Consider the following 72,089-nt stretch of genomic DNA (forward strand, 5'->3'; position numbering starts at 1 on the left):
GGATTGATCCCCCAGCAGGCTGGATTGGGAGGCAGAGCCCAACGGTTCCAACAAAAGTTCCTTTCTTCATCTCTTTTCTGGCCTATTGTATCTGTGATCTCCTGAAAAGAGGAGGTGACAGACAAATGTGCTATAGTGATAAGTGCTTCCAATTCAATACCCAAGGCGCTGAGTTTCAATTCTGGCTCCGCCATTTACCAACAGCAGGATCTTGCACAAGTTACAGCCCTTTATCTCTCATCCTCTGTGCCTTCAGTTTAAGACAAGTGAGGAATAACCCCTATTCCACAGTGCTGTTAACAGGCAAGGATGAACGTTGGGCCCTAAGCCCAATGCAGGGCATCCAGGAGGAAATCAGTAAATGGAAGTCCCTTCACTTTTCTTTCTGTGTCTACCAACCGCTCTCCAGCTGAGGCCTATAGACTGAGTTGCTCCCTGCCTGGTGCCCTCCAGGTCCCAAACCCCACAAAAGGCAAAAGATGTAGACCCCAAAGGAAGACCTTGCCAGCTTCCCCCCAGAGCACCTGGCCCTGGCAACTTGGAGAGGATCCTGGAAAGGAGGCTTAGCAGGGCCTCAATGGTCTTGGGGGCCACACCACTACTGGCTTTCTCTGGGGTCAGGATTGGAATCAGCTAAGGAGAGATGGAAAAGGGGTACTGGACAGGGGTGGGACAAGACTAAAATAAGATAGAGGGGGGGAAAAGTACCATTAGATCATCCACACAGCGGATCATTTGCCTTGGAAAACAGATACAAACATTCCTATGAGCCTCTGTCCCACTATTTAGGCAAAGGGCTCCTTACCATATTGTGAGCCCACCAAACAGGGCTCAAGAAGGAATACTACTAACAACTCTACATTCATAAATATGACTTGAAAGCAATGAACCTATTCCCTAAAAAACACAGATTACCCTCCAAAAAGATAGTCTGAATAGTCATATTCAGTCATATAGTCATTAAAGAAACTGAACTTGTAAAAAATAAAAAGAAATCTCCAGGCTTACATTGTTTTCACTGGAGAATTGTATCAAATATTTAAAGAAGAACTAACATAAATTTTATGCTATCTACTCCAAAAAATAAGAGGAAATATTTCCCAGCTCATTTTGTGAGGCCATTATTACCCTGATAACCCAAACCAGAGTGTATCAAAACAAAACAAAACTACAGACCAATATCTCATTAATTTAGATGTAATAAGCCTCAACAAAATATTATCAAACCAAATCCAGCAATGTATAAAAAGGATTATACACCTCAGCCAAGTGGAATTTATTCTACATATGTAAGATTGGTTCAATATATGAAACCCATTAGTATAATCTACCGTATCGATACTAAAGAAGAGAAATATTAAGATCATTCAACTGATGTAAGAAAAAGCATTTCAGGGGCACCTAGGTGGCTCAGTCGGTTAAGCATCTGGTTTTGGCTCAGGTCATGATCCCAGAGTCTTGGGATTGAGCTCCCCATTCCTTCAACTCCCTGGTCAGCAGGGAGTCTGCTTTTCCTTTTCCCTGTACCCCTCCCCCAATTCATGCTAGTATACACACTCTCTCTCTCTCTCAAAAAAACAAATAAAATCTTTTATTTTTAATAAGAAAGAAAAAGAAAAGGCATTTCATAAAATCCAACAACTACTCATGATAACAACACTCAGCAAATTATGAATAGAAAGGATATTCCTCAAATTGATAAAGACCTAAAGTAACACCAAACTTAATTTTAAAATCAAATGCCTTCTCCCTAAGACAGTAACAAACAAGGATGTCTGCTTTCATCACCTTAAGCATCATGGTGCGGGAAATCCTAGTTAGTGCAATAAGTCAGAAAAAACATAAAGGGGATACAGATTGGAAATAAAGAAGGAAAATTATCTCTATTGATGACATAATTCTCGATGTGAACAATGTCAAAAAAGCATTTAAAAAAGAAAACCTTCTGGGGTACCTGGGTGGCTCAGTTGGTTAGGCAACCGCCTTCAGCTTAGGTCATTATCCTGGAGTCCTGGGATTGAGTACCACATCGGACTTCCAGCTCCATGGGGAGTCTGCTTCTCCCTCTGACCTCCCCTCTCATGCTCTCTCTCACTCAAAAAAATAAATATAATTTAAAAGAAAGAAAAGAAAACCCTCTGATAACCACTAAGCTCAGTAAGATCACTGGCTCCAGGGGCACCTGGGCAGCTCAGTAGGTTAAGCCTCTGCCTTCAGCTCAGGTCATGATTTCGGGGGTCCTGGGATCAAGCCCCGCATTGGACTCTCTGCTCAGCAAGGGGCCTGCTTCCCCCCCCCACCGCCGCTGCCTGCTGCTCTGCCTACCTGATCTCTCTCTGTGTCAAATAAATAAATAAAATCTTTTTTTAAAAAAGTCACTGGGTCCAAAAGCAACATAAATATTAATCAATTTTCTATATACTAAACAATAAACGTGTGAAAACTGGAATTAAAAATGCAATATCATTTATGATCTTTCCTGAAAAAATTAAATACGTAAGTGTAAATTTAACAAAACATGTATAGGATCTATATCCTGAAAATTATGAAATTCAGTTATGTAAGATACTGCCATTAGAAGAAACTAGGTGAAGGACACAGGGACCTCCCTGTACATTTTTTCTGACTTCCTGTGAATCTAAAATTATTTCAAAATAAAAAGTTTCAAAAATATATGAACTGAAAAAAATTGGGAATAATAGTGTATTCTCGCACAGACAATAATGGGAGAGAACGTAAGCACGTGCTGTGTATGAATATGGTTGTATGGGAACATGCTGTGAAGGGGTACAGACTGTATTTATGTTATAGTTTGTGTGAATGAGTACAAGGTATATGTTTGTAAGCAGGTTGATCACTGTCAGCAGAATGCCATTCAGTATAATCCTAAAGTCCCAGCACCACCCTGGGAAGAAATTCTCTAGGGATCATTCTCCAGGGATTCTAAACTGTTCAGAACTTGGTATGATTATTTTTTTCCCCATAACAACCCCTTCTGAGGCCCCTCAACTCATCCCTACACGCATCTCCTGATATTTTCTAAGTACAATGCACCACATTTCAGTGATAATTATCTTCAACCATACAGAACCCCGGAAAGTTCCTGAAACAGTTTAATCCCCTCTGCCTTCTTGGGGGTTTCCTTGAAAAAGGCTGTGGTGGGGCGCCTGGGTGGCTCAGTGGGTTGGAGCCTCTGCCTTTGGCTCAGGTCATGATCTCAGGGTCAGGGGATCGAGCCCCACATCGGGCTCTCTGCTCAGCGGAGAGCCTGCTTCCTCCTCTCTCTCTGCCTGCCTCTCTGCCTACTTGTGATCTCTCTCTCTGTCAAATAAATAAATAAAATCTTTAAAAAAAAAAAGAAAAGGGCTGTAGTTACTGGGTCCCTTTCATAATTGAGAAAAACAAGTCTTGAAGGGGAAAATTACATGGAAACGCGGGACCCCCATAAAGGGAGTCAACTGTGGAGAACATGTGCTTTGGAATATTTTTTTTAAAAATTGGATTTGAATCCATACTCTACCTTTATTATGAAATTGGAAAACTTTTTATGAGACACTGAATATGTTTCTTGAAACTTTTAAAATGTAAAAGCTGTAAAATGGCATCACACTACCTACCCTACTAACACCCTAAAGTGTATGAAAAAATTACATAAGATAAAGGTAAGGTATTTGGCATATATATGCTAATTATTTGCTTAATTTGTTAAAAGACATAGAACTGGGATTTTCATTGGTATCTGGTCAGGCTGCCATTCTGGTCTTTCTTCTTCCTCACTACCTCAAGAACATGTTCTTCCAAGTGGGCCTTTTCCTGTTCCAAACAGCAGAGTCTGAGAAGAGCTGTTGCCCTATTAGTAGGATGTAAGTCTCAGGTCTGTCCCTATATCTCTTTGTTAACCATCTGACCCTATCTCCCTCCCTAGAACTTTAAGCCGGACTTTTAGATGGTCCCATCCACACCCCCCCACCCCAGGGACAGATTTTTAAAGGGGAAAAAAAAGCACTGCCCTGACAAGAGGCAGTCTCTTGGTTTAGCAGGGTTTGCAGTAACAAGTTGAATGACTTCAGGAAAATTCCATTTTGTCTTAGTTTTCTACATCTATAAAATGGTGATAGTATTGGAAAGATAAGGTTCTTGGTTGCACATTATAGAAGTCAAAATAATCCAGGTGACACAGTCTTAGATTCTTGGAAAGTGGGAAGAGCCATAAATGATACATGTTCTAATGCTCTGATTGGTTTTTTTTTTGTTTTTTTTTTTAAAGATTTTATTTATTTATATGACAGACAGAGATCACAAGTAGGCAGAGAGGCAGGCAGAGAGAGAGAGGGAAGCAGGCTCCCTGCTGAGCAGAGAGCCCAATGTGGGACTCGATCCCAGGACCCTGAGATCATGACCTGAGCCGAAGGCAGCGGCTCAACCCACTGAGCCACCCAGGCACCCCTCTAATTGGTTTTTATATGAAAGTACAATATATGGTTTACATATTCCAAAGAGCATTGCCTCCCAGGCCTTTCTCAGATAGCTGCCACCTTTACAGGATTGGTGGTCAGCTTTTGCTGTTGAAGTAATATTTGGAGCTCTTAGATGGACAGAAAAAAAGCTCAGCACTCTGGCAGATGATGTCAGAAACCCTGTGGGCAGAAGATTCATGGCATCTATAGACAGCATATTCATAGCATCTATAGAGAGGATCCATCTAAAGTCCATTTTCATAACTGCAAGTTGACTATGTAATATAAACTCCTTGTAATTTGTTGATATTTTGCCATTTTTAATAGGATTTTTGTGACTTTTTCATGTTTTCTTTAAAATTTTATTTATTTATTTATTTGAGAGAAAGAGAGAGATCACAAGTAGGCAGAGAGGCGGGCAGAGGGGGGGGGGAAGCAGGCTCCCCACCAAGCAGAGAGCCTAATGCAGGGCTCAATCCCAGGACCCCGAGATCACGACCCAAGCCAAAGGCAGAGGCTTAACCCACTGAACCACCCAGGCATCCGTTTTTCACATTTTTTAAAAGTTATTTTCTGGGGCGCCTGGGTGGCTCAGTGGGTTAAGCCGCTGCCTTCGGCTCAGGTCATGATCCCGGGGTCCTGGGATCGAGTCCCACATGGGGCTCTCTGCTCAGCGGGGGCCCTGCTTCCCTCTCTCTCTCTGCCTGCCTCTCTGTCTACTTGTGATCTCTGTCTGTCAAATAAACAAAATCTTTAAAAAAAAAAAAAGTTATTTTCTGCTTCGGGGGTCCACTATTCTATATTTACCTACTAAATCAGGCTTAACAGTGTTTTTCTGATCTTGTACATCCCAAGCAGATTTTTGTTGACTTCATTTTTTATCTGTAAGAGGTATGTCAAAATACCCAAGTTTGATAGTAATTTGTATTAGGATAGTTTCTCCTATCCTAAAAGTCTTTGATGTATAGATTTTTTTTTTAATTTTTCTTTCTTTAACACACAGAGATCACAAGTAGGCAGAGAGAAAGGGGGAAGCAGGCTCCCTGCTGAACAGAAAGCCCAATGTGGGGCTCGATCCCAGGACCCAGAGACCATGAACTGAGCTGAAGGCAGAGGCTTAACCCTCCGAGCCACTGAGGTGCCCTGATATATAGATTTTTGAATATAGGATATTGAAATCTAATGGTGACGTTTCCATTGGATTGTTAGGGGGTAATAACTAATTGCAGTGGATTCAATAGAATGAGAATAGGAAACATCTCTTAAAGACAATTTTCCAGGGGTTTTGCAATAAAGAGGATCAGAGAAATGGGGTAATAGCTTGAGAGAAATGGGATGAAGGATAAAGGAGTATTTTATAGAAGATATTACAGCATATTCATTTGCATGTTGCTGATTCAGTATGGAATGAAAAACTGGTAATACAGAAGAGAGAGGAGGAATGCCATACAATTCAGGGTGCAAATGAGAGTTTTCTTAAATAGGAACTGAGGCTGTTCATTCAGAATGGAAAGTACAGTGTACAGATTCCAGTGGAGAAAGGTGGGCAGATGGATTTGTAGGACAGTATAGTTTTCTTTTCTCATAGAAAGCAAAGTCATCAGCTGTGAGTGAAATGGGAGGAGTTGTCAGAGGCTTAAAGAGTGAGGAGAAGCTATGAAATTGTTAAGAGAATGAATGGACTAAGCAAATGTAGTAGGATAGCTGGGCAGCATTAAGGGCCCACTTGACCTTAGTGGTCATAAACTGAAAGCGACACTAGTCACCTTGGCCCTGTGTTTTTTTTTTTTTTAAAGATTTTTATTTATTTATTTGATAGACAGAGAGAGATCACAAGTAGGCAGAGAGGCAGGCAGAGAAAGAGGGGGAAGCAGGCTCCCCGCTGAGCAGAGAGCCCGATGTGAGGCTCGATCCCAGGACCCTGAGATCATGACCTGAGCTGAAGGCAGAGGCTTTAACCACTGAGCCACCCAGGCGCCCCAGCCCTGTGTTTTTTTAAGGCCACATCTACTACACAAGTGCAAGCACAGAACAGGCAGAAAATTGGATTCAACCAGGTTTGGTGTTTTATCCAGAGATATAACCAAGGGAGACATGGGCAAGAGAGTTGACAAGACATGCAAAGGACTAACAATAGTGATGAGCCATGGCCTCTAAATTGGTTGAGGAGGTAACTGAGAACATCAGAAAGTGAGTGTCACAGCAAGGGTGACAGAATCAATGGATCAGGGAATATTTAGGAGAACAGTAAGGTCCTAGGGAGATACTTTATGTTCTCCAGACAAAAGTTAGGAAATCAACTCAGGAGGAGCCTCTCCAAATACGGTAGGTCACCCAAATGTGTCCCTGTCCTAATCCGAAGAAACTGGATGTTACCTTATACAGCAAAAGGGACTTTGTGAATGTGATTTAAGATCATTATGTAGGGAAGTTATCCTAGATTATCCAGGTGGGCCTGATATAAGGCCTCACATGAGTTCATAGAAGAACACAAGAAAAGTCAGCGCAAGAGAAGGTAATGTGATGACAGAAGCAGAGATTGGAGATAAGCACTTTGAAGATGGAAATAGAAGCCACAGCCAAGGAATAGAGGCTATCAAATGTACTTTGAAAAAGACAATCAAATCCTCCTCTAAGCCTCCAGAAGGAACCAGCTGTCCTGATACCTTGACTTTAGCCCAGCAAAATTGATTTCAGACTTCTGAAGTCCACAACTGTAGGAAAATAAATGTTTGTTGTTTGTCACTAGGTTTGCGGTAATTTATTACAGCAGCAATTGGACGCTAATACACCAAGGAAGGGGGAAGATACAGAGAAGAGGTCCAGGCAACAGTTAACTCCCAGAATAAATCTGAAGGGAATGTCCTGGGAGAGTTGGAAGTGGCCCTGTGCCCCTCAGCAAGGGGTGAAGGTAATGAAGGTGCAGCCTGGGAGGATTTTGGTCTTCTCCCCCTTGAAGCCTGTTTAACAATTAGAAGGGTCTTAAGGGAGCAGGGTTTGTTTCACTGATAAATTTATGATACACAGTATTAAGTACTATCGAATTTTTAAAAGCAAACCATAGGCCCATACATATGGCATGATCCCATGCTTTTTAAAAAGTATGTCTGTGCATAGTTGTGTGTGTACATTTAGGAAAGAGTTCTGAATGCCACAAGACTGATCACCTCACGTCAGTATCTTTGCTCCAATAACCCCCATTTAAAACTGCAAAGCATACCCCACCACACACCCACTCCAACACACACTGCACCCCTTAACCCTCCAATTCAGCTCCATTTTTTCCGTAACACACTATCACTTTATAACACACTATACCATTTATGTATAAATAAATATTGCTTGTTTGCCCCACTAAAGCTTAATATCCGCAGTGATTTTCAAGTTCCTGGAACATTGTAGGCCCTCATGTTTGCCAAATGCATGAACTTTGGAATCAAGATGGTAATGCCGAATAGCATATATTCGTTTCAGAATATTTTTAAAGGTAAAGACAAAATTACAGGTGATATTTACATTTTTTTTCATGCCAGAAGCCCTTCAGCAAAATAAAAAAACCCTTTAATAGGTGTTCCTAAAATAATTCTTCAGTTTGTAACAACAAAAGAAAGAAAAAGAAAAAAAAAAGGTAGGTAACTTGAACAAATTAGTCCCTAACCTCAAAGAACAGCAAAGTACACGCATACGCCAGGGACGGGAACCCGCCCTCCGAAGCTCGGACCTTCGCCGGAAGCGAGTGCCGGAAGTGGGCGTGGTCATGCCCCAGCTTTCTGGGACTTGTAGTTCCGAGCCCTTAAGCGCGGGCGCGGGTCAGTGGTGGGAGTCCCTGCTCTTCCACGTATCGGATTCCACGTGGGAGGTGAGGCACTCAGGACAGGACAGCCAGCGCCGCGGACAGCAAGGCGTCCGGTGGTTGGGATATGGGAGTGCCTCGGGGGAGGCGTAGGGCCGCTGACACCCGGAAGCCTAGTTAGGTTGCTGTGGGAGGGCGCGCGACCTGGAGGAGGTGCGGCCCGGGGTTGCACGTGTGTCCGGGCGTCGCGACCGCCGCTCTGTCCGTCAGACCTGGCTGTGATCACCTGAGTTTGAGGCCCCCAGCGCTGAAGTGGGTGCGGCTCCGAGGGGCCAGTCTTTCGCCCGGTTGAGCTTTGGCTTTGGCCGGCCTGGAGGCTCCGTAGTTGGCCGCACCGGCCATTTCTGTGCGGGTGACTGGCCTTATTCCACGGTTTTCGGTGGACGTTAGGCGACCGAGAGGGGCTTCTTTGAGGGACCCAGGTTTCTGTCCCCACAGCACTGTCCTACCACCCCAGAAATGAGACAGGTTGGGGAAAGCGCCTCAGGGAGTCGAAATTCATTCTGAAGCAAAGCATCCAAGCCAAGAGCCCCTACTGGTCTTTCTCGAACTTCAGGGCAGAAATCAGAAACCCTGACCAAATGGACACATCTTAGTGTGACTGGGGGCGGTGGAATTTATTCACCCTCGTGGCTTTCGTTGGGGAGGCTTGACTTGTTTAATTCAAAGCGTTGTGGAGAGAGGTGAGGGAGGCGTCTCAGGGGAGGGCATGTGAGGGGCTGACTGAAAAGGGATTAGTAGCAGGAGCGCTTTTTTCCTACAGTCTTTCTGGACTGGCAAGTCTGTATCCTGCAAGGTGGACCTGATTTTCATGGCTTTCTCTCTTTCTCTAACTCTACCTTTCCAGGACTCTGTCCTTCCAGAAAGGAGGAAATGACCAAGTTCCAGGTGAGTTGGGGTTTCTTCTCTGAAAATGCCTTGTCTCCGAGAATGAACATAATCTTTCTTGCTTGGAGCAAAGGAAGAACATCAGAATTGAGTGCCTATCTGGGGCCAGGTCCTGTGTTTGTTCTGTACATTCTTTTTATTGTCAGACTTCAGTGTGAGATATAGACTTTATAAATAATGGGTGTTAGGACATGAATATACTGAGGACATGTAGTTATCAAATGATGTTGCCAGAGCCTGCACAGGTGGCTGCTTACTTTAAATTACACATCATTTTTCACTGAACCACCCTCCCTGCATGAACTTGGCCCACTCCCCAGAGCACTCATCTATTCTATTGAAAAACTCCACACAGCATCTTTGCCTGGTCCTCTTTCAAAGTCACCCTTTTCCTGCCAAGACTTTTCACTTATAATTGAAAGTTAATCAGTTATCACATGCTCTGGCCAGTGTTCAGTGGTCTCAGGAAAACAAATAGAATTATAAATTGTGCTTTTCTTCATAAGCAGATTCCATGTATGAAAAAAATAAAATACACATATTAATAATAACCATTTACTAAACATTAAAAAATTTGTTAAATGCCAGCCCAGTAGTTACCAAATCAGTCCCAGAAATGCTTCTAACCAGGATGTTCATCAGAGTTATTTGTGTGTGTTTTTAAGAATTAAAAGCCATAGGCACTCCCTCCAACCCCAAACCTACTAAAAGAATTTCACTTTTTTTTTTTACTCCCATTGGCCTTTGGACATCCAAAGATTTGTTGGATTTATTGTGAGATATTTCTCTGCATACTTGATGTGAGCATCATTAAGGTACGTAAGATGGGTTATTCATCTTTTATGCTCTGATTGCTTTGTTCCCTTTACCAAAATATCTACATGTTTAATTGGTACAATAAATTGTTAAATTACCGAGTAGCACTTTTTTTTTTTTTAAAGATTTTATTTATTTATTTGTCAGAGACAGAGGGAGAGAAAGCGAGCGAGCACAGGCAGACAAAGAGGCAGGCAGAGGGAGAAGCAGGCTCCCTGCCGAGCAAGGAGCCCGATGTGGGACTCCATCCCAGGACCCTGGGATCATGACCTGAGCCGAAGGCAGCTGCTCAACCAACTGAGCCACCCAGGCGTCTCCCGAGTAGCACTTTTTAAGAAACTGATTACTCATTTGTCTCTGTAAAACCATTCCTAGAAAGTTACCTCAAGATTGACAGACACAGAATGTTTGAAATGGAAGGGATCAGCCAGCCCCCTCTCTGCCTTGGTGCTGGCATTTTACCAAGAAGAGCTCTAATTCTGAGAAAGCTGAAGGGAAACACAGTGTCCTTTGTTGCAGAGCAGCAGAGTCAGAAGGAAACCCCATGTCTTCCATCTCAGTGCTTTTCCCTCTCCATAACTAAACAAATCAATTACACCAGAAGTTACTTGAGTGAAATATCAGGCTGGATTTTAAGGAAGAAATAATTGTTTCTTTTCTTTTCTTTTTTTTTTTTTTTTCCTCCCCACCCCTGAAATAATTGTTTCTTAATACCACTACCAGCAAGACCATCTTTTTGCTTGGCAAATACAGTTCTTGCATACATAGGAAGAGAACATGAGCTCTTATAAAAATCAGTTTAGAAGGCAGCAAGCTGCCTCAAGGTCCTGAGAATGCCATCTCTATGCCTAGAAAGGGAGTTGAGAACTTCAAGGGAAATTAATGTGAATAAGACCCTGTGCTCTCTATATTTTCCCTCCTTTTCCTCTACCTGGTCCTTAATGAAGATTATTTATCATGAAGTTGGGAGTTGCTAATACAGTGAAATTTTGGGATTCTGGTATATGTTAATAACATACCATATAACATATACCATAATTTTTTTTTTTTAATTTATTTGACAGAGATCACAAGTAGGCAGAGAAGCAGGCAGAGAGAGAGGTGGAAGCAGGCTCCCTCCTGAGCAGAGAGCCTCATACAGGGCTCAGTCCCAGGACCCTGGGATCGTGACCTGAGCCAAAGGCAGAGGCTTTAACCCACTGAGCCACCCGGGCGCTCCAATAACTTGAATTTAAAGAAAGGACTTCATTCCGCCAATACTTACTGAGTGTTCTCTTATGTACCAGACATTGTCCTTGACTCTGCTGAAAGGGACAAGTCCCAATTTAACCCCTCCTTTTCTGACCTTGAGTAGGTCACTTCACTGTCATGAACCTTGGTTTTCTCATCTGTAAAAGTATGAGTTTCCTTGATGAATTTTTGAAGTTCAGTTTTACTTGTATCTTTTCATTATTCATTTAAGTTGAATATGAATTTATAAATATCATTTAGATTCCTAGTCAGTTGAGCTAGTTGCTGGGGATTTCAAGATTAGCAGAACATGGCCATTATCCTTTAGAATCTTGTAGCCAATTTGGAAGACAGATTTTATATCCTTCGTAGAGAGATGTGAAAAATACTATGAGATCTTGGAAGAGATCATGATTGAAAAAGGTAGTTGTTGATTGTCCTGAAACTAGGAGTTGCAAAATGGATGGGAGAAATACAACTCAAGGCAGAAGCAGCATGTAAAGGGCTATTCCAGATTATAGCATGACATTTGGTTGACTACAGGTAATCCAGTGTGATGACAGCTCTTGTCCATCTCCTGACTTCAGCATTACTATTTCCTACCTTTAAGTAAGTTGTTGGATCCAGGGAGATGAGCTCTGGAAAAGAAGGGGAAAGCCACATGATACATGTAGTTTTAAAGAGTTTGACATTTGTTAGGTGGGAACAGGAAAGGAAACAGCTAGTCCCATGACTTTCCCCTTTGGTTGGCCTTCAGGATACTGAGTCTATCTTGGGTGTAAATTATTAGCTCCACTGATAGTGGGGCCAGGGTGGGGGGCAGGGAGGCCCTCTTAATTATTCAGATTACTTCATTCCCAGCTTGTCTTTAGCAGACCACTATTTTCTTTCCCTTTTCCCTTGTCATGCTGATTCCTTTCATTTGGCCCACTGTCCTACCATTTCCTTTTTTTTTTTTTAAGATTTTATTTATTTGACAGACCGAGATCACAAGTAGGCAGAGAGGCAGGCAGGCAGGGAGAGAGAAGGAAGCAGGCTCCCTCTGGGTGGCCTGGAGCCACCCAGGCACCCCTCTTTTTTTTTTTTTCCTTAAAGATTTTATTTATTTATTTAACAGAGAGAGAGCAAAAGTAGGCAGAGAGGCAGGTGGTGGTGGGGCGGAAAAGAGGCTCCCCGCTGAGCAGATAGCCCCATGCAGGTCTCCATCCTAGGACCCTGAGATCATGACCTGAACCGAAGGCAGAGGCTTAACCCACTGAGCCACCCAGGCACCCCCTGTCCTACCATTTCTTATCCAAGAACCTTCAATCTTCTGCAGAGTTAATAGTCCATCAATATATCCTTTCAAAAAGAAAATATAAATATAAATATATTTATATTTATTTGTATTCATATATTATATAGACATATACATATATATATTTTTACCCTTTCCATTCCTGGCATGGAATTCTCCCCACCACTTTGTCTGTGAGATCTTAAAAAATTAATGATTCTTTCAGCCTGTGGATTGAAAGATGACAAAACTTGTATTTTAAAAGACTTGGTAAGGAGTTATTGTGATCTAGGTAAGATGAGGGCCTTACCTAGGACAGTGGCAGTGAAAATAAAGAAGAGGTAACACTTTGGAGAGAAATTTGGGAGATGAGTTGACAAGATCTGAAGTGGTTTGAATATTATTGAGGTTGGTAGGAGTCTTAGACTATCCAGATGACTGAGTGGAAAAATGGATAACAAATGAAAGGAAAAAAGGTAACTGATGGACTTAGATTCAGAAGGAAGAAATGGATTGGAGCATGCATCGGGACAGGTTAACCTTGGACAGAAAGCAGCCTTGTTCTCTGAGGTTGAGAAGAAAGTCGGAGAGGGGCTAATTCTACAGCTCCATGTTCCCTAGGTGCTGTGGTCTTAATGGGTGTCTGTATGGCTCCCTGAGGCAGCAACCTCCACTTCTACACCTTCTCTGTCCCATCTTTGCACAGGCACTTGCAGGCTTTTTTCTTTTATTTTCTTTTTAATATTCATTTATTTATTTTAGAGAAGGGAAGAGAGAGAGCACATATGGGAGTAGGGGCGGAGGAAGAGGGCAGTCGTCCAGCAGACTCCCCATTGAGTGTGGACCCCCCAACACGGGGCTCAATCCCAGGACACTGAGAGCATGACCTGAACCGAAATCAAGAATTGGATGCTTAGCCAACAACATCCGGGTGCCACTGGTCTTGCAGGCTTCTTGAGCCCAGTCTCATCTCTTTCTCCTTAGACACAGTGGAGACCCAGGACCTTGAGAGGAGAGCTTGGGAGGAAACTGCCAGCTTCCCTTATCATTACCTTTTCCGCTGGTGATAAGTAGGGTAGTCCGGTCACTCCTGCAAGCAGCCTGGTTTTCTTCAGTTTCCTGAGAAGTGTGTGGGTGGTGCCCCTCAGGCCTGAGGTGTCAGAGTTTGAAGGTTATCCGGTACTTCCCTGGCCCAAGTTGAGCTGCTTCTTTGGCTTCACTCAGTTCTCAGTCACATTCTGTCATTCTGCTTTTCAGGGTGTGGCCCGAAGGCTGGTGCCAGCCCACAGACTGCTTGTTACCAGTCTGCAAACAGATAAGGAGAGAAACTGAAAGTGTTTAAAAATGTTCTGTCTGTTGAATCTAATATTTTTTAAACGGCATTGATATTTTATACATCTGGATTTTTATTTCTAGTAACTCTTTTTTATTGTATTTTGCAAAAATATCTGATAAAAGTGTGACACGTTAGAAACTTTTCAAAATAAACTGGTCCTTCACCAGAGGTAGTTTGAGAAGTGTTGCTCCATCAAGAGAACGCTGGAAGGAACCAGTGTTACTGTGAAGTTAACTAAACGTCTGGATTCCGATCAGATGCCAGGCATTGCTTGAGGCCTTGAAGATATAAGGATCAAACCTCTCTCTGTTCTTAAGGAATATATATCTTAGTGGGGAGAGATAGTTAAAAACCAAATGAGTAAATAAGAAAATGGGATAAGATATTAGTACAAAGAAATTAAAACAAGAGGTGATGGTTTCTGGGTTCCACTGTGGATTAGACAGTCAAGGAAATGCTTCTCTAAGGAGCTGGCAGTTTGGTTGAGACCTGAATGGTAAGGAACCAGGTGTGTGAAGATGTGGGAAAAGAACATTCTGGGCAGAGGGGACAGCCAGTGCAAAGGCCCTAAGTTGAGATGGGTTTGATGTTGTCAAGGATCTGCAAGGTCACTGGGGCTGAGTGTGACAGATAGGAAGGAGTGATTCAGATTGAGATTGGAGAAATGACAGGACCCCAGTCTGTAAAACCCTGTAGGCCAAGATGAAGGGTTTGGATTTTACTTGACGTCCATTGCAAAGCCTTTGGAGGGTTTCATCCCTGAGGTGGTATATGTTTTAAAAGATTACCCTGGCTACTATGTAGAAAACTCATTCTGTTGAGGAGCAAGTGTGGAAGCAGAGAGACAAATTGGGAGGTTGGTACAGTTGGAACTTCATGATGGCTGGGGCTTATAACCATACCTGTGCAAGGTGGAAAGAAGTGGGTAGATTCTGATACATCTTAGAGGTAGGACTTGGTGATAATAAAATGTGAGGGAGAGAGGAGAGACTCAAAATGACTTCTGAGACTGGCTTCAGCAATTGGGTGCATTGTGTGATCATTTACTAAAGTGGGGACCCCTAGGGAAAAGCAGATATTGATGGAGATTGTTGGGAGCAAGAGTTCCATGGGGGCCTATTAAATTTTAAGTGCCTCCTAGACATTCAAGTGCAGATGTTGGGTAAAGATATGGAGCCTGGAGGTGAGGAGAAACATGGCTGGAAGTAAATATTTGGGAATACCTAAGAAGAGTATCTTACGGTTTGTGTATGTGTGCTATTTTCTTTTTTCCAGAAATGTTCAAGTACTTAGTTTAGAACAAGAAAGAACATATGTTTGATAGGACCAGAGAAAGACTTAAGATCAAAAGTATACTTTGGCTGGGAAGAAAAAAAGCAGAAGAGTTCAGGGTGGTGATCTTGATAAACCAGGTGTGATTGAAGAGGAAGAACAAAAAGGTCAGGAAGATGTTTTTAGGGAGTAGGTTATTAAGAGATTAGTATTCAAAAGCAGAGTGGTCTACACAGTGAAATGGCCCTGGTCATGGTTTTTGAGTGTAAAGAAATGAGACAGGGATGACTAGCACTATGAAGAAATTAAGAAATGTAAGGTTAGAGCATTCAGCAAATTGTTCTCTTTTGAGTGTTGAGGTTGTCAGAATGGTAGGACTGGGGTGGAAAGGACAACTCAGCAATGACCATGAGATGACAGTGACAAGAAAAGATTCAGTAACTGGACAGCTTGAGCTTGAGTGAGTTGTGGGCAGGAGGGGAAGGATTTGGATAGAAGTAGCAAAGTAGTTGAGAAAGGAAAGCTGATCTAACAAAACTTGACTTAGATGACTCAGCTCCCTGAACTATACTCTTCTTCTGTCCCCTTCTCACCCTGTCCAGTGTTACCAGCCCCACCTTTATTCCAGGGCATTTGTGCAAACAGTTGTCAGTTGAGGAGGAATGTGCTTAATGTTTTAGGAACTAGTAACATCTAGTTCCTAAAACATTAAGCACATTCCTCCTCAACTGACATCTAAGGATGTCTCTGGGGGCTTCACTGAGGCAGAGTGGGGCTGCCAGGACCCCACTCAGAGGAAGCTGCATCGAGCTGTGATGCTGGAGAACCACAGCCAGTTACCTACAGTCTCTGTAGGTAAGAACAAGAGCCTGGACACCTGCCCACTGGACTCTTTGTTTCTTCAATTTTAAATAGTGTTGGGACCCCAGGGATTGTGGTTTAGGAATCAAAGTTTCCTTTTGGCACAAAGTATGTTTCTGATTATCGTAAGCAGCCAAAGAATTTGTCTTGTTAAAAATCAGAGAATGTAGCTTTACTGAGTTGTCTTAGAAACCATGTCCTTTATAAAACCATCTCTTGGGAATGATTTTGCTTTCTACATAGTTATCTGATCCCTCTGTTTCCCAGATGTAATCTCTCAGAGCAGGGTGAAGATCATTATATAAGGGAGAATGAACTCCAAAGAAATCAGCTAGGCACTGTGGCAGATTACAAGCCCAGACTAATACATAGAAGAGGAGTCCTTTTGAAATATTCTGAGTTCTCTTTGAAGTTCTCTGGTCTGTGAAGAAAGCCAGGACCTCCAAAAGATACTTTCCACATACTGACATACCTTTGTCTATTCACTTATTTCCCCTCTTCCTTTTCAGACAGTTGTTGTCCTTTCCTATTTACACTTTCTTATTGGTACTCTTATCTTTTCCCACACTTTCCCCACATTGGCCTTGTACCATCTTGGCTTGGACTTTATTTTCATTAAATATCCCCACCCTACGGTATCTAATTTCCATTGTTTCTTTTCTTCCCATTCAGAGGTTCATCCATCTCCCCTTCTGAATATCAAACAAAACATGTGATGGGACAAAATCTCATACCATAGAGAATGATATGGGTATAACTGACACAGTTTTTCTCAAAAACATTTAGACTGTAAGATACATATATACATACTAGATTAAACCATGTGAAATTGCCATTTTTGTAGTAAAAATGGACATTGTACAAAAACCACTGAAAAGAAGTAGCCTGTAATGGTAGCTTTCAGGGCTTTTTCCTACCTTTGTCCACATGGACAGATGGTGGCTTTCAGGGCTTTTTCCTGCTTTTGTCTTCATAACCGTGGTTCTCAAACCATTATTTTCAGCTACACCTGGGAAGTAAGGCAAGCACCACAGAATGAATTGGTCTCTGTAAGTAGTCAGAGTCCCATGTTTCTATTTCCTTTATGTAAACCTAACGTCTGTGCTCTATCTTTGTACCAGAATTGCTTACCTGGAAGTCACTATTAAACTTTTGTCCCTTTCAGAGCTTTTCCTTTTTTAATTTTTTTTTTGTTTTTTTGAGATTTACCAGTTCTTCTGATGGCTTTGATAGTGTTCACCATAACCTTCAAATTTTTTGATATGTATGAAGTCATTGTTTTCTTGTTTCCTCTGGCCTTTCTCCTGTTACTTTTCTCTGCATGTTCACTGGCTTCTCTGTCTTCCCTCCAGCTTTGGAAATCTTTTTTTTTTTTTTTTAAGATTTTATTTATTTATTTGACAGAGAGAGATCACAAGTAGGCAGAGAGGCAGGCAGAAAGAGAGAGAGGAGGAAGTAGGCTCCCCGTCGAGCAGAGAGCCCGATGTGGGACTCGATCCCAGGACCCCGAGATCATGACCTGAGCCGAAGGCAGCGGCCCAACCCACTGAGCCACCCAGGCGCCCCAGCTTTGGAAATCTTAAAGGTCCTTTGCCTCTAGATCACCATTTATCAGTGTTTCTTAACCTTTTTTGTTGTTGTTGTTGTTATCACCCCCTTGGTGTCAATATTGCCCCTATTGAGAATGTATACTGTATCTGTCTGTACACTTGTCTGCCTTCCTCAAAGAGCTAGCACACGCAAAAATGGCCTCAATGATTCTTAATGTCTTCTATTTCCTATCCTCATATGAAACTCTCTTCCCATGTACTTTGTTGGCTATGGGCTATCTACACTTGAATATGCAGTGTCACTTCACATTCAGTGTATTGAGAATTTTCTAAGTTATTTTCCTCTTTTAACTTCTCATATTCCCACTTTTTTAGTATTAACATTCTACCAGCCGCCTAGATTAGAAATAAGCCATAAAGTTTATCCCTCACCATCCCCAGCATCTGTAATTCTCTCATCAATTCTTTTTTTACTTGAAGTTCTTTTAAATTTATTAACATTCAGGTCTCACAGATTGCCCTCTACAAAGGTCCACTTAATGCTAAAAGTGGTAACAATGAGACAGATTGTTGACATCATTCTTCAGGCTCAAGTTGGATGTTGCAAGTAGGCTTATCTCCCTTAACATATAATTTATCATGTCACTCTTCACATAAAAACCTGGAATTACCCTGGTTTAGAACCTCAAAACTCCCTACCTGGATTTCTCTAGAAACTTTGATGATTATCATGCTCTGCTTCCTGATTAATTTGGTCCTTTAAGATGTTATTCAAAGTCTAGTGTGAAACCTTTGACTACTGCTTCCATTTGACTCCCTTCTCAGAGCTTTCGATTTATATCTCACAGTCTCATCTGACCTGATTGGATATTTTTTGTATGCTTTTATATTAACCATTGGATCTACAAGTCTGATTTATTTTCCTTGTTTCTAGCCAAGTTTCTGGAGGGAAAGCAGTGTTTTTAATACTTCCTGTGCTGGGTAATAATAGTCAAGATTTAAAATTTGACCACTGTGGGTTTAGCAAAGAAGAAATATTAAGTAAACACAATATATTATTATAAATTGCTAAGTCCTGTGAAGGATAGAATAGTGTGCCCTGAGAGAATGAAGGCATGGGACAAGACAAGAGTGATTGTTTAAAGTTTCAGGGAAAGCCTCTGACATGACATTTCAACTGAGATCTAATGGCTTCATAGGCATGACACAGGTGACTGGTTAGGGTAAGGATATTCCAAGCAGAGAGAATAGTACAAGGGAAAACCCAAGACCTGGAAGGAGTGTGGCAAGAATTCAGGGAGCACCTGAGAAGAGCAGAGTGGGGAAGATATGGTGGACAGGGCCTGGCTCATTTGTGGCATTGAAGGCACAGGTAAAAAGTGTGGATTCATGCTAAGTTCAGTGGGAAGCCAGTGGACAACATAGTGGTATGATCCAGTTTATCCAGTATCAGTGGGACTGCTGTGTAGAAAGTGGTTTTGCAATGGAGGAAAAACGAAGTAGGATATGTGTTTCTAGTTTCAATCTTGGTGCTACGTTTTCATTTTTAATTGATAAAAAATTGAGTGGTTGTCCCAACATTTTTAATGCAAGTAAGATATAAAAATCTCAAAGAATCAATACAATTATTATGAAATGATATCACTAATGATAGTGTATCCTTTTTTTATGTACTCCATACATAGGTGTGTATATTACAAATATATGTGTTAAAATTTTATAAGATTATACTACATATATTTTTCTTTTTTAAAAAAAATATTTTTTAATGATTTTATTTATTTATTTGAGAGAGAGAGAGCGAGCATGAGAGGAGAGAGATCAGCGGGAGAAGCAGACTCCCTGCCGAGCAGGGAGTCTGATGTGGGACTCAATCCCAGGAATCGAGGATCATGACCCAAGCCCAAGGCAGTCGCTTAACCAACTGAGCCACCCAGGCGCCCCCTACATGTATTTTTCAACTGACAATCTTATGCAGTATGTCTGAGAGATCTCTGTTATGACATAAATACTCCCTGTAAAAGGATCCCTTTTCTCATTACATCAGCATTTTCTTCTAATATTAAATATTCATTCTTCATAATATTTTAAATATTTTTAAAAACTAATATCACAAGGTTTCATAACTATTTATAGAACCTACCATTAATACAATATCTCCCCCACTGATTTTCATAGACCTTCCAGTTCTGCAGTCATTCCCAGGTATTGTACAGCAAGAACGTTGAGGCAGTGTCCTTTGACCATTTAATAACTTTGGCCCAGCACGTGACTTAACTGTTCCAAACTGCACTATTTTTCTTTTTCCTTTTTCTTTTGTCATTACTTTTAAAATTTGTGAACAAATAATACATTCACCTAGGTAAAGCAAATTCTATCAAAAGTCTTATTATAAAAGCCATTCTCCCTGTTCTGCTGCTCCTTATGCCATAGGGTGGCTTCTCATAGTCACTTGGTTTTAATTCTTGAAAATAGGGCGCCTGGGTGGCTCAGTGGGTTAAGCCGCTGCCTTCAGCTCAGGTCATGATCTCAGGGTCCTGGGATCGAGTCCCGCATCGGGCTCTCCAGCAGAGAGCCTGTTTCCCTCTCTCTCTCTCTGCCTCTCGGTCTACTGTGATCTCTCTCTGTCAAATAAAAAAAATAAAAATAAAAAAATAAAAAAAAAAAGATTCTATAATTCTTGAAAATATGCAGTTACTAATTTTTTTTTAAGATTTTATTTGAGAGCTAGAGGGGAGGAGAGAACACAAGTGGGAGCAGGGGGCCCAGAGGGAGAGGCAGGCTCCCCGATGAGCACAGAGCCCAGACCCCAGGACCCTGAGATCATGACCTAAGCTGAAGTCAAATGCTTAACCAACTGAGCCACCCAGGTGTCCCATTACTTTTTTTTTTTTGTTGTTAAAGGAACAAATACATTCATATGGTTTTAAAAAAAAAAAAAAGTATAAAGCACACAGTGTTACTTGTCAGCTACACCTAAATAAAGCTGGAAAAAATGTACAATGAAAATTTTGAACATTCCCAAATGTACTAAATGTTTTTAAACTATTAAAGTTATACTGCAAAAATAAAAAGGTGCACAGTGTAAGCCTTCCTTCATGTCCCTAACTCCTCTCTTCCAGGTTATGGTCATTTGCTATCACAAGCCATCTGCAGTGAGTAAATCTTGCGCAGGTATCATTTCACAAGTTTGCCTGGAAATCTGAAGAATAAAACCCCCAAGCTGGAATGCTGAGTGCATACATTTATGATTTTGATAGATAATTGTCAAAATTGTCCTTCTTTGGGGTGATACAAATTTACACTAACAAGCATTGTGTCTTCAGGTTTTGGGTAACAGGTGGAAAATGGTATCTCAGTATAGTTAGAGTTTATTATAATATACTGCTGTTTTTTAGTTTATCAATATTTTGTATTCTGTATTGACTTTCTTACATCACACATGAGGATTTAGCTCCTTTACATTATTTCCCCAACATGCCCATCCTCCCAAGATTTTTTTTTTTTCAATATTTTATTTATTTGTCAGAGAGAGAGAGAGCACAGGCAGGCAGCACCCTCCCAAGATTTTATGTCAGGGTCACATCAGTGATTAATGCTTACATTGCTTTGACCTCATAACTCTTGTTCCTTGCAGGGTCAAGTACTGCACTATTGATTATAGTTCCTTTTTTATTTTTTTCTTTCCTAAAGCTAATGTTTGCTTTTTAACTTTGGGGTGATTTCATCCCAGACTATTGTATAACATTTGGATTAATTTGGTTAATTATTGTTTTGTATAGCAACAACTAATTGAACTTCATTGTTTTATTGACTTCTTTGCTCACTGCTATTTCTGTATCATGTATCATTTTTTTCACAATTACTTTTTCTCTGTAATTGGAAGATACTGCTCAGTTATCCTTAGGTATCCAGCATTGCTAGTTGTTAGTTCAGTGTCAACATAATTCTCATTTATTTGCACACAAGCCTTTTCTGTCTGGATGCTTTTAGCATTTTCTGGGATTTGTTTCTTTCCTTGAAATCCAGAGGTTTCCCACATAACTAAAAGCATTCAGTTAGCCATGAATTGTGGATTCTACGAGATTTTTATCTATTAGTGCTTTGGTCATTTTTTTCCCTCATTTTGTCTTCACTGTATTCATGGAACTCCTACAATATGGGCTTTTACTTTTATCTTTCCATCTTTCTGTCCTTTTACTCCACATTCTAGGAGGATCTCTCAGTCTTAAAACTTATTAACCATGTGTTAATTTTGCTACTCGACCCATCTAGATTGCAGACCTTAAGAGCAGTCTCCCTGACAGTAGTTATGACACAAGTTACTTAACTTCTTCAACCTTGGGTTTCCTCATGGGTAGAATGGAGGTCCTATGAGTTCTCTTGCGTGATAATGCAGCTAGAGCCTGAGTGCTTCACATGGGCCCGGTAGATCTTAGTTATTACAGTTGTTGCTTTTTCAATCCTTGGGTTAATTTAAAAGAATTCTGATTATTTTTTATAGCAATGTGTTTATATTTTATTAGATTATATTGTTTTTCTAAATGTGATATCCTCTCAGATTTCTTTGGGATTTTAATTATGTACCGTTTAAATTCTGTTTCCTCTGTTCATTATTTCTTGAAGCCAATCTTCATTTATGTTTGTTTTTTACTTTTTTTTGGTCTGCTTATATTGTTTTTATTATGTTGATCTCATATTTCTTTTCAAGAGTCTTATGTTCCGGGGCACCTGGGTGGCTCAGTTGGTTCAGTGTCTGCTTTTGGCTGAGGTCATGGTCCCAGGGTCCTGAGATCAAGGCTCTGCTTTGGGCTTCCCGCTCCGTGGGGAGCCTGCTTCTCCCTCCGCCCCTCCTCCCTACTTGTGTTTTTCCTCTCTTTCTCTCTCTCTCAAATAAATAAATAAAATCTTTTTTTGTTGTTGTTAAAGATTTTATTTATTTATATGACAGAGATCACAAGTAAGCAGAGAGGCAGAGAGAGAGAGAGAGAGGAGGAAGCAGGCTCCTTGCTGAGCAGAAGACCCGATGTGGGGCTCCATCCCAGGACCCCAGGATCATGACCTGAGCCGAAGGCAGAGGCTTTAACTCACTGAGCCACCCAGGTGCCCCTAAATAAAATCTTTTGAAAAAAAAAAGTCTTACATTCACGGTATGGTACTGGACTATACCTCCTCAGCTGATGCTTGACCCTCTCTGGTGCGTTCGTGCTGTCTTTACAGAGGAGGCATCTGCTGATTGGGCTTGAGGTGACTATAAGAATCCACACGGAGGGTGATTCTACAAACATCTATTTGATGTTGCCTTTTCAGTCCAGTGAGTTACCTGGGACATCCTACGCTTCTCAAGCTCTAGCTCTGAGGTATCTCCCTTGTCAGAAATCCCATTTCAGGGTTTACCTTGAGCTTTTATTCTGGGCAAATGTGGAGTTACTTGCTTCTTTTTGTACTTTAATCAACCCTGTTATTGTGTAGGTTCAGTATTACCTCAACTTCTGCTACTCTCTCCAGCCCAAATAATACCATTAGAAGTCTTTCTTTGGCTGGCTGTTTATTCTTTCTTGAGGCTTTGTGTGGGCCACTACCCTGAGCCATCCAGTATTTCATTTTTGGCAGGGAAGGTATTTAGGGAAGTGGTACTACTAATGGCAACAACTAGTCAAGCCCTTAGAAATGCCTAACGTGAGGGGCACCTGGGTGGCTCATTTGGAGGAGCATGTGACTCCTGACCTTGGGATCATGAGTTTAAGTCCCATATTGGGTGTGGGTATTCAAGAGATACTTGAATAGAATGAATGAATGAGTGAGTGAACAGAAAAGAAAGAAAGGAAAGGGAGGGAGGGAAGGAAAGAGAAAGAAAAGCCTAATGTGAATTAATAAACCTGTTTCCAAGATCAACCTCTTTTTATAGTTGTTGGTTCTGAGTTTGGAATTTGCATTTCTAGGCTTTGTTGAGAAGATCTCTTAGTCTTTTGGAAGCCTTCTGTATGTGATTTGAGCTGAGCATTTGGATTTTTTTCTAGTTACTCCATCATTTGTCATCCACCTCCTCTTCATCATCTCGGAGTTCCTCAACATTTTTATTCTGCTGATTGCAAACTTTCTTTTTTTCCAAGACTATTGTGGACTTATTTTTTGTCATCTCAGTGTCATATTAAGATATTCACTCTAATTATTTTGACATTATTTTATTTGACATACATACTAGTAAGTCTAAAATCTGCATTCCTAGCCCAGCTCTCTCTCTCTCTGAGTTCTAGACCCATGTTACTGAACAGTTCAAGAATGTTCTACCAGCACCACAAATTAAACAAGTCAGAGTTTGTGTTTATTGGTTCCCTCTTCCCAGCTCCAGCCTGTCTTACCATTTATACCCTCATACTGTCAATCAAGCAAAGAGCTTGAGGATCTTGCCTGGCGCCTCCTTCCAAGTTTAGTCATTGCATGATTTAGAATGAATCTCTCCCTTTCTCTCCGTAACCATCCTTATCATTTTGCTTCTGATTTCCTGCAGCAGTTGTTTCACTACCTAAAGTCTTGCTTCTTTCTGATGGTGTTTATAATCACAAAGTCAGGCATTTCACTCCCCACTGAAGTCCTTAAATTTTAAATCCCTGAGAGTTGTAGCCCTAAATCCTTAGTAGTACACACAAAGCCCTTTGTTCTGGCTCCAGTCTTCTTTTCCAGGGCACGTTCTTTACCACTGTCACCTGTTTTATAGCCTCCATAAGAAGTTACATACAGTTTTCCTGGGCATGTCAGATTTTCTCTACATTTTCACTTTTTTTTTTTCTCTCCCTTATATTTGCTCCCAGAAATCTTCCCCAAGATTCAGGTCGAGTCTATACTCTGTGCTCCCATGACTGGTTGTGCATGCATCTGTTTTTGCACTTAGAGTGTTACTACTGTTGATTTTTATTTTCTTCCCAGTAGGCTCTAGCTTGAATAGCAAAAGAATTTCTTTTTTCTTCCTTGTATACCCAGCACCTATTAAAGTGGGTTACTAATTAAATACAAATTTAATTAAAGTATAGTGAAGTGAAATGAAATGTTATTTGTGACAAGGATGTGGAATTCATAGCCTCTGCAGGGTAGGGGAACACACTTTTATTGACTATGCTTAAAAGGCAAAACAAGGTTTCTTGTACAAGCTAAGATGTCTTGTACAGCTAAGTTTTCTCTTTCAGACATTAACCCAAAGGACATGACTATAAGGACAAGACTGAACATTTAACAGTTATTAACTCTTCAGGCAATAGGTAATCCAGTTCTCATCTGGGACACCTTGATGGTGTCAGTTAAGTCAGTTAAGCATCTGCCTTCAGTTCAGGTCGTGATCCGAGAGTCCTGGGATTGAGTTCAGCCGGCATCAGACTCCCTGCTTAGTGGGGAGCCTGCTTCTCTCACTGCCTCTGCCCCTCCCCCTGCTTGTGCTTACGCTTGCGTGCGCTCTCTCTCTCTTTCTCTCTCTCTGACAAATAAAGAAAATCTTTAAAAAGAAATAAAATCTTGAAATCTACTCTTTGTGTGTTCTTATCACTGAATTCTCTTTGTTCCCTAGGAGACTCAATGAAAATTCTATGGAGAGTCTTCAAGAGAAAGGACTTAGGGATCTATTATATAGGGGCTTTTCTGCTGGCTAATTTTAGAAGATATGGTCAGTACAATAACAGAGTTGGGATTATATTGCGAATCTTCCAGGAGAAGTATGCAGGAATCCTGAACTAGATTTTTTCCCCTTATCAGAAGTAGGGACGGGCATCTTCTATATTTCCAGAAACAAGAGCAGTGTGGTAACTCTTCAAAGTAATGATTACAAAAACATGGCGAATGAAGAATTTTTGTCTTTGAAAGTCCCAAGCCAAATGACCACACAGGACTCCTCAGTGACGTTCTGTAAAAATGAGCCCCAGGATCTTCAGAAAAGAAAAAGTCTATTTATAACTGAAGAAAGCACTGAGAGAAAAGTCTTGCGGGGAGAAAGTCCTCCCATGGATCATTGTTCAGAGAACCTTCAAATTAAACTTATGTCTGATGTAACAGAACTGGTCTCGCCATTGGTCACTGGTGAGGCAAATTGCCAGAATGGCCAATTGAAAGAGTCTTTGGATCTCTCTGACTGTAACTGCAAAGATGTTTGTGGTTGGAAATCACGAGTGGTCAGTCGTAGTCATCAGAGAGCTCATACAGAGGAGAAACACTGTAACCATTACAACATTGAGAAGAGACATAACAACAGCTCAGATGGTCATCCGTGTGAGAAAATCCACCCTGCAGAGAAATTACACAGGTGTAGTCAGTGTGGTAAGGACTTCAGTGAGCACTCAGAACTACTGCTTCATCAAAGACACCACACAGAGGAAAAGCCCTACAAATGTGAGCTGTGTGGGAAGGGCTTCACGAGGAGCTCCAGTCTCCTCATCCATCAAGCAGTCCACACAGATGAGAAACCCTATAAGTGTGACAAGTGTGGGAAAGGCTTCACAAGAAGTTCGAGTCTGCTCATTCATCATGCAGTCCATACGGGCGAGAAGCCTTATAAATGTGACAAGTGTGGCAAGGGCTTTAGTCAGAGCTCCAAACTGCATATCCACCAGCGAGTGCACACTGGAGAGAAGCCCTATGAGTGCGGGGAGTGTGGTATGAGTTTCAGTCAGCGCTCCAACCTGCACATCCACCAGCGAGTCCACACTGGGGAGAGGCCCTACAAGTGTGGGGAGTGCGGGAAGGGCTTCAGTCAGAGTTCAAACCTTCACATTCACCGCTGCATACACACAGGCGAGAAGCCTTTCCAGTGCTATGAGTGTGGGAAGGGCTTCAGCCAGAGCTCTGATCTCCGCATCCATCTCAGAGTCCACACTGGAGAGAAGCCCTATCACTGTGGCAAATGTGGGAAGGGATTTAGCCAGAGTTCAAAACTCCTCATCCATCAGAGAGTGCATACTGGAGAGAAGCCCTATGAGTGCAGCAAGTGTGGGAAAGGCTTCAGCCAGAGCTCCAACCTCCACATCCACCAGCGGGTTCATAGGAAAGATCCCATTAAATAAGATCTTCAGTATGCTCATAAAGTAAAGACTTAAATATTTTTAACATCATTCTTTTATATTCTCTGGAGAGAGATAGTAAAAGTTACTCATTTCTGTTCCCTCACTGAAAATCATTTATTTAAAGTATTTAAGTACCAAGCTCTTTGGTATACTATACAATGAACTGACTGTTCCAGTTCCTCATGTGGGTACAATGAAATGTCTGTACTTTGCAGTTCAACCAGCGTTGTCAGAACCACATGTCCTACCCAGATTTTTAAGTGGAAGAACTTTTTATTTGTGTAAGTAGGACATGTTTCCCTTTGTTCATATTATCTGAGAAATTGAAACTCGGGTTTCTCTTCAAATCTTGTGCCTTGTGTTTTTCATTTCCTTCCAGCCCTGATTAGCCTCACTAAACTATGACTGCACATGCTAATTTTAGGGTGAAGGAGTGGTTGGAGATATTAAGGGCATGAAATTTGTTGTGTTTATTTTAAAATACACAACAGTCTGTGGCTACACAAGAAGGTGGAGAAGAACTATAGAACACTATAGGATGTTGAATCCCCTACCCTTCTCCCCTCGAGGCAGCTGCTCAGGAACATAAGTGGTTCTTTTTCCTGGGTGCCGCTGGTCTATTGGAGTTTTTCCAGATTTCACCACTTCAGATGACCCCCTGCTGCCAAGCTAAAGCCAAGTAGGGTACATACACCATGTTGAAACAGCAAATGAAGTTGAAATATATTTAAATGCATTTAATTCCTCAGTACCTCATTTCCTTTATTTTCTAAATCATTTTATACTATATAAAACAAGTCAGGGAGAAAGTTTCTATTATTTTTCTCCTTGGCCTTATCTCTTGTTTTAACATTTGGTGTACCCCCAAATCCTGCTTGTTTTCACAGCACTCCCAGCCTCTTCAGGCCTCACTATAGACATATAACTTATTTATAAGATTATTTTTGTATTTGGCTGAAAGTACTTTATATAAAAATAGCTATATAAAAACATCTTAAAACTTTCGGAGAATATGTTTGGGATGATCAGGCTTAAAGTATGCACTGTATCACATATAATTCACTTGGGCTGTGAAACTGGGACACCTTACTACGTTAGACATTCATCCCCTAGAAGTAATACTAGAAGCTCAAGCAGTAGTTGAGAGTAGAAAAGTGATTATGTACGTAACTAAATTGGAATTTACGACACAATGAGGAGGTGATAGCAGCCCTCATTTTCTAACTGATGGTTAATGATTCCTGTGCATTTCTTAGGAGGCTACCCAGTGTTCAATATTCCAGTTTTTCACCAATAACAAGTATCCATATATTTTTAAAAATGGTAGGGAAAATATGGATGCCTTATTTATTGGCTTGGGAAGGTGGGGTTGTAACTGATACATCTTGACCAATTTAACCTGAGGCCATTAACTGGACATAGATAACAGGGAAGTATACATTAACTTTGGGGGAACAGCTAATTTCTATTAAGACATAAAGGAGAGAGATTAAGACATATGCCTTTCTTTAAGAGAGCATTCCAGAATACTTGACTCCATCCCTGGGCAAGCATTCTATACGGAAAGATTAGGGCAGTGACTGAGCATCCACCCTTTAGCATTCCATAATAGCCTTCAGTTGATTGGATACCTTAAGGCAGTATCACAAATGATGTTACTCTGTTTCAGCATCTCTAGAGTAATGCCTCTCAATTCCTCCTACCTTCATGGATCAAATAAATGAATTAAAAATCTTTAAAAAGAAGAAAATATAAAGAGCAGTAATTTGATAAGGTAAGAACCCCTGAATCAAGATGGAGAGTCTTTCAGACCCAGGAGAGTGGGAAGAGTAAGACGGAAAGAGGGATAGAGATTGAGAGCAGGACAGAGATAGAGATTATTTATTTAACCTTTTGGAAAACTTATATTGACCATTCTGTTTCAAATTCTTACACATAACCACAAACTGCCTTTAAGCTGTATCTTGATACCTGTAAACCCCACAAACTGTTATCAAAACAGTCAACTTCTTGACTGCTTTCAAAGAACAAACAGAGGCAGATTGGTAGAATCCAGTTAAAAGTACATTGAATGTTTAAAAGGGTTATGTCGGGCGCCTGGGTGGCTCAGTGGGTTAAAGCCTCTGCCTTCCACTCAGGTCATGATCCCAGGGTCCTGGGGGATCGAGCCCCGCATTGGGCTCTCTGCCCAGCAGGGAGCCTGCTTTCTCCTCTCTCTCTCTGCCTGCCTCTCCGCCTACTTGTGATTTCTGTCAGATAAATAAATAAAATCTTAAAAAAAAAAGGTGGGGGGGGGTATGTCTGCAGCACTAATCCACTTTAAGATCAAAGATCCCCAGTTACGTGGGAGGAAGTTTCATTTCTCAGATCATTTCAGAGCCTAATAATGTGATAAACACATAACGTTATTTTAGTTGGTCAATAATTTATCTTAGTTTTTGTAGTTCTGTCTAATAAATTCTGCCTAGGGTCGCCTGGGTGATTCAGTTGGTAGGGTGTCTGACTCTTGATTTTGGCCCAGGTCATGATCCCAGGGTTGTGAGGTCAAACCCCCAGTCAGCTTGAAATTTTCTCTCTTCCCCCTCCATCTCCTCCTCTCTCTTTTCTCTAAAATAAATAAATAAATCTTTTTTTTTTTAAGTATATCATGAAATCAAATAAATGGAAAAGGGTATGAAAATTGAACAAATATGTCACATAAAGCAGGATACAATACAATGTTCTCTTAGACCAAAATATGGTTTCCAAAGTCTCAGATGAGTTTGCTGCTTCTTTTCTTTTCTTTTCTTTTGTTTTTTTTTTTCCAGATCACTTTGCTTCTTAGGCCATTCTTACGTATATCTTAGTGAATCAACAAGAAATTTTAAAACTTGGCCATTCTGAACTAAAACTGTTTCTCAGTTAAGCCAAACTACATGGAAGGAGACAGAAAGTAGAAATCCCCTGTTGAAAAAAAAGAAAAGAAAAAGAAATCCCCTGTTGAAATAAATATTTTCTCATTTTCCAGTTGCAAAAGTTCATGATCCTGTGTCAAAGATAGCCTGTCAACCCATCTTGGAATTTTTGGAATACTCTCCTTCACTTTGACTTCCTTTCCCTCCCTCAAATAACCAGGGCCACTAAGATGTAGGGACTTTCCCTCAATATAACTTCTATCTCTAATTTGCATTTTTGTCTCAGTGCAAAGATGTTATCAGGAAGGCCATAGGATTTACAGAAATACATCAGTTAACAGAATGTAAAGATTCTTTATTGGCTATGTTTATGGTAACTTACGAAGGCTGTTACACAAATCAAGAAATAACAAAGTATTCCTTAAGATGAATTTCCTAAAACCCCCAGGGTTCCAGAAGAAAATGAAGCAATGAATTATACCATACAAAGTAGGGATTCTTTCCACTGCAGAAGCTCCCTTTGACATGCTCTTTTGGTTTTATACCATCCTGTCCTTTCAGCCCACTCCTGACTGTTTTGTAGTTTGGCTACATGTATCATATCAGGACTAAATAAGTGTAAAGCAATTTATTTCCAACATTTATTGCAAAATTAGTTAAAATGAAGGTCCATTTCTACTACCATCCCAGAACAGGAATAGGCCTAGAACCTTGTCCAGAGTCTATGTCTGCAGGAGATTTTTATGAAATTTGACAAGCTGATTCTAAAATTCATGTATAAGAGAAAAGGGACAAGAGTAGTTAGTTGAATCTGAAAACCAAGAATAAAGATAGCTACATGATATTGAAGGATACATGGGTGGCTCAGTTGGTTAAGCGTCTGACTCTTGATTTTGCCTCAGGTCTTGATCTCAGGGTTGTAAGTTCAAGCCCCACATTGGGCTACTACTTAAAAAGATAAATTTGTTTAAAAAATTATTAAGATTTAGGGGTGCCTGGGTGGCTCAGTGGGTTAAGCCTCTACCTTCGGCTCAGGTCATGATCTCAGGGTCATAGGATCAAGCCCCGTGTCAGGTTCTCTGCTTGGCAAGGAGCCTGCTTCCCCCTCTCTCTGCCTGCTTCTCTGCCTACTTGTGATCTCTGTCAAATAAAATCTTTTTAAAAATTTATTAAGATTTATATTTAAAATATTACATTGAGATTTATTTAAAAGTTACTAAAGTGTCTATTATTAGTATATGGCTAGACAAACAAACCAGCAGAAGAAAATACAGAACCTAAAAGCAGATCATCAAATAAATGGTAATTTGGAACACAACAAAGAAAGCATTAAAATAACCAGAAAAAGCATAGGTAATTTAACAAATAATGGTGGGGCAACTGACTCTCCATTTGGAAGAATTTCCTACCATAAGTGAAACAGAAAAATAAGTTTTACATGAATTTAGGACCTAAATATGGAAACGTAAAATATCCTTTTAGAGGGAAATATGTACTTGTTTATAATGAGGGTTGGAAAGAATTTTTATTTTAAAAAAATTTAAGAGGCAAAAACTAAGAAAAAATATAAATATATAAATTTTAATACTTTACAACTAAAATTTTCTCATTGACAAAATAACCCATAAGTGAAATTGAATGTATTAGGAACAGATTGGAAAAGCATATTTGCAAAGAATATAGCAAACAAAAGATTTTTATCCAGAACATCTATGAAGACTTTTGCGACTTTTTTTTCATAATTCTTAAAGAGAAATCAATTAATGGAAGAAAAAAGCAGAGTGACCTATTTACATGAAAGATGTGCCACATTAATACTACTCAGAAAAATGCAATTAAAACAGCAAAAATGGGGCACCTAGGTGGGTCAGTTGGTTAAATGTCTGCCTTTGGTTCGGGTCATAATCTCAGGGTTCGGGGATAGAGCCCTGCATCAGGCTTCCTGCTCAGTGGGAAGCCTGCTTCTTCTGTCCCTTTCCCCTTCTAGTGCAAGATCTCTCCCCCTCTCTCTCCAAAAAATAAACAAATAAAATCTTTTTAAAACAGCAAAAATGAGTTTCATGAACATCAGCTTACAAAAATCATAAGCCCAGTAATTTCAAGTTTTGGCCTTCGTGCATGGAAACATGAATTCTCTCATATACTGCCAATAAAAATGTAAAATTTGGACATCCCATTTAGAAAGCATTTTGGCATTATCCTGCCAGCTACTTATTCCATTCTAGTGTGCTCCCTGGAAAAACTGTCCACCATATGCAAACAGAGACATGTATAAGAATGTTCATTGCAACGATTTCTGAAATTGAGGAACATTGGAAACAACATAAATTTTCATCAGTCTTGAACTGGACAAAACATTCTGATTTATGCATACATCAAAATATCACAAATAAACCATATCTGCATATTTCAATGTGAATAAATCCTATAAAACAAATTTAACTTTAAAAAAGCAAACTGCATAAAGATAGACACAGTTTGACAACATTTATATAAACTTTTTTTAAGATTTTATTTATTTGACAGAAAGAGAGCATAAGTAAGGTATGCGGCATCAGGGGGAGAGGGAGAACAGGGAGTCCAATTCAGGACTCGATCCCAGGACCCTGGGATTATGACCTGACCTTAACTGACTGAGCCACCCAGGCACCCCATTATATAATTATACTTTTGAAACAAAAAATCTATGTATTTATTTGACACACACCATTTTCTAGAGTGAAATTTTTATTATTATAAAATATCCCTCTTTGTCTCTAGTAACATTTTTGTCTTAAAGTCTATTCTGTCTAAGATTAATATAGCCCCTCCAGCTCTTTTTTTTTTTTAAAGACTTTATTTATTTGACAGAGAGAGCGATCACAAGTAGGCAGAGAGGCAGGCAGAGAGAGTGGAGGAAGCAGGCTCCCTGCTGAGCAGCTAGCCCGATGTGGAGCTTGAACCCAGGACCCTGGGATCAGGACCTGAGCCGAAGGCAGAGTATTAACCCACTGAGCCACCCAGGCCCCCCCCCCAGCTCTTTTATGATAACTGTTTTTATGGTATATCTTTTCCATCTGTTTATGTCCAACCTATTTGTATCTTTGAATCTAAAGTGTATTTTTGGAAGACAGCATATAGTTGGATATTGTTGAGGTTTTTCTTTCCAGTCTAAAAATCACTGGTTCTTTATTAATGTGCCTAATAACATCAAATGTAAACAGATTATTAATATAGGAGAAATTATGTTGCTATTTTGCTAATTCTTTTCTGTATGTCTTATGTCTTTGTTGCTGTTCCTCCTTTATTTTTTTTAAGATTTTATTTATTTATTTATTTGATAGAGAAATCACAAATCACAAGTAGGCAGAGAGGCAGGCAGAGAGAGAGGGAAAGCAGGCTCCCCGCTGAGCAGAGAGCCAGATGCGGGCCTCGATCCCAGGACCCTGAGATCATGACCCGAACCAAAGGCAGAGGCTTAAGCCACTGAGACACCCAGGCACCCCTCTGTTCCTCGTTTAGTACCCTTTTAAAAATTAAGAACTTTCTACTGTACCATTTTAATCCTGTGATTTTTCAGTTTTTTAAATGGTTGTTCTAGGAATTAAAATATGCATCATAATTTATCAGAATCTACTTCAGATTATACTAATTTAAAACCAGTAAAATAGAGGAACTCCTTCCCTCTTTGTGCTATTATTGTTATACATATTTATGTTATAAACTAACCAATACAGATTATTGCTTGATACCATTTTAGGACTTTTTTTTTTTTTTTTAATATCTCAATACAGGTCTTAAACTCAGAACTTGGGAGATCAAGACCCAACCTGAGATCAAGAGTCAGACACTTAACCAACAGAGCCACCCTGGCACCCTGAGAACTTTTAAGGAAATAAGGAAAGCAAGGAAAGACCTATTTTATAGACTCATACAGATGACGTGATGTTTAATACAATTCAATAGCTACTGTTAAACAACTGTATTTTAAGTCAATTTTTAAAATAGGAAAAGGGCGGTGGCGGGGGTGAGGGGGACGCCTGGGTGGCTCAGTTGGTTGAGTGTTGACTCTTAATTTTGGCTCAGGTCATGATCTTTGAGTAGTGAGATTGAGCCCCACAGGAGACTCTCTCCCTCTCCCTGCCTACCCACTCTCTCTCTAGATAAGCAAATGAATAAAACCTTTAAAAACATAGGAAAAAATATTTATACTGAGTTTTGTATGTTCCTAGGTAATGAGTATTTTTTCCAGTGTTGCTGATTTTGGGGGGTAGATTCAAGTTATCATCTGCTACCAGTTTCTTTCAATCTTACTTTCTTTAGTATCTTATGTAGAGCAGATCTGCTAGCAACAAAAGTTCTCTGTTTTTGTTAATCTAGAAATTTTACCTTGATTTTGTCTTTTTTTTAAAGATTTTTATTTATTTGACAGAGAGAGAGAGATCACAAGTAGGCAGAGAGAGATAATGGAAGCAGGCTCCCTGCTGAGCAGAGAGCCTGATTCGGGGCTCGATCCCAGGACCCTGGGATCATGACCTGAGCCGAAAGCAGAGGCTTAACCCACTGAGCCACCCAGGCGCCCTTATTGTCTTTTTTTTTTTTTTTTAAGATTTTATTTATTTATTTGTCAGGGAGAGAGAGAGCACAAGCAGAGGGAGCAGCAGGCAGAGGGAGAAGCAGGTTCCCCACTGAGCAGGGAGCCCAAGGCAGAACTCGATCCCAAAATACTGGGATCACAACCCAAACTAAAGGCAGATGCTCAACCATCTGAGCCCCCCCGATTTTATTGTCTTTAATACACTTTTACTTTTTAGATAAGTTTTAGGTTCACAGCAAAATTGAAAAAAGTACTGAAAGTTCCCAAATACCCCTTGGCCCAGCATACGCATGGCCTCCCCCATTATCAACATTCTGTAGTAGCAGAGTGCATTTGCTACAGTTGAATCTACTTGATACATCATTATCACCCAAAGTCCACAGTTTTTATTACGGTTCATTCTTTGTGTTTTAAATTCTATGGATTTTGACAAATGTATAATGACATATATCCACCATTATAGTACCATGCGACATAGTTTCACTGCTCTAAAAATCCTCTGGATCTATTTATCCCTCCCTCCTCTCCAGCCCCTGGCAACCACCAATCTTATTACTGTATCCATAATTTTGCCTTTTCTAGAATGTCATGTAGTTGAAACCGCACAATATTTAGCCTTGTCAGATTAGCTTCTTTCACGTAGTGTAATGAACACTTAAGGTCCCTTAAGGTGTCTTTTCACAGTATGAAAAGGCCATGCCATTTCTTCTTATCACTAATATTCCATTGTCTGTATGTACCACAGTTTGTTTATTCTAACAAAAGACATTGTGATTGCTTCCAAGTTTTCAGTTATGGATAAAGCTGCTATAAACATCCATGTGCATCCATACTTTTTTTGTGGACATAACTTTCAAACTCCTTTGGGTAAATACCACTGTGACTGCTATATTGCATTGTGAGAATATATTTAGTCACGTACACACACACAAACCCAGTTTCACTGAGATATTATTAACATATATCACTGAGTGAGTGAGTTTCCAGTTTACAGCATCAAGGCTTGATTTACATATTGTGAAATGATTACCACAATAAGTTCAGTTAACATTTGCCATCTAATATAGATACAATAAAAAGAAATGGGAAGAAAAATAACTAAATCCTCTTGGTAATGAGAACTCATAGGATTTATTCTCTCAACAACATAACAGTAACTCTCACTCAGCAGTGGAAACCATACTCAGCATGTTGTACATTATGTCCTTAATACCTATTTATCTTAACTTAAAGTTTGTGGCTTTTGACCACCTTTCTCCAATTCCCCTTCCTCCCACCCCTGCCTCTGGAAACCACAAATCTGATCTCTGTTTTCTAGTAGTTTTGGTGTTGTTTAGATTCTGTATGGATGCGAGATCATCCAGTATTTGCTTTCTCTAATCCATTTCACTTAGCATAATGCCCTCAAAGTCTATCTGTGTTGTTGCAAATGGCAAGAGTTCCCCATTTTCTAAATTAGTATGTTTAATTTTTTAAATATTTTTTAAGATTTTATTTATTTACTTGAGATAGAATAAGAGAGATAGAATAAGAGAAAGCACGAGCAGGGGGAGGGGCAACAGGAGAGGGAGAAGCAGACTTCCCACTGAGCAGGGAGCCTGACAAGGGACTCCATCCCAGGCCCTGGAGATCATGACTTTAGCCGAAGGCAGTTGTTTAATCAACTGAGCCATCCAGGTGCTCCTAGTATGTTTAGTTTTATAGGAAACTGCCAAAATGTGTTCAAAACTACCTGCACCATTTTGCATTTCTACCTGCAATCAGTGAGCATTCCTGTTGCTCCACACTCTCACCAGCATTTGGTGGTGACAGTGTTTTGGATTTGCACCATTCTAATAGGTGTGCAAATGGAATGCCATTATTTTGTCACTTTCATTTTTTAATATGGTAATTTTACTAGATTTAGAATTTTTGTTTTTCAGAGTAGTTTTTATTTTTCCTTTCAGCTCTTTTTCTTTTTCTTCTTGAGGTATAACTGACATATACCATAATGTAAGTTAAAGTATACAATATCTTGATATGACATATTTCTATATTACAATATGATTACCACCATAGTGTAGGCTTTCTTTACTCTTTCTATCCCCTTTGTTCTGCTCTAACGGGGTTGTTTCAAAATTCCTGCCCTCTAGTTTACCTCTTCTGCTTTCCATTTGCTCTACTCTGATGCAGTTGCTCTCTACTGCTTTTTTTCCCCCCATTTCACTCACTGAATTCTTCAGCTCTAGGGATTATGTTTGACTATTATGATTTCTATCTCTTTGGTAAATACTCCTTTTGTTCATGTGTTTTTCCTCATTTCACTGGACTGAGTTTCCTTGTAGCTGATTTGAGTTTCTTCAAAACAGCTATTTTGAATTCTTTGCTAGCTGGATCACTAAAGTCCATGCCTTTGAGCTCAAATATTAGAGAATTGTTATATTTTAGTGATGACACGTTTTCTTTATTCATCTTCCTTGTGGTTTTGCATTGCTGTTTTCACATTTGAAGTAGCAGACACCTCCTCAAATCATTACTAGTTGCCTTCAAATGTGGTATATTACTCATTGGTCCTGTTCTGTCTGGGGCTTCTCCACCTTTGTATAGAAACTCTGGCTCCCTCTTGTGGCAGAATTCTTAAACTTTTAAGTCCTTCCTGGTTTTTGTAATTCACCAACCGGATTGCTCAAACCTCTCTCCTTTGTTTTCCAGAAGATGGTACTCAAGCTCAAGTTTGAGGATTCTCCCATGCCCACAGATCTTGGTCTGATTTTCTAATAGCACTCCATTTACTGATTACTAGACTCACTCTTTTTTTTTTTTTAATTAACATATAACGTATTGCTTCAGGGGTACAGGTCTGTGAATCATTAGTCTTACACAATTCACAGCATTCACCATAGCACATACCCTCTCCAGTATCCATAATCCAGCCACACTATCCCTCCCCTTCCACCCCCCAGCAACCCTCAGTTTGTTTCTTGAGATTAAGAGTCTCTTATGGTTTGACTAGACTCACTCTTGTGGCCACACTCAGGAATGTACACAAGCAGCCAACCACAGTGGAAGAAGAGTGGGAAAAGATGTGGGTTTGGTACTCAGGATGTTCAGGGCAGACATGATCCCAGTGGGAGATCCTTGGGATCTGACACAAGCTCATAGGCAGACTTCCTGCAGAAATCTGAGGGTAGTCATTGGGAACCGTGTCCCTTTAATGTCTTTGATAATCTTATGTGCCTCTTTCTTAATCTCCCTCCCCATACCTCAAAGAAACTGGCTACTCTCCAGCAGTGTCTCACACATGAGGTTCGTGAATATGTAGATTAACAGTTTTCATCAAATTTGAGAAGTTTTTGGATATTATGTATGCTTTCTCTCCTTTCCTTCTGTGACTCTCATTATTGTTTTGTTGATATGTCTGGTGGTATACCATGGGTCTCTGAGGCTCTGTTCACTTTTCCTCTTTCCCCCTGTGCTTTCTAAGTGTCTAGACTATAAAATCCCTACTGAGCTACTCTCAAATTCACTGATTCTTTCCACTGCCAGCTCAAATGTGATGTTAAAAATCCTTCTACTGATTTTTTTTTCACTTCACTCATTGTACTTTGCAAGTCCACATCTCCCATGTTTTTTAATAATTTCTTTTTATTGATGATCTCTATTTGATGAGCCAGTGTCATCATATTTTTCTTTTAATCTTTAAGCACTGTTTTTCCTTTTAGTTCTTTGAACATATTTATAATAGCTTCTTTGAACAATTTTCCTGTTAAGTCCAGAATCTGGAAACCCTGGGAAATAGTTTCTATTGACTGTTATTTAGAATGGAAAACCTCTACTGATCTATCTTCAAATTCAATGATTCTTACTTATGCCAGATTAATCCTTTTAATCACATTTAGATTTGTTTTATGGCCCAGAATACGGTCTCAGTGAGTATGCCATGTGTACAGATTCAATTTACTTAACAGATACAGAGCTGTTCTGCCTTTTCTATTTAATTTTGTGTTGGATTTAGTATACCATATTTTTCAAAATATTTGTCCCCCTCCTCTAAGTTATGAAATTTACTAGCATACTGTTTTTCATAATATCCTCTTCTCTGTAGTATCTATAGATACTATAATCTACATAATGGAATACATTGGAGTTTTCTGTGAATTCTCCCAGATTTTCTGCATGTTGCCTGCAAACAAAGACTTTATATCTTTGTTCCTAATCTGTATACATTTTATTTCCCCTTTTGCCTTACTTGCAACAATAAGGGTTTCTGGTACAATTTTGAAAAAGAGTGGTAAGAGGGGACATCCTTGCTTTATAATAGATCTTAATGCAAAAGTTTTGAGTTTCTCATCATTAAATATGATGTTAGCTGTAGGCCTTTTTGTAGTCTTTACCAAGCTGAGAAACCTCCACTCTATTCCTAGTTTACTGAAGTTTTTTTTTTTTAATCACAAATTAGTGTGGGATTCCACACATAATGGATTATAAAGCCATAAAAAGAGGAGGAACATGACATTTGCAAAATAAATGGACCTTGACAGCATTTTGCTAAGTAAAATAAGTCAGAGAAAGAAAGACATGATCTCACTTGTATTTTTTTATTTTATTATTAAGTAGGCTCCATACCCAACATGAGGCTTGAACGCATGACCCTGAGATCAAGAGTCACATGCCCTATCAACTGAGCCAGTCAGGCACCACAATCTGTATCTTAACATATGATCTCACTCGTATTTGTATGTGGAATCAAAAAAGAAAGGAAGAAAGAAAAAAGGAAGGAAGAGAGGGAGAGAAAAAGAAATACTACATGGCTCATATGGGTTCTCCTTTTTGGATCTCACAAGGATGAACTCAAGTTGCTGGCTGATCATCAGGTCTCATGTGGTGAGATGAGGACCCTCTTCCAAGCTAACTGGGTTTTTGCATAATTCTTTTCCTTTTCATGATTTGCAGGTGGCCTCTCTCCATCCTCAAGCCAGCAACGGTATGTCAAGTCTTTCTCATACTTTGAGTCTCTCTGCCTCCCTCTTCTGCTTTTAAGAGTTCATGTTTTTATATTGGACCCTCATGATAATTCAGCATAACCTCCTTATTTTAAGGCCAACTGATTAGTCATCTTAATTACACCTGCAAAGTCCTTTTTACCAAGTAATGTAACATTCATGGATGTAACAGCAAAAGTAAAAATCACAGGGGCCAAAACTCTACCTACCGCAGTGGATAATATACTATGGTATAATCATCCAACAGAGTAATACTCAGAAAGTTGAAGGAAGGATGGAAAGAAGGAAAGAAACATAGAATATAGATAAATATCAAATATTATGCTAAGTGAAAAATGCTTACACACAGTAGTATATATATATGATTCCACTCATGTCTAATGAGTATATTTTATAATATACTCTTCTATCTGGCCACCTGCATGTTCCTTTGACAATCATCACTTCCTAATTTCAAAAGCAGTAACATGTTTTAGAAATTTTTTAGAAAATAAAAATATCTTGGGGCACCTGGGTGGCTCAGTGGGTTAAGCCTCTGCCTTTGGCTTGAGTCGTGATCCCAGGGGCCCGGGATCAAGCCCTGCATCGGGCTCTCTGCTTGGTGGGGAGCCTGCTTCTCCCTCTCTCTCTGCATGTCTCTCTGCCTACTTGTGATCTCTGGCTGTCAAATAAATGTTTTTTTTTTAATCTGAAAATAAAACTATCAGTAATAGAATCTCATTCAGCCATTTATTTTTTAATTTTTTTTAATTTATTTGAGAGAGAAAGAGAGGGAATGAGAAAAAGGGAGGGGCAGAAGAAGGGAGAGGCAGACTCCCCACTGAGCAGGGAACCCGATGGCTGGACTCGATCCCAGGACCCTGGTATCATGACCTGAGCTGAAGGCAGACGCTTTACCAACTGAGCCATCCAGGTGCCATTTATTATTTTTTTTTAAGATTTTATTTTTAGGTAATGTATACACCCAATGCGGGGTTCAAACTCACAACCCTAAGATCAAGAGTTAAATGCTCCACGGACTGAGCCAGCCGGGTGCCCCTCATTCAGCCACTTAAAAAGTTATGTTTAAAGATTTTTCAATCATAAATGAAAATACCAGCTGGAGAAACTGTGATAAGTTACTTAACCTCTCTGTTGAAGTAATATTATCTATAATTTTGGAGAGGATTACATTAAATGATACAGCAATTCTCCAAATTAAATGATACAGCAATTCTCAAAGTGTGGTCTCTGAACCAGCAGCATCAGGATCACTTGGTACTTGAGAGAAATGCAAATTATATAGCCTCACCTCCAAGTGGGGACTTGGACGCATCAAGCTCAAGTTTGTGAACCACTGGGATAAAGTATTTAAAACATCACATACATAGTGATGATCATAACTATCAATTTCTAATATGTAGCACATGAAAAGCATTATGCTAGGGTTTTATATGCCTAATATTACTTAACCACCATGACAATTCAGTGAGGTATCACTACATCCACTTTATAAATGAGGAAACTTAGGCTTAGGGGAGACAAGGAGCTTAGATTCATTCTCTACTCAGGTTTCCCGTTTTTGCTGTTTGTTTCTGTTTTAAGGTTTTATTTATTTGACAGAGAGAGACACAGTGAGAGAGGAAACACAAGCGGGGGAGGGAGAGAGGGAAAAGCAGGCTTCCTACTAAGCAGGGAGCCTGATGTGGGGCTGGATCCCAGGACCCTGGGATCACCACTTGAGCTGAAGGCAGCCCCTTAACGACTGAGCCACCCAGGCACCCCAGGTTTCATTGTTTTGAGACATCAGTGTAATAAGCCACAGATTCACTCACCTAATCAATCACATGCTTAGCAGTCTCATTTAGTTTATCACCTCATTTTATGGATTAAAAAAAGTAATTCCCAGGGAAGGAAAGTGATTTGCCAGGAGTCAAACAGTTAATGGAAGAGCCTAATAATGATGATGATGATGATATGATGATGAATTTTTACATAAAAAATAAATATTTTATTAAATAGCTAAAGAAATGTATCCAGAGAAAATAAACTTGTTTATGCCTATTAGCCTTTTAATAAAGAGAGTTGCTCACAGAGTTGAAAATACTGGAAGCAACATTGTCAATTAAAACACAAGGTAGGAAAATAGTAGCAAAAAAAAAAAAATAGTAGTAAAAAAAAAAAAACAAGGTAGGGGGCCCTGGGTGACTCAGTGGGTTGAGGCCTCTTCCTTTGGCTCAGGTCATGATCCCAGAGTCCTGGGATTGAGCCCCGCCTGGGGCTCTCTGCTTAGCGGGGAACCTGCTTCCCTTCCTCTCTGCCTCTGTCCATCTCTCTGCCTGCTTGTGATCTCTGTCTGTCAAATAAATAAATTTAAAACACACACACACACACACACACACACACACAAGGCAAATAATCAAGTGGTTTTCCTTGCTCTTGATAAGTCAAAAAATGTTACTAGTCAATTATTTTTTTTTAATATATTTTTTGAGTGTTTCTTTTATATATATATTTTTTATGTATTCATTTAACAGAGAGAGAGATCACAAGCAGGCAGAGAGAAAGGCAGAGAGAGAAGGGGAAGCAGGCTTCCCACTGAGCGGAGAGCCCGATGCGGGGCTCGATCCCAGGACCCTGAGATCACGACCTGAGCCAGAGGCAAGGATTAACCCACTGAGCCACCCAGGTGCCCCCAATTATTATTTTTTTTAAAGATTTTATTTATTTATTTGACAGACAGAGATCACAAGGAGGCAGAGAGGCAGGCAGAGAGAGAGGAGGAAGTAGGCTCCCTGCTGAGCAGAGAACCATGATTCGGGGCTTGGTCCGGGATCCTGGGATCATGACCTGAGCCGAAGGCAGAGGCTTTAACCCACTGAGCCACCCAGGCACCCCTCGTCAATTATTATTGTTTATTTAGAATGTCAACAAGAAGTTTGACAAAAAGCAAAATTAGACATATATATATATGTCTAATAATTTTTTTTTTAGATTTTATTTATTTATTTGTCAGAGAGAGAGTGAACACAGGCAGACAGAGTGGCAGGCAGAGGCAGAGGGAGAAGCAGGCTCCCCGCTGAGCTGGGAGCCCGATGTGGGACTCGATCCCAGGACGTTGGGATCATGACCTGAACCGAAGGCAGCCGCTTAACCAACTGAGCCACCCAGGCGTCCCCAAAATTAGACTTATAAATAAAGAGAACAACCTTATGGCTGATGGTTGCCAGAGGGGAGGGAAGTGGGGAGTAGGCAAAAATGGGTGAAGGGGAGTGGGAAATACTGACTTGCAGTTATGGAATGAATACGTCACGGGAATAAAAAGCATAGCATAAGGAATATAGCCAATGATACTGTCAGTAATAGCACTATATGGTGACAAAGAAGAGCTACACTTGCGGTGAGCATAGCATTATGTATAAATTTCTCCAATACTATGTTGTACACCCGAAACTAATGTAACATTGCATGCCAACTATACTCAAATTACAAATTTTTTAAATAAAAATTTTTAAAAACAGTAAGTTTCAAATGATTGGAGAACTAGTTCTTATAAACAGTCTATGTATAAATACAGGAGAGAATATTTTCAAACAGGTTGAAAAAACACTAATTCAGTACAACCTGAAGTAGAATCTGTGTTACAACTGGTTATAATGAAAATATAGAGCAGAAAAAGGTTGGGCAGAATTAGGAGTTAGAGGTGTCTTAGGCATGTTGTACCTGACGTATCTATGGGAACAGGCAGACAGCTCCACGAGGCAGCTGGATATATGGTTCTGAACTTAGGAGGGAAACCCAAGATGAAAATTAATTCCACTTGTTTATCTTTTTTTAATACAGCTATTAGAGAAATTTAAATTACATATATGGCTTTTTCTGTTGGATCAAGTCTCTGTTCCACCTATTATTAACCCTGGATTAGGTGGTCAATTCTCATCCTGGTCTTTGCCTTTCATCACCTAACCCAGGGGCTAATAATGGAGAGGTGGAACAAAGACTTGATCTAGCAGAAAAATCTCAAAGAAGATCATGTCCTTGATTCTTGGTACAGATGGAAAGACAGGAAAATTGTCTCCCAGGGTATCTTTATGAGCATCTGAGGTGAGCCAGGTGCCATTTGCAAAGAGTGGGAAGCAGAGACAAAAATGCTGGAGGGAGGGGCGCCTGGGTGGCTCAGTGGGTTGAAGCCTATGCCTTTGGCTCGAGTCACGGTCCCAGCGTCCTGGCATCGAGCCCCGCATCCGGCTCTCTGCTCGGCGGGGAGTCTGCTTCCCCCCTCTCTTTCTGCCTGCCTCTCTGCCTGCTTGTGATCTCTGCCTGTCAAATAAATAAAACTATTAAAAAAAAAAGATGCTGGAGGGAAATAAGAGTGAGAAAGGTCTTGGGCATGTTGTGTCTGAAGCATCTGTGGAACAGGCAGACGGAATCTCCAGGAGGCAGTTGGATGTGTGGTTCTGAGCTCAGAAGGGAGGAAGTCCAAGAGGAAGATGAGAATAGCAGAATAACTGGCATTTTGGTGGTAACTGAAACCAGCAGTGAATGAGATGGCTCACAGGGAAAGACACAACTCCACACAGGAGTCTGGAAGAACAGGCCATGAAAAATGAGAAAAAAATATACAAAAGGTAAAAACAAAACTAGCAATTTACATTAAATGCATAGTTCTTCACTTACAAAAAATGAATAGAAAATGAAGAAGCAAGGATGATTTCTAAAAACCAAGGACCTAATGGTAAGAACTAAGATAATCAAAACAACTGAACATGGCTAAAATAAAATCACAGCAAGAAATGAAAGAAAATCTGCTTTGAGTTCCCCATGGTGCTTTTACAGATTAGAGTAGAAAACTGTTTAAGGACTGATTTTTAATAATAAGGAACCATCAGAGATCAAGAGATAATTCTCAAAAATTGAAAAACTTGATTACCAAATTGTGAAGAACAAACTCAAAACTCTTTAGAGAAGGCCTGAAATAGAATGGATGGACATAAATGACCAATTCTGCAAATTTCCTAGAATGTAGAATGGAAGACAGACCACCAAATGCACATGGGAGGTAGAGCCTTCTCTCCTGATAATATAGAAAAGTAACAGTTTTCCAGCTTATCAGTCATCACAAAAGTAGAAACTCACTTGCCCTCTCTTATCTGCTGGGCAACATCTGCTCAAGAGATCCTAACAACCTGTCTATCAAATTACTCAGGAAATACACAACCTAGATCGAGTAAAGGGCAATAACTACCCGATATAAGAGGAACCAGAATCCTGAGAAAGCAAGTCCAAGCAACATAATATACAAAGACAATGGTATTGGCTCACACACCCAGAAGAGCTAACATGTAAATAACAAGGATTCCAGTAAATTAAAGGAACAGACGGAAGAGAATTAATCATGATGTAAATAAGATACTTTCAGAGTTGAAAGCCTTTGAGTTTTCACATTGAAAGAGACATGCTAAAAAGATTCAGCATCAAAACAAAACAAAACTTTGGTTTCAGCTCTGACATTTAAAGAGCTTGGGAGTCACCACTAAATTTAAATTTAAATAAAATTTAAAATTTTATTAATAAAGTTATTAAATTTTATTATTAAATTTTTTTTCAAAGAAAGAAAGAAGTGAGAAAAAGTATTGGTAAGTAATAAATATGAAAAAAAGGATTACTGTCCAAATTACATAAAGGATTTTTACAAAGTCATAAAAAATAGAGGAAAGTGAGGAAATATATAAAAAGGCACTCCACAGAAGAAACATATCACTGTTACTCAATAATTCACTAGTAAATAGTAAACCAACCATGGTAGGTATTCAGTGATGGAAAATAGGAAGTCTTGGTATCAGCAGGAGCCTCCTGTGTCACAGGATCTTTGAACTCTACCCCGTGAATGGCCGGCAGTCCAGAAAGTAGAAGAAACACTAACTGATGAACATTTTAGACAAGTTACTGAAAACAAGCTGGAGACGTAGAAGAGAAGCATAAAGACCGGAACAAAGAGAAAATGAAGCTATGGTAGGCTATGAGGATAAGACAGAAAAAACAAATTTAAGAAATATTAACAATTTAAATTAAACAAGAATGGGATGACTAATAAGATGGATAGGAGAAATGAGATACAGAGTGGTTTAGGACCTGCTTCTTATCACTTGGATGACTAGCTAAGCAGTGTTAACATCTGACAGAGATTAATGAAACACGAGTACTTCCTAATTATGGATGTTGCTTCTGAACAAGTTACACACAGGGGACTAGCAGCTGGGTACACTGGAAAGACAAACTCTGGAGTCCCCAGGTGCTCCTCAGCTATAAGCACAGAGAGGATGGAACCCATGAGGGAAAATGAGAATAACAAGAAGCAGAAAGACTGGGACAGGCTCCTGAGAGGAGGATAATGTTTAAGGGCAAAAGGATAAAAGAAAGCACGATGAAATAGAAAATCTAGACAAAGGCACAAGCCATTTGGGGTGATGTCAGAGAAACCAACAAGAGACTCTCAGGAGAGAACAGTCAACAGTGTCCATTAGGCAGCATGCACTGGTAAGAGCCATCATTTTATATTTAATTTTATAATTATATCATTGTGACCTTTACCAAAGGAGATTAAGACAACTGGAATGGAAAAAGCAAGAATGGTCTTACATGTGAAACAGAATTATGGACCTAAAAGCCACATCTAGATGTCATTGGACATCTGCCTTCAGCTCAGATCATGGTCCCAGGGTCCTGGGATGGAGCCCTGCATGGGGCTCCCTGCTTGGTGGGAGGCCTACTTCTCCCTTTCCCACTCCCTCTGCTTGTGTTCCCTCTTCCTTGTGTCTCTGTCAAATGGATGGATAAAATCTTTGAAAAAAAAAAAAAAGGAAAGAGAAAGAAAGAGAAGAAGGAGGAGGAAGAAGAAAAGAAGAAGGAGGAGAAGAGCGTGTGACTCTTGATCCTGAGGTTCTGTGATCTAGCCCCACATCGGGCTCTCTGCTCTACAAGGAGTCTGTTTCTCCCTCTCCCTTTCCCCCTGCCTGCTGCTCCCCGTTTGTGCGCGCTCTCTCTTTTTTGTCAAATAAATTTAAAAAATAAATCTTAAAAAAAAAAAAAAAAAAGCCAAAGTGTAGAACACTGAACTATCTGCGACACCAATAAATACAGCCTATGGGGGGGGGTCATTTACTTAAATATCATTAAAGGAGATACACTTGATTGCTTCCTCCAGATACTCTACATTTTATCCCTGGATCATACAGGAACATCAGAAAATGGTCTAGAGCACTGCTGCCAATTTGGTATACACTACACACATGTGGCAACTAAGCACTTAAAATGTTGAAATGTGGCTTAAGAACTAAATTGTTCTAAATGAAATATCTACATGTGGCTAGTGGTTACTACACTGGACAACATATAGTACCAGACATAGTATTTTGATTCTCTGAAAATCTATATATTCACTGAGTTCTCCTTAGCTCTAGAGACTTCTGTTCCTATTGAAGAACTGCTGAATGAAAGAGGCTAGATTTCTTTTAGGGAAGTTGTTGAAAGGCTGCACACTTCATCATCCATTTAGAGTGCAAGAAAGGAACTTTTTTTTTAGACTTAAATGCTAGGAAGTCTTCATGCCCCATTAACAATCAATGTGGTTTCTCTTTGTGGAAAATGTGAATCATGTAACATGTATGTATTTTTCCATGACTATCAGATCAGAAAGATCAGAAATAAATCTGCAGCTCATCTTTAATAACTCTGTAAGATCACAAAACCTGTCCATACTTATATATTACTTCATCTTGTTCTTGATCTGCTACTGTATATTCTCCCTGTTATTGATTTGTAATTTCTACATTTCCATTCTAATCTAACTCTTCAAAGACTCATACAAGGCCTTATAAATAAACTGGGAATAAGAAATAAACAATTCGGGGCGCCTGGGTGGCTCAGTGGGTTAAAGCCTCTGCCTTCGGCTCAGGTCATGATCCTGGGGTCCTGGGATCGAGCCCCGCGTCGGGCTCTCTGCTCCGCGGGGAGCCTGCTTCCCCTCCTTCTCTCTCTGCCTGCCTCTCTGCCTACTTGTGATCTCTGTCTGTCGAAATAAATAAATAAAAATCTTTAAAAAAAAAAAGAAAGAAAGAAACAATTCACCTGGGATCTGTTCATTTTCTGCTGGTTTTGGAAAAGTACGGAGAAGTATAAAGGTAGAGCTGGGAAGAAAGAAGTAAGAACGAAGTAAAAAAAAATATGGCCTGCCTTGTGGCTCCTGGATTCACCTTTCAAAAATGCTCCACAGAAGAAGCAGTTTAAACAACACAAGACAGGGGTGCCTGAGTGGCTCAGTGGGTTAAGGCCTCTGCCTTTGGCTCGGGTCATGATCCCAGAATCCTGGGATCAAGCCCTGCATCGGGCGCTCTGCTAGGCAGATAGCCTGCTTCCCCCTCTCTCTCTGCCTGCCTCTCTGCCTTGTGATCTCTGTCAAATAAATAAATAAAATCTTTTTAGAAAAAAAAAAGAAAGAACAATTCACAGCAACTCTGAAAAAGAGAATCAGCGCTTTAGTATTTTTTTAATCTGTCCAAATTAGTTGCAATTTCATAAACTTTTTGATAAGAAACTTGTTTTTGTCATGCAAAGGAGACAGCTTGGGAATCAAGAAGCCAAGAAACTCTTCTGTCTTAATCAGTAAGAAAGGAGTGATCTGTAACATTCATTTATCTTCTGAGACTCCACATGTTTTCTTTCAAATGAGGCAGAAATAGATACTCTTGAAAACCCTGAGCTACTACAATGTGATTCTAAGTTCAAAATAAAGAATAAAAATCTAGATACTAAATACATGGATATACACCATGTACAAGTTCAGGATTTGGAAAGAAGAAAACAAAAGAAACACAGGCTGTGTAGAGTTTAATTAAACTTCCTTCTTGGTGATCTTTCCTCAAGCCAACCACCCAGAGAGCCTGACGTTTCTGCGCATCTTGCCCCACTCACCACTTAGAGCAGCACGCCTGTCTTGCTGAAACCTGGTCTTGATCTTCCACTGTCACAGAGATGTCGAAGTTTCAGATGTGACATCTGAAACCATGCTCATTTAGAGCGGGGCGATAAAAAATTGCTTCTGGCCTTGGAAATCTGGAGTCTGTTTCTTTGGGGGGTTACTTCCACTTATGTTCAAAACTCTGGTGAAAGGTCTGAGGAAGGTCGCAGGGGTGTTTTCTTCCAGGTGGGTTTCTGATTTGTGCCGTTCCTTCCCTTTTATCTTTCTAGAATTGCTTTGTTCCTAAAGAAATGGAACTGGGGCCTACGGAACAAAATCATTTAACTGGAATCTTCACACAAGACCCCCAGTCTGACTCTCCCGAAGGTTGCTCCCAGGACTAGACCTTCTATAGGCTCAAATCAGAACTGCTGGACACACAAGCTGGGAGAACTGAGAGGGGCCCACAGTCTCGATTATGGACTCTGACCCCAGGGCTCCTGAGAGCCAGCAAGACTTCTTGCCACTTGGCGGCTGTGAAGGAACCCAAGGTACTTTCCAGGTAGAGTGGCCTTTTAGCGGCAGCAAGAGATTTGGAAAACAGATCTGGCCTTTAACCCAACCCCCTCATCTGTGGGCTATGTGAACTCGGGTGAATCATCATCTCTCCAAAACTAGTTCTTATCTGCTACAACAAATGGTTGTGAAAATTCAACGAAATGCCAGCTGCTTTATCATTAACCACCACGCACTACTGGGCTCAAACATGCCTTTGGTTCTCAGCTCAGAGAAGCGAGCTGAACAGCCAGGCCTCCTCCAGGGGGCGCTGCTGGGAGCAGACCAGAACCGCCTTCGCAGGCCGGGCGCACCCGCCCAGGGCTGCAACCCTCCCAGGCCTCGGGAGCCAAGCCCCGCTTTTCCTGTGGGAGGACCGCCTTTCGCACCCCAAGGTCGGGAGGCGCCCACTACCGGGTCCTCACAGCCGCGTTACGCAGACGGACACCGGCCATCCACCCAACGCAGCAGAGCTATAGGCCCCGCCGCCGAGCATACGTGCGTAGCGGGGCCGCGTGGGCAACTTCCCAGCCGCCCCGGCGGAGAGCGTGTACCGCGGAGGCTCTGGGAGACGCCCGGGCCCCAACTACACGGGAAGCGGAGACCCGAGACCCGCCAGCCTAGGAGGGACCTGCATCCGAACAGCAGGGCTTCTCCCAGGGTAGGACAATAGTGAGGATGTTTCATCATCATTCTTCTGACGATGCTGGCCTGCAAAGATTATACAGTGAAACACGAAAATTTTAGGAAAATCAGAAAATACATACAACAAAAACAATGGACACAGCTTCATCTCCTACTCCCTGAGATTTATGTGCTTAACCGTTAGATACACAACCTTGTAGTTTGCAGGAATGAGATTATATGCCTCATTTTCATCACTGTCCTTGCAGAAAAAAATATTTTGTAAAATGGGAAAAAAATTTTTTCCTACGATAGCAGAAATAATCCATTCACAATAACATCAAAAGTGGTACAAAATAGGGACACCTGGGTGGTTCAGTCAGTTAAGCATCTGCCTTCAGTTCAGGTCATGATCTGGGGTCCTGGGATGTGGCAGCACATAGGGCTTCCTGCTCAGTAGGGAGTCAGTTTCTTCCTCTGCCCTAACTCCCCTCCTGTTTTCTCTCTCTCAAATAAATAGTCTTTTTTTTTTTTCCAAATAAAGTTTTTTTAAAAATTTGAGTTCATAAAAGAAGTAAATTTGTGGGAAAAAAAGACATTTTTTGGTGCATAACATTAAAAGACTTGAAAAGGTAGATAGCCCTATGATTTTCACAAAAAGAAGACTCAGTCTTCAACAATATTCCAGGGGCGCCTGGATGGCTCAGTCAGTTAAGCGTCTGCGTTCCGCTCAGGTCATGATCCCAAGGTTCTGGGATCCAGCCAGGCATGAGACTCCTTGCTCAACAGGGAGCCTGCTTCTCCCTCTGCCTGCCACTCCCCTTGCTTGTGCTCTCTCTGACAAATAAATAAATAAAAACACTATAAGCAGTAGAGGGAAAAAAGATGTAAAGGGAAAATTTCTTTTCTCCACTCAAATAAAATGAACAATTAATAAATTACTCTTTTCAAGTACCCATGGAACATGTACCATAAAACAAACTTCAGCCTATTTAAAAGAACAGAAATCACATATAGTACATTCTCTAGCCTCAATGTAACCAAACTAGAAATCAATAAAAGAAAGAGAACAAGAAAATTTCCTAACCCTTGTAAACTCAACAATACACTTGTAAGAAAATCTGAGTCAAGGGGACTCTCAGACAAAACTTTTAAAAATACATTAAACTGAAAGAAAGTGAAAAAAATATCAAAAATTGTGACACACTAACTGAAGTAGTGCTAAGAAGGAAATACACAACACTGAGTGCCCGACTCAGGGTTGCCACAAATGAGGTCTAGACAGGCATTTATTGCTTAATTGTGATACTTGCTTTATTTTGGTATTCTGGAACTGAACCTACAAGATACCTGATATAGCTTAACATGGTAATGATTGTGTAACTCTATGAATATACCCCAAATCCCTAATTTGCATACTTGTATTTTGTGTTATATTAATTATATCTCAATAAATTTGTTATAAAAAATGAGGAAATAAAGTTTCTAGGGAAATGGAGTATAACCAGTAAGTTAAAAAATAATTAAACCAGAGGCACCTGGCTGGCTCAGTCCATGGAGCATGTGACCATCTCAGGATTATGAGTTTGAGCCCCATATTGAAGGCAGAGTTTACTTTAAAAAAAAAAAAAAAGAAAGAAAAGAAAATTAAACCAGGGAAAAAAGATAATAATAATTCCTAATGAGGGTATGAAGGGAAATAGGGAGTAATACTACCATAAACACAGCTCCTAATTCACTGGACACAGAAGTTTTTTTTTTTTTTAAAGATTTTATTTATTTATTTGACAGAGACAGATCACAAGTAGGCAGAGAGGCAGGCAGAGAGAGAGAGGAGGAAGCAGGCTCCCTGCTGAGCAGAGAGCCCGATGCGGGACTCGATCCCAGGACCCTGAGATCATGACCTGAGCCGAAGGCAGCGGCTTAACCCACTGAGCCACCCAGGCGCCCTGGACACAGAAGTTTTTGAACATTCACGATTCCTGACAACTTTGAAAATTTGAGAAGGAACTGCATTGTTTTTAATTTTGTGCATAATGTTAAAATTTATTAGTATTATACAGTACTACTTATAATATAGAAAAATATTTTTTCATGTTTGCACAACTGAAATTTTCCCCAAAATGCTATAGTACTTTCTTATGCAAGACATAAACACACACACACACAGACACACAGATTTGAATAGTAAGAGTCTTTTTTTTTTTTTTTTTTTCCTTTAAGTAGGCTCCACCCCGAGCATGGAGACCAGTGTGGGGCTTGAACTCATGACACTCTGATCAAGACCTCAGCTGGAATCAACAGTTTGGGGGCTGCCTGGCAGGGAGCTTGCTTCCCTCTCTCTCTCTGCCTACCTCTCTGCCTACTTGTGATCTCTCTTTCAAATAAACAGAATCTTTAAAAAAAAAAAAAAAGAAGAAATAAAGAAAGAAAAAAAAAAAGAAATCAACAGTTTTAGGGCACCTGGGTGGCTCAGTGGGTTAAAGCCTCTGCCTTTGGCTTGGGTCATGATCCCGGGGTCCTGGGATCAAGCCCCACATCGGGCTCTCGGCTCTGCGGGGAGCCTGCTTCCCTCTCTTTCTGCCTGCCTCTCTGCCTACTTGTCATCTGTCTGTCAAATAAATAAATAAAATCTTGGGGGGAAAAAAAGAGAAATCAACACTTTTAGACGCTCCATTAACTGAGCCCCCAGGTACTCCAATAAATAAAATATTTTTTTTTTAATGGAGAATCGCTCAAATCCCATGGATGCAAAAGGATGTCTCCTGTGAATTATCTGCCAACTGGGTTACCCATTCACTTTCACCAGAAAAGGAGTATCTTCTGGGAAATTCATTTTTTCAGCAAGAGAAAGGCTGCCTGCATCTTGGAGTTGGGTCAGCCAGACAATTCTGCAACCAGGAGGGAATCTGCATTAATCTGGATTCCAAGCCAGTCTTTTCTGGGGAAGCTCAAAAATAAAACACATGATGCCCCAGACTTCACAGTGAAAACACCAACCCATGTAACTGTAAGGGTCTGCCCCTCCCAGAGGAACTTGCTTGTGGACCCTGAATGTAAGGGTGGGGCAGACTGAGTGGAGACATCCAATCAGTGAGGCGTATGTATATCCACTGGGGAAATTGGAATTCAATTGGCTGCCTGTGTGGGGGCGGGGCTCAGCCACCCCCATAAAGGTTGCTCTGCCAGGCTGTCAGGGGGGCTGCTGCAGGAGAGTCGGCGGAGAGCAGTGGAGTTGGCGGAGAGTGGTGGAGTCAACGGTGAATAGAAGAGCTGTAACAGCTCTTGTAAGAGCTATAACCGCCTCTGGCGGTCCAGCCTCCGGCGGCTGCCCCCACAGCTTCCAGCCTCCGGCAGCCCCGAGCCGCAGCCCGCAGCTTCGAGCCGCCTGAGGCCCCGCCTCCAGCGGTCCCGAGCCGCCGCGACCCCAGCGGTCCAGTGGTCAGCGGTCCCAATGCCTACAGCCCCTGGACGCCAGCGGTCGGCGGTCCTGACACCTGCAGCCCCTAGACGCCAGCGGTCCCGAGGCACAAGCAGCCCTGAGATGCCAACGGCTCCTAGACACCAGCAGCCTCGCTGCAAAATGCCTCGCCACCCCGAACCACAAGTGGCCTTGTCTGCAGTGGTGGCTTCCTCCGGGTGGAAGCCTGGTCAGAGTAGCATAGTGGGGAGCAGAGTCTGTGTCATCCGGGTTGTCCTCCTTGTCATTGTTGCTGTCATTGTTGCTTCTTCGTCGTTGGGAGTGGCCTCATCCAGGAAGTGGTCTTGTCTAGAACAGCCTCTTCTTGGGAGCGGCCTTGTCCGGGGAGCAACTTCATTGAGCAGTGGCCTTGTCTTGGGAGTGGCCTCTTCTTGGGAACGGCTCCAATCATGGAGCGGCCTCATCTGCGGAGCAGCGTCATCTAGAGCGGCCTCGTCCAGAGTGGCCTTCTTGGAAGTGACCTTGTTGGGATCATCGTCACCGCCTTTTCGTAAGAGGTAGCTCTGACCGGTCATTTGATTCCTGATGCTTGGCACAAAATAAAGTTTTGCTTGACCTTCGCTTTGTATCAGTCTCATTCCTTTGATCACGGACCCTAACATAACTGAGAAGTAGAGACCTGCTTTAAGTTCAGCACTCCCCATATGCCTGACCAGTTATATATTTCTTTTAAAATAAACACACACACACACACACACACACACACACACACACACACACACCCCTCCTTCACGGTAGGATGTATTACATTGCTTTAGGCCAATATTCCTTCTAAAAACCTCTAGTACAACCCATATAAACAACAAAAATATACTTAAAGGCATTCATCTGTTGTGGAAGCAACAAGGATAAAGGAGACCAAAACTTGAGAACAGAAAGAATCGCAAGGAGGTGAACTCCCAAATTCCTGCTGTTTGTTTGTATGTGTGTGTGCTTCTCCTGATAGCATTTTCCAATTTTGGATGCAAGCAGAGCCTCTGGGCTTATCTTGCCCCAGATACTGTGTCTCTGCTGAGAAAAAAACAAAGCAAGCACACTTTGAGCAGTGGTATGCTATGACAGGAATGACAGATTCAAGAGTTTCTACTAAGAGACTAGTGAGATGAGACCAAAAAGGCAGAATGAAGTCTATCTCAGTCTTACAGCGCTTAGAATATAAAGACTTTCTGAAAACAAAACAGGCAAGATATGAAAACACTAGAAACTGTAGTGAATTGCTCTTCAGTATCTAAACCCACTTCTAACCCCGGACCACTTACAAATTCTGTCACAAACAAGGGCTGAGAATAAGGTTTGAGCCCCTGCAGAGAGCAGGTATGGAGGATAGAATCTAGTATTCAAGAAGGCTGGAAGGACTCCTGGGTGGCTCACTCAGTTAAGCGTCTACCTACATACAGCTCCTGTCATGATCCTGGGGCCTGGGATCAGTCCCACATCAGGCTCCTTGCTCAGCAGGGAGCATGCTACTCCCTCCGCCTGCTGCTCTCCCTGCCTGTGCACACACGCTGGCTACCTCCCCCTCTGTGACAAATAAATAAATAAGACTTAAAAAAAGGGCAGAAGTTAAAAGCAAATTTTTGAATACATAAAGTGTCTCAAGATAAGTACCAGGTTTGAAATTCTATGAGAAGACCTAAAATTTCTTTTTTTTTTTTTAGGATTTTATTTATTTGAGAGAGAATGAGAGAGAGCATGAGTGGGGAGGGTCAGAGGGAGAAGCAAACTCCCCACTGAGCAGGGAACCAGACATGGGACTCAATCCCTGGACTCCAGGATCATGACTGAGCCAAAGGCAGTTGCTTAACCAACTGAGCCACCAGGAGTCCCTAAAATTGCTTTTTAAAAAAATTTTAGGTATTTTTGGGGGAGAGGGAGAAAGCAAGGAGGGGCAGGCAGAGGGAGAGGGAAAGAGAATCTTAACCAGGCTCAACACCCAGCACAGACCCCCATTTGGGGCTCAACCTCACAACCCTGAGATCATGACCTGAGCCAAAATCAAGAGTAGGACACTTAACTGACTGAGCCACCCAGGCACCCAAAACTTAAAATTTCTTAAGGGTAAAACTGAATAATTGAACAAGGTCACAAAGAGGTTCGGACTTCATCATATCTTTCAAGAGGACTTCATTCAACCCATAACAATTGCAGATGACAAGAATCCTTGAACTTGAGGATAGAACAACAGATTGGCCCATCTGAACCAAAGAGAAAATAGGCTGGGGGTGGGGGGAAGCCTCTTGGCCGTCAGCTCTATGTTCAAAAAAATAATGGCTGGAAATGTCCCCAAACTGACAAAAGACAAATCTAAATAGAAGACACTAGTCAAACCTCCCAAAAATCTATGCCTAGACATATCACAATTAAACTTCTGAAATCTAAAGAAAAAAGCCATGAAAACAGCATTAAAGAAACAACACATCACCCATAGAACACCAATTTGAATGACAGTGGATTTTTCATCTGAAGTCATGGAGGCTGGAAGGAATTGTCACATTTTTTCTTTTCCTTTCTTTTTTTTAAATTTTATTTATTTATTTGACAGAGAGAGAGAGAGATAGTAAGAGAGGGAACACAGCAGGGGTGGGAGAGGAAGAGGCAGGCTCTCCACTAAGCAGGGAGCCTTACGTGGGACTTGATCCCAGGACCCCAGGATCATGACCCAAGCTGAAGGCAGTTGCCTAACCAGGGTGCCTGATCCCAGGCACCCCAGGAATTGTCACATTTTTTTGAAAGCTCACAGGAAAATACTCTAAATTGTAAATTCTTCATCTGGTTTGAAACTCTCCATCAGGAATGAAGAAGAAATTAAGATACTCTCACATGAAAGAAAACTAACAGAATTTGTTGTAAGGAGATCTACCATTAAAGAATGGCTAAAGAAGAAACTATCCTTTCCTAATGAGTTTTATAAATCATATTTCAAGGTTGAAACAAAAATTAAAATACCATGTTGAGTCAGTGACACTGAAGAGATTCCACAAAGGGCTGCTTCTTGCTCCTTTTCCTGCTTCTGTTCTTGCTGGGACCTACACCCGTGCCCTACACATACTGCGTGCCCTACACATACTGCGTCAAGTCAAGGAGTTAACGATTCTTTGAAGTCTTCCAGCACTATAGATAACATCTAAAGAGTGACCAGGCAGTGTCACATACAGTGTTCCAGACCAATGACACAGCAAGACCCCTGGCACCAGAGCATAAGTGACTTCGGAAGGACACCTAACAGTCTCTATCTGCTCTCTATGCCTTCAATAAACTGTTCTCACTTCCCCTCCACCTGAGTTTGATTTCTGTCCTATGCAAAGTCAAGGACTCTCTTGGCTGGTCCTGCAGGCCCCCCGTCTGGGTCCTCAAACCCAGCCTGCCTACATCAATGTGATACTCAAGAGAATAATATTTAAAAGTAGGGAAAGGAAAAACAACTAAATGGAAGTCAAGTTTCCATGCTTCACACTAAGTGGTAAAATATTGAAATAAGTCAACTGTGATAAACATTCAGTTACATATACATTATGATACCGGGAGCAACTGCCACAAATATTGATACCTACAGCTGTTAGAGGCAGTTGGTTAAGTTCTAAAGGGAGGCCTGGAGTCCACTAAGAGGAAATCGTGGCCAGCTATCTGGAAAAGTCAGAAGCCTGTCTTGGCAGCACTCCAAAACAAAGCACAAAAAGCTGGATCAAACCAGCCAGGCCCAAGATGACAGGTGTCACAACAGGAACTCCTGATCAAATAAGCAAGAAAAAGTACAAAACCCTACTTTGGAAAAATCCCCTCCTCAAGTAATGAATATTCTTCCCCTTGTTAACAACTGTCAATAAAAGTTAGAAACCCGGGGTGCCTGGGTGGCTCAGTGGGTTAAAGCCTCTGCCTTTGGCTCAGGCCCTGATCCCAGGGTCCTGGGATCAAGCCCCATGTCAGGCTCTCTGCTCAGCAGGGAGCCTGCTTCCCCCTCTCTCTCTCTGCCTGTCTCTCTGCCTACTTGTGATCTCTGTCTGTCAAATAAATAAATAAAATCTTTAAAAAAAAAAAAAAAAGAGCACGAGGCGCGCTCTCTCTTAAACTCACCAGCTCTCACATCTTGAGAATGTACTTTGACTTTAACAAACTTTCCCACCTGTGACTCTCAGCTGCTGTGTTGTATTTGTCCTTGAATTCTTTCTCATGATGAGACCAAGAGCCTTTGGGGACATCTTTCAGATAGTCTAGGTCGAAGACCCAAGGCCCGCCATCTCCCCAGTTCACCTGGTAACACAGCAACAACAAACAGTAACTAAAGCCTAACCCCTAGACAGATCAAGCTAAGGCCACACACCAAAGGACTATTTATCTCCATTTCCCTTACCCAATTGCGATGATCTAGTGTCAACTTCACTGTGCTAAAGGATGCCCACAAAGCTGGTAAAACATTTCTGGGTGTCTCTGTGACGGTGTTCTCAGAAGAGATTCTCATTTGAATGGCAGACTAAGTAAAAATCCCCCTCACCAGGGCAAGTAGGCATTACCCAATGCACTAAAGGCCTGAACAGAACAAAAAGGTGGAGGAAGAGCGCTGTTTTTGCTTGAGCTGGGACATCCATCTTCTTCCTGCCTTTGGACATCAGCACTCCTGGCTCTCAGGCCTTCAGACTCAGGCCGAATGACACCACTGCCTGTCCTGATCTCCAGCTTACTGACAGCAGATCCTTGAACTTTGTGATCTCTACAATTGTGGGAGTCAAATCCTATAATAGATCTCCTCTTATAAATATCTACATTTATCCTATTGGTTCTCTTTCTCTGGAGAATTCTAATACACCAGTACATCATGTTCATATATTTTTTTAAGATTTTATTTATTTATTTGACACAGAGAGAGACAGCGAGACAGGGAACACAAGCTTAACGACTGAGGCACCCAGGTGCCGCTTTCCCTATTTCAATAAAAATTGAAGTCATACTAAAAGAAAAAAAAAAAAGACAGTTTGAAAAGAAAGAGAAAGCAGCAGAGGCAGATTCAGGTATAGCAGAAGTGTTGGTGTTATGAGACTTGAGAATTTGAAATTAGGATTACTGGGGCACCTGGATGGCGCAGTTGGTTAGGCATCAAACTTCTGGTTTCAGCTCTGGTCTGATCTCACTCTGCACTCAGTGCGGAGTCTAGCTGAGACTCTTTCTCCCTCTCCCTCCGTCCCTCCCCACTGCTCTCTCTCAAATAAATATATTTTTTAAAATAAAATAAATTATGATTACTATGTTAAGAGCACCAATGGAAAAATGGACAACATGCAAGAACAGATAAGTAATGTAAGCAGAGAATGGAAACTCTAAGAATCAAAAACAAATGCTAGAAATCAAAAAGACTGTGAAAGGAATGAAGAATGCCTTTTATGGGTTCATCAAGAGATGAGATGGCTGAGGAAAGGATCAGTAAGCTTGAAGAAATATCAGTAGTAACTTCCAAAACTGAAATGCAAAGAGAACAAAACAAAACAATATCCAAATACTGTGAGACAATTACAAAAGTGTAATATCCAATATAGTAAACTTCAGAACAAAGAAAATTACTAGAAACAAAGAGGAATATTACATAATGATAAAATGAGGAATGTAATAGAAAGACATAACATTTAGAAATCCTAAATGTGTATGAACCAACCAGTAGAGCCTTAAAATACATAAAACATAAAAATACAATAAGGCTAAAAAAATCATAATTATAATTGGAAACTTCACCACAACTTCAGCAATATAAAACAGACAAAATTCATAATTATAAAGCTCCCCAAAAAAAAACCTCCAAATCCAGATTTGGAGAATCTACCAAACATTAAAAGAATAATTAAGGGGTGCCTGGGTGGCTCAGTGGGTTAAGCTTCTGCCTTCGGCTCAGGTCATGATCCCATGGTCCTGGGATATACCCCCACATCGCACTCTGCTCAGCAGGGAACCTGCTTACCCTCCTCTCTCTCTCTCTCTCTCTGCCTGCCTCTCTGCCTACTTGTGATCTCTCTCTGTGTCAAATAAATAAAATCTTAAAAAAAAAGAATAATTAATATCAATTAGACATTCTTTTACCAAAAAAAAAAAAACAGAAGAAGGGCACTTCCCAGCTCATTTAATAAGGTTAATATTAGTCTGATATCAAAACCATACATACAGTGCAAAAAAAAAATAGACCAATACCTTTCATCAATTTACACACAAAAATCTGCAACAAAATACTAACAGATCAAATCCAAACATGTATAAAAAGTACCACACACCATGACCAAGAGGGATTTATTCCAAGTAGTGAGGCTGGTTAAACATTTAAAAATTCATAATGTAGGGGCTCTGGCTGGCTCAGTCAATAGAGCATGCCACTCTTTTTTTTTTTTTTTTAGATTTTTATTTATTTATTTGATAGACAGAGAGAGATCACAAATAGGCAGAGAGGCAGGCAGAGAGAGAGGGGGAAGCAGGCTCCCCGCTGAGCAGAGAGCCCGATGTGGGGCTCTATCCCAGGACCCTGAGATCATGACCTGAGCTGAAGGCAGAGGCTTAAACCACTGAGCCACCCAGGCGCCCCTAGAGCATGCCACTCTTAATCTTGGGGTCCTGTGTTCAAGCCCCACATTGGGCCTAGAGCTTCCTTAAAAATCAGTCAGTCAATCATAATGTAATCCACCATATAAACAAGCTAATGAAGAAGACTCATGTGATCATACTAAATGTAGAAAAACCATTTCGCAAAATCCAACACCTGGACAAACGCTGAAAAAGTCAAAAATAGAAAGTGTTCAGAAAAGGGTTAACATAGCAAGCCCGAGATTAATATCATTAGGAAGGGGGTGCCTGGGTGGCTCAGTGGGTTAAAGCCTCTGCCTTCGGCTCAGGTCATGATCCCAGGGTCCTGGGATAGAGCCCCAGGGAGCCTGCTTCCTCCTCTCTCTCTCTGCCTCTGCCTACTTGTGATCTCTGTCTGTCAAATAAATAATAAAATCTTTAAAATATATATGTATATCATTAGGAAGGCCTGCTCTCAAGGCCTATTGCTGGCACCTGGGAACTTCAATTTTCAGGAGTGTTCCTATCTTTCCCCGATAAGAATGTCTTACTGTGCCTAAACTGTTCAGACAATATGCCTTATTCTGAAAACATGCTTTCCTTCTGGGAAGCTGGAATTTGGATATGTGCTAGGGAGAACACCCTGGGCACTGAGTCTTTGAAGAGTTTCACTGGTAGGCAATTCTTCACATGTACTGTCACAATTTGGTGTTGGAGGAATCACATGCATCCTGTATGACTCCACTGGGAAAGGACTTGTGGAAACTTGTGTCTGCTTTCCAAGGGGGAACTTTGCCCCCCATGCCTATACATTTTGCTGATTTTGCCTTGTCTCTTCACTGTAATACATTTTAGCCATGAAAAGGACTACATGCTGAGTTCTCCAAATAAATCACCAAACCAAGGGGTCCTGGGACACCCAGTATAGAAGGAAATTACCTCAGCCTGGTAAAGAGAATCTATTAAAAAATCTAAAGCTAACATCATACTTAATGTTGAAAGACAGTCCTTTGCCCCTAAGATCAGGAACAAGTGGAGATACCTACTCTCACCGCTCTTATTTAGCACAGTACTAGAAGTTCTAGTCACTACAGTAAACAAAATGGGGGGAAAATTCATAACACTTTTATTCATAATAAAATATTGGAAATAGCCTAGCTTAATAGGTAGACAAACTGTGGTACATCCAGACCACAAAGTAATACTGAGCAATAAAAAAGAATAAATTACTGATATGTAGAGAAACACGGTTAAATGAATCTTCAGGCAGTTATGCTGAGTGAAAAAAGTCAATTCTGAAAGGTTACATACTGTATGATTCCATTCATGTAACATTTTTTAAGTGACAACATTTTAGAAATGGAGAACCCATTATTTATTGGCAGAAGCTAGAATGAGATCTGGAAGGGAGGGAGATGTGGTTATAGAAGAGAAACACAGAACCGCCATAGTGATGAAACTGCTCTGTACTTTGACTGTTGGTGGATACACGAACCCACACACGTGATAAAACTGTGCAGAACTTGGGGTGCTTGGGTGTCTCAGTCATTAAGAGTCTGTCTGCCTTTGGCTCAGGTCATGATCCCAGGGTCCTGGGATGGGTTCTGCATCCAGCTCCCAGCTCAGCAGGGAGTCTGCTTCTCCCTTTCCCTCTGCCTCTCCCCATACTTGTGCACTCTCCCCCTGACAAATAAATAAAATCTTAAAAAAAATGCACAGAACTCAATATACATACACATAAATGAGGATAAATAAAACTGAGAAACTATAAACTGATTGGTGGATTGTATCAGTATGGTCATTTCCCCTGGGCTAATATTGTACTACAGTTTTGCAAGATATTACCGCTGGGGGAAGCTGTGTTAAGGCAACTCATGATTTCTCTGTTTTATTAAAACCACATCTTAGGGGCACCAGGATTGCTCAGTCAGTTGGGCTTCTGCCAGGGTCCTGGGATCGAGTTCTATTCCGGCTCTCCACTCACTGGGGAGTCTGCTTCTCCCTCTCCTTCTCCCTCTGTGCTCTCCCTCCCTCCCCCTCTCTAACAGATAAATAAAATCTTTTAGAATTTTTGAAAAAAATGTAAAACTGCATCTTATAATCTACAATTATCGCAATGAACATTTCAATTAAAACAAAACAGTTACATAGGTATTAAGTATGAGACACCTTACCCAGTTCGTATTCATATTAAAATCATCGATTCAAAATTATATGTTATTAAGCAAACATATATGTTTCCTACTAATTCAGTTCTAATAAGTAAACCTATCACGTAAAATTCCTTACTATTCAGTTCTAATAAGTAAACCTATCACGTAAAATTTCTCTCATATAAGATATTTATATATACTCTGCCCAAAAACAGCCTACATATATTTTTACTTTTGTTACATTGTAAATCTTCAATAATCTTCATAATCACTGCAGCATTACACACAATAGCCAAGATATAGAAACACCTAAGATCTCCATCAACAGAAGAATGGACAAAGATAATGTGTGTATACACACACACACACACACACACTATATATATATATATATATATATATATATATGATAGATAGATCAGTGTTTATAAACACTGCAGACTATGATTCAACCATGAGAAAGAAGGAAATCCTCCTATATGGGACAAGATGGATGGACTCTGAAATATCTATTATGTTGGATGAAATAATTCAGACAGAGAAAGACAACTACTGAACAGTATCACTTATATATGGAATCTTTAAAAAAAAAAAAAAAAAGGCAAACTCACAGAAACAGAAGGTAAAAAGGTGACTGCCAGGGCTGACAAGCATGGGAAGTAGGGAGAGTTTGGTAAAAAGTTACAAATTTCCAGCTATAAGATGAATGAACTCTGAGGATCTCATGTATAACGTGGTGACTACAGTTGATAACACTATACTGTATACTGAAATTTGCTAAGAGAGGAGAACTTAAATGTTCTCACAAAATAGTAAAAAATAAATAAATTTATGAGGTAACCATTGTAATAAATAATTAACTAGATGGGGGAATCTTTTCACAATGTGTATGTATATCAAATCATCAAAATGTATACTTTTTGTTGTTGTTGTTAAAGTTTTTTTCCCCCCGATAATTTCTACACCCAACATGGGGCTCCAACTCATGACCCTGAGATCAAAAGTTACATGCTATTCCACAACCCAGCCAGGATCCCCTACACTTTAAATCTTACAATTTTATTTGTCAATTATATCTCAATAAAACTGAACAAATTTAAAAATAAAATAAATGAAATAAAACAGTAACAGTTTTCCAGCTTATTAAAAATTCTGGGATATAGGACCATTAAAAGACTGAAATTTAATCATGAGATTAGGAAATGCTTCCCTCTCAACAGCTTCCCACCACATCAACAGGCTCCAGGGCAATAAGAACAGATTACAGATGAAAAACCTGAACAGTTTCAAGACACAGGAGTACACAGGGAAGCCCAAAGTCAAGATGGGAGTCAAAAACAAGGACACTTAAGGAATTTGGAGACTCTGAGACCTCCAGCTACAACATTAAACACAGCCCATCTCCTAGCCAGAATCACATAAAACCCCTTTATCTCAGTTCTTTTATAAGATACGTGTCCAGCTTTGGAAGAAAAAAAATTGCAAAGCATATCAAAAAGCAAGAAAAAAACACGCTTGGAAGAGACAAAGTAATCATCAGGACAAGACTCTGATATAATACAGATGCTGGAATTATGAGAGGGAGTTTTAAATAACTATGATTAATATGCTAAACAGTTGAATGAAAAAAAATAAGACAACATTCAAGAATAAATGAGTTACATAAGCAGGGAAAGAGAAATTCCAAGAAAAAAATCAAAAGGAAATGCTAGAATTCAAAACCACAGTAATAGAAATGAGGAATGCCTTTGAAAGGCACATTACACAAGCCAAGGAAAGAACCGGTGAACTTGAAGAGAGGTCAACAAAACTTCACTAACTGAAATGTGAAGAGAAAAAGAATGAAAAAATAGAACATCCATCCAAAAGCTGTGGGACATCAAAAGCTATAATATATGCACAAGTAGAATACCAAAAGAACAGAGCAGAGGGAATATCTGAAGTAACAATGACCAAAAAATTCCAAAATTAATGACAGATCCAGGAAGCTCAGACAATACCAAGTGGGATAAATACCAACAAAACCACATCTAGTCATATCATATTTAAACTCCAGAAAAAAAGGGGTACTTGGGTGGCTCAGTGGGTTAATGCCTCTGCCTTCGGCTCAGGTCATGATCCCAGGGTCCTGGGATGGAGCCCCACATCGGGCTCTCTGCTCAGCAGGGAGCCTGCTTTTTCCTCTCTCTCTCTTTGTCTGCCTCTCTGCCTACCTGTGATCTCTGTCTGTCAAATAAATAAATAAAATCTTTTTAAAAAAATAAAACAAAATAAATTCCAGAAAACCAAAGACAAAGGGGAAAATCCTGAGAGAAACAAAGAAGTGGGGAGTAGGGCGAAGCCTAGAGGGGTGTACCTCTTACCTACAAAGGAACAATGATAAGAATTACAAGAGACTTCTCAGAATCCATGCAAGCAAGAAGAGGGGAATTAAATACCTAAAGGTTGAAAGAAGCAGCCACCAACCTAGAATTAATGAAAAAAGATGCACTGAGGCATACATTTATATAATACCGAATAACAAGGATAAACTCTTACAAGCTTCCAGATGAAAGAACAACTGACTCACAAAGAGATGTATCCCAACTTCAGATTTCTCCTCTGCAGTGGTGAAAACAAAAAGACAATGCGATTATGAGAAAATAATTTCAATCTAGAAATCGTATGCACAGATAAACTGCCTTTCATATGACAGGCCCCAAACCAGATGTGTTCAAATGGGCAGTGTCTCAAGGGCTAAATCACCTATGTTACCTCCACAGAGAAAACACCAAGTAGGTACAAATAAACTGCTCAACAGTCTCAAGCAAGGGAAAGTTGAAGAGGAAGGGAAGGAGTGGGAAACAACAGATCTTGTAGGGATATACAGCTTCAGCCAGATGGATAACATTAACATAATTTGAAATGTACAACATAGGGGCTCCTGGTGGCTGTCAGTTAAGCCTCCAACTCTTGACCTCAGCTCAGGTCTTAATCTCAGGGTTATGAGTTCAAGTCACCCTTTGGGCCCCACGTTGGGTGTGGAGCCTACTTGAAATGTACAACACAATGTTAGAAAAAAGGCGTCTTGAAATAGAAAAGTCTCTCCATAGGGAAGAACCAATAATACACTGATAAATTAGAAAAATGAAGGAGTCTGGGTGAAGGGTAGGGTGGACTAAAAGCTTTCTAAGGTCACCTAAGAGGGGCTGGAGGATTCAGATTCTGAAAAATGTATAATTAATAGCTAAAACTAGGGTATGTATTTATGTTATACTCAAATATAATATTTAGCAAACTAAGATGGATATGTAAAACCAAATACATGGATTACTGCAGAAAATGTGAGGGATGTGTTTCTTATCCAAGACAGACTAACATAATGGTCTAAAAAACCAAAATGCTGACATTTGTTACTGTAAAAAAAAAAATCTTAAAGTGATAAAAATGGTGAAAAATGAAGGAATTAACAAAATTTTGTAAGAAAATGCAAACAAAAGGGAAGCAAACATGGCCTTAGTTACCTCAGATAAAGTAGAATTTACAGTCTTAACTTTCAATGGGGAAAAGGCAAATATCATGTAATAATAAATGGTAAAAATTAAGCAAGGATTTTTTTAACATTTTATTTATTTATGCATTTGGTGTAAGGATAAAGGTGGCACTGGGCCTGGTATGTTTCTAGAACAGCAAGAAAGCAAGTAAGGCTGGAGCAGATTGATCAAGGCGCTAAGAAGCAAGATCGGATTGGGCCACAGGGGCACCTGGGTGGCTCAGTGGGTAAAGCCTCTGCCTTTGGCTCAGGTCATGATCCCAGAGTCCTGGGATCGAGTCCCACATCGGGCTCTCTGCTTGGCAGGGAGCCTGCTTCCTCTTCTCTCTCTGCCTGCCTCTCTGCCTACTTCTGATCTCTGTCTGCCAAATAAATAAATCAAATCTTTAAAAAAAAAAAATGGGCCACATAAACCACTCTAAGAACTTTGGCTTTTACTCAAAGAAAAATGGAGATGTTGAACACGTGAGTGACATAAAATAACCTGACTCACATTCTACAAGGAGCATTCTGGATGCTGTGTTGAGGGGCCAGGGTTGAGAAGCAGCAAGACCTGCTCTGTGACTATTTCTGTAATCCAGACAAGACCAGACTCATTATTCTGGCCTGGTGAGGTTAACTGTAGCAAAAAAGATCAGAAGAGGTCAGACCCTAGATATATTTTAGATATAGGGCCCCACGGTTTTCCTGACAAACAAGATACAGAGCATAAGAAAAAACAGGTCAGGGCGCCTGGGTGGCTCAGTGGGTTAAGCCACTGCCTTCGGCTCGGGTCATGATCTCAGGGTCCTGGGATCCAGTCCCGCGTTGGGCTCTCTGCTCAGCGGGGAGCCTGCTTCCTCCTCTCTCTCTCTGCCTGCCTCTCTGCCTACTTGTGATCTCTCTCTGTCAAATAAATAAATAAAATCTTTAAAATAAAAAAAAAAAAAAAACAGGTCAAGGATCATCCCAAAGGGTCCGCTATTAAGAAGGAGAAGGCACCAGAGCAAGTAGGTTTGGGAGGCAAAGCTCAGGAGGTCAGTTTTAGTCAAGCTGAGCTTGAGTCTATAAACATTCAAATGGAGATACAGATTGGACAGTGAGATAAACGCATCTCAAGTGCAGGAAGAGAAGGCTGATCACAGATGATCAGCAGGTAAGAACAGACTAGATCATCAAGGGAGGGGCCTCTGACAAAGGAAGGACAGGACCAAGGACTGTGCTCTAGGGCACACCAACATTCAGAGATAGGAGGAAAAGAAGGAACCACCAAGTAAGAGAGAGAGAAGGAATTATTAACAGACTGTGAAAGCCAAGTGAGTGAAGTGAATCAGAAGGAAAAAGTAAGCAGTGGTGTCGAAAGTGGCTCAAAGAACAAGTAAGGGAGCCCAGGGTGGTACAGTTGGCTACACATCAGACTCTGGATTTCAGCTCAGGTCATGATCCCAGGGTCCTGGGATTGAGCCCCGAATCCCACATCCTCAGGCTCCCTGCTCAGCACACTCCCTGAGCCCTCTTGTCTCCCACTTCCTCTGCCCCTCCCCCTGCTCACATGTTCCCACCTCCTCTTAAATAAATAAATAAATAAATAAATAAATAAATTTTTTTTTTTGGGAAGATTTTATTTATTTATTTGACAGACAGCAAGAGGAAACACAAACAGGGGGAATGTGAGAGGGAGAGGCAGGCTTCCCACTGAGCAGGGACTCGGTTCTAGGACCCTGAGATCATGACTGGAGTGGAAGGCTGATGCTTAACAACTGAGCCACCCAATAAATAAATATTTTAAAAAATAAGAACAACAACAAAAAAAAAATGCAAGTAAGAAGACTGAGACTTTCACCATTGGATTCAGCAATGGATATCACTGCTGACCTTGACTAAAAATATTAAGGGACAGGGATAAGATTAAGGCTTTCAGCTCATATCAGGATGCTAAATTAACACCACTGTTGGCTCTCTTCCTAGAAGAGCAGCCTAGGGGGAAATAGAGCCAGAAAGCAAAGCCAATGTGAGAAGCCCTTTGTGTGACTCTTGTTATCAGAACTGGTGTGGGTGAACCATACTTGGCCCTGGAGAAAAAAAAGCACCTACTCCCTACCTGGGATGACAAATGACAAACTGGGAAGAAACAACTGCAACTTTTATCTTGTCCTAAAGGACAATTTTCCTAATATAAAGAAATTAAACCTATAATTTAAAACTTTACATAAAGAAAATCCAGACTCGGGCGCCTGAGTTGCTCAGTGGGTTAAGCCTCTGCCTTCAGCTCAGGTCATGATCTCAGGGTCCTGGGATCGAGTCCCGCATCGAGCTCTCTGCTCAGTGGAGAGAATGCTTCCCCATCTCTCTCTGTCTGCCTGCCTCTCTCCCTACTTGTGATCTCTCTCTCTCTCTCTCTGTGTCAAATAAATAAAATAAAAATCTTGAAAAAAAAAAAGAAAGAATATCCAGACCCGAGATAAATTCACTTTTATAATTAAAGAATAAATAAATCCAGTCTACAGAAACACCTCCAGACAACAGACAATGGGAAAATACTTAACAAGTTTTTTGAGGCCAGTAGAAAATTGATATAAAACGTAACAAAGAGGGTCACCCGGGTGGCTCAGTGGGTTAAAGCCTCTGCCTTGGGCTCAGGTCATGGTCTCAGGGTCATGGGATCAAGGCCCACACCAGGATCTCTGCTCTGCAGGGAGCCTGTTTCCCCCTCTCTCTCTCTCGGCCTGCCTACTTGTAATCTCTGTCTGTCAGATAAATAAATAAAATATTAAAAAAAAAAACTAACAAAGACATTACAAGAAAGGAAAATAACAGACTCTCTCATGAACAAAGACAAAGACAAAAACTGTACGCAGTTTACCATAAAATATAATTAAAGTTGACAGAATATCAAGACAGGACTGGATTTCTTTTTTCCCCCCTGGAAAATAAGCTGGTTTAACATTTGAAAATCAATGCACAGGGGCATCTGAGAGGCTCAGTCGCTTAAGGGTCTGCCTTCAGCTCAGGTCATGATCCCAAGGTCCTGGGATCAAGCCTCACATCAGGCTCCCTGCTCAGTGGGGAGCCTGCTTCTGCCTCTCCCTCAGCTCATGCTCTGTCTCTCTCAAGTAAATAAGTAAAAATCTTAAAAAGAAACAAAATATTAATAGAATTACCTCAATCAAAAATGTTACTTCAATCACTATGTTAATATCAATCAACCCATTAAAAGAATAAAGGAGATTATAATATAATCATCTCAGTAGGGGCGCCTGGGTGGCTCAGTGGATTAAGCTGCTGCCTTCGGCTCAAGTCATGATCTCAGGGTCCTAGGATCAAGTCCCGCATCGGGCTCTCTGCTCAGCGGGGAGCCTGCTTCCCTCTCTCTCTCTCTGCCTGCCTCTCCATCTACTTGTGATTTCTCTCTGTCAAATAAATACATAAAAATCTTTAAAAAAAAAAAAATCATCTCAGTAATCAACACCCATTGGATGATAAAAACTTCCAGCAAGCTAGGAACAGAGGGAAACTGCCCAAAGTATATCTACCAAAAAACTTACAGCAAACATCAAACAAAATAATAAAATATTGAAAATCTTCCCTTGAGACTGGGAAGAAAACAGGCTGTACTATCCCTATTCTATAGTACTTTATAGCCGCTAGCTCAGCAATAAAGAGAGAAAATAAATAAATAAAAGTTTAAAATTGAATTAAAAAGTAAGAAATATTCATACAACACAGCTGTGTGGGTAGAAAATCCAAAATAATCTACAGATCAAATATAAAGGTTAATGAATGGTAAGGTCATTGCAAACAAGTTCAATATACAAAAACTGACTATATTTCTATGTATTAACAACACCCAAATAAGGAGAAAAATTTTCAACCACCTAAAAATAAATCTAACAAAAAAACTATAAAATACATACATGGAGGGGCGCCTGGGTGGCTCAGTCGCTAAGCAACTGCCTTCAGCTTGGGTCATGATCCCAGGGTCCTAGAATGGAGTCCCACATTGGACTCCCTGCTTGGCAGGAAGCCTGCTTCTCCCTCTCCCACTCCCTCTGTTTGTGTTCTGCCAATTAAATAAATAAAATCTTAAAAAAAAAAGATACATACATGGAATTTTATCAAACATTGCTGAGAAAAAGAAAACCTAAGTAAGTGAACAGAAATGCCATGATAATGAATTGAAAATTCAAGTCTACATTAATATAACCAGTCTGGGGGTGCCTGGGTGGCTCAGTGGGTTAAAGCCTGTGCCTTCGGCTCAGGTCATGATCCCAGGGTCCTGGGATCGAGCCCCGCATCGGGCTCCCTGCTCAGCAAGGAGACTGTTTCCCTCTCTCTCTCTGCCTGCCTCTCTGCCTACTTGTGATCTCTGTCTGTCAAATAAATATATAAAATCTTTAAAATATATATATATGACCAGTCTGCCAAATCAATCTCTAGATTCAATGCAATACCAAATTCCAGCAGTCCAGCTGGCTGGGGGGGGGGGTGGGTGAGAGGGGGGATGACCAGATTATTATAAAATTGATATGGAAATATAAAGAACTTGAAGTAGCCAAGGCAATTCTCGAAGAATGAAAGTAGAAAACTTACACCCACAGAAAATGAAGTTTTTATAAAGCTACAATAATAAGGTACGGTACTACTGGCAGGAGGCTAGATAAAGAGACAACTGCAATAGAAATAAGAATCCAAAAAGGAGTGCCCGGCTGGATCAGTCAGGTAAGACCAACTCTTGATTTCAACTCAGGTCATGATCTCAGAGTGGCGGGACATGCACAGGCCTCTGTGCTCAGCAAGGGGTCTGCTTCAGGATTCTCTCTCCCCTTGCCCCTCCCCCTGGTTTCTCTTCTCCCTGTCTCTGCTTCTCTAAAATAAATAAATAAATAGATCTTTTTTTAAAAAATCCAAAATAAATGCTCATATATGTGGCCACCTGATTTTCAACAATATTCTGTTGGGAAAGGAAGGTCTTAAATAAATGGTACTGCAGGAACTGGTTAGCCATAGCTCATGCCAAAAAAACAAAAGAGAGAGAGAGAGAGAAGAAAAAAAGATATATATATATAAATTCAAAATGATCATACACCTAACATGAAAGTAAATCAATCTGAGCTTTTAAAAGAAAACTCAGGAGAATTCCCTTATGACTTTTAGATAGGCAAAGATTTTATTTTTTTTCAAACAGGCCACACAGAGCACTAACCATAAAGAAAAGATTGATAAACTGGACTTAATTAAATTCAGAACAAGTCTCGAAGATATCTGCAGTGCACATTCTGACAAAGGACTCATATCCAGAACATACAAAGAACTTCTATAAGTTAATACAGCAAAGACAAACTGTCAAAATTTTTAATGGACAAGACTGGAACACACTTAAAAAAAAAAGATATCAAAATGGTCATTTAACATGAAAAGATGCTCCACATCATCGGTCTTCAGAGAAGTACAAAATAAAACCACAATGAGATACCACTACACTCACGCACCAAATACCAAAAAAAAAAAAAAAGAAAGAAAGAAAGAGAAAAGAAAACCTCACAAACAATACCAAATGCCATCAAGTGTCAAGTGTTAATTAAGGCTATGGTGCAACAGGACTGGTGTATGGCAGCTGGGAGTGTCAAGTAGTGTAACTATTTTGTCAAACCATTTGGCAGAATCTACCAAAGCCAAACATATACATCTTCTATGACCTACCAATTCCACTTCTAGGTTTATATCCTTCAGAATCAAGTGCATATATACACCAAAAGACATGTCCAAAAGCCAGAATTAGAAACAGCCCGAGTGCCTTTGTGGCTGAAAGGGTTAAGGGTCTGCCTTCTGCTCAGGTCATGATCCCAGGGTCCTGGAATCAGAGCATCAGGCTCCCCACGGGGGGAGCCTGCTTCTCCCTCTGCCTCTCTCTCTCTGCCTCTCATAAATAAATAAATAAAATCTTTTAAAAAAAGAAAAAGAAACAGCCCACAAAACCATCCAGAGCAGGACGGATAAATTGTGGTATAGTCACACAGGGGAGAAAAAACAAACTAATGCTACCCAGGGATGCTCTCACAGACCTAATACTGAATAAAAGAAGTCAGACCACAGACACCTGGGTGTCTCAGTTGGTTTAGCAGCTGCCTTCAGCTTATGTCATGATCCCAGGGTCCTTGGGGCTCCCTGCTCATTGGGGAGTCTGCTTCTCTATCTCTGACCCTCCCCACTGCTCATGCTTTCTCACATGTACTCACTTCCTCTCTCAAATGAATAAATAAAAAATATTTATTAAAAAAAGGAAGAGATATTAACAACTTGAAAATAACAAGATTTAATCATCAACTGGATGTTTAGGTAGCAGGTAAAGGATGACACTTAAAACATGTTGCGTTTGGGGACGCCTGGGTGGTTAAGCGGCTGCTTTCAGCTAGGTCATGATCCCAGCATCCTGGGATCAAGTCCCACATCGGGCTCCTTGCTCAGCAGGGAGCCTGCTTCTCTCTCTGTCTCTTCCTGCCACTCTGTCTGCATGTGCTCACGATCTCTCTCTCTGACAAATAAGTAAATAAAATCTTTAAAAAACAAAACAAAAAAACCATGTTGTGTTTGTTACCTGGACAATGGGCTGGTTGGTGAAAGCATTTGGTAAGAGATAAAGAAGGGCAGCAGGGGGGCTGGCTGTTAATAACAACTTTCTGTTTGGATCTGTAGATGAGCTATAAAGAAATGTCCAGCAGAGTTGGCCATTAGGGTCCAGGGTAAGGGAATGGTCTGGACTAGAGACCAGATTCAAGCATCCCAGCAAATGGCACATCCCCAGAAGTCTGAAGAGATTCGCCAACAAGACCAGGAGAGTGAGCACAACAGGAGATCAGTAATGGACACTGTGGAAGAAACAATAATAAGAGGCAAGAAAAGGGGGAAGGCACTATGGAAAAGACAGAAAAGAAATAATCACAGGAGGAGGAATAGGCTAGAAACCAACCAAGAAGACTTTCTACGAGGGGCGCCTGAGTGGCGCAGCGGGTTAAAGCTTCTGCCTTCAGCTCAGGTCATAATCCCAGGGTCCTAGGATCGAGCCCCGCATCAGGCTCTCTGCTCAGCAGGTAGTCTGCTTCCTTTCCTCTGTCTCTACCTGCCTCTCTACCTACTTGTCTGTCAAATAAATAAAATCTTAAAAAAAAAAAAAGACTTTCTAGGAGAGACTGGACATGGGCACCAAAACTGGACGGAATGATCACTTCACTGAACTCAAGGTAATTTAAGTACTAAAGTATCCATG

At 40.7% G+C, this 72,089-nt stretch overlaps 2 protein-coding genes and 1 long non-coding RNA gene across 3 annotated transcripts in view; all 3 read left to right on the plus strand.

The window, feature by feature from the left end:
- Positions 1–8,239: 8,239 nt before the first annotated feature.
- On the plus strand, positions 8,240–21,250 carry LOC122900906. Its single transcript, XR_006383328.1, has 4 exons — positions 8,240–8,316; positions 9,158–9,198; positions 9,957–10,013; positions 20,662–21,250. It is a non-coding gene; the product is annotated as an uncharacterized LOC122900906 (long non-coding RNA).
- Positions 21,251–23,209: 1,959 nt separating this feature from the next.
- ZNF239 (zinc finger protein 239) lies at positions 23,210–26,930 on the plus strand. Its single transcript, XM_044236833.1, has 2 exons — positions 23,210–23,218; positions 25,210–26,930. The coding sequence occupies exons 1-2, from the start codon at positions 23,210–23,212 to the stop codon at positions 26,581–26,583; spliced, it is 1,383 nt and encodes a 460-aa protein (XP_044092768.1). The 3' UTR covers positions 26,584–26,930.
- A 21,806-nt stretch (positions 26,931–48,736) lies between these two features.
- Positions 48,737–72,089, plus strand: part of LOC122899272 (translation initiation factor IF-2-like) — a 26,169-nt gene continuing 2,816 nt past the window's right edge. Inside the window, exons 1-2 of the mRNA XM_044236834.1 lie at positions 48,737–49,186; positions 52,468–52,629. Of these exons, the coding sequence (XP_044092769.1) occupies positions 48,737–49,186; positions 52,468–52,629 (612 nt within the window). The remainder of the gene's footprint in view (positions 49,187–52,467; positions 52,630–72,089) is intronic.

Source organism: Neovison vison, chromosome 2 (genome assembly GCF_020171115.1).
Source record: "Neovison vison isolate M4711 chromosome 2, ASM_NN_V1, whole genome shotgun sequence".
In the NCBI taxonomy this organism is placed as follows: Eukaryota; Metazoa; Chordata; class Mammalia; order Carnivora; family Mustelidae; genus Neogale; species Neogale vison.